Source organism: Trachemys scripta, chromosome 14 (assembly GCF_013100865.1).
Source record: "Trachemys scripta elegans isolate TJP31775 chromosome 14, CAS_Tse_1.0, whole genome shotgun sequence".
NCBI classification, from domain to species: Eukaryota; Metazoa; Chordata; order Testudines; family Emydidae; genus Trachemys; species Trachemys scripta.
The window spans coordinates 21297124-21367935 of NC_048311.1; the positions used below are offsets into that span (position 1 = coordinate 21297124).

Below are 70812 nucleotides of genomic sequence, written 5' to 3' on the forward strand. Positions count from 1 at the left end.
TTGCTTTAACGGGCTCCTAGAAGAGGGGAGGACTTCTTTCCAGCCCTATAGTGTCAGGAAAAGGGCTGCTGCTTTCCCCTCCCAGGGATGGAAACCATCCACAGGGGAGAACCCCACAAAGGGCAGAGGGGAAAACAATGTTGAGAAGTGGAAGAGGATGCCCAAAATGGGGCAATGGTGTAGGGAAAATTCACCATAGGAAAGGAGGTGATTGGCTGTGGGGGATGCATAGAGGGGTGTGATGTGGGGGAAAGGGAGGCGTCTCAAATGCATTTATTTGGTAATGACTAGAGCTGGCCAAGAAACTGTTCCCCTGCCCTTTGAGAATTTGAGATTTTTTTTTTTTTTAAATTGTATCCTGAATCTGGAGGAAAAGTCCATCTCCTATTTTTGCCAACTGATCTGATCTGAAATTTTGGGGCGGATTTTCAATCAAAATATTTGGTGTCAATTTTTATTTTTTTAATTTTTTCCTTTTTGCTATAAATTAACTTCAGCTTAAAAATAGTCATTTTGACCCGAAAAACAGAACTTTTGTTTTGAAAATGTCAAAACATTCTATTTCGGCAATTTTGAATTTCAAAATATTTTAGAATATTTTAGAGATTTGTTGAAATGGGCCTTTCCCCATGAACAGTTTTAGTTTTGGTGCATTCACATTTTCTGATGGAAAAAATGTTTGGCTGAAAAATTCCTAACCATCTCTAGTTACTAAGCCCTTAATTGCCTTTAACTATAGGGTTTAACTCTGGTACTCGTGGACAGGGCCGCCGAGAGCGGGTTCGGGCCCCGGTGAAAATTTTTTTTCAGGCTCTCCAGCAAGGGCAGACCGGCTAAGCAGGGACGACGAAGCCGGGCCCCGGGTCCCCTTCCGGACCGCCGGGCCCTGGTAATTTGTACCGGTTTCCTTCCCCCCCTCGTCGGCCCTACTCACGGACACGCACTCTACAGCCAGGCAAGGCTGCACAGTGCCTCTTGTCAGTGAATTCCTTACTTCTACCCCAGGGTCCCTGACTGACACTGGTTAACTTGACCCTCATCTCAGAACTCGCTTGACATCCCTGTGTTGGGGGGAGACTTAGCAAGAGAGATGAGGTGACAATTAGTTTTGTTGCCGCCTTGGTCTCCCTGTCTGTCTGCTAGCTGCCTCACACTGTTCTGTTCTATAGAGGTTCTTCTAGTGTGATCATCAATATAGCATCTGAGTGCCTTCCAGTACTCTGTTAAGCAATGTGATTAACATCTGTGATGTGATTTGTTCTCTCACCCTCTCCCTAGGGGGAATGGGTTGGACAGTGGGCTCGCCTCATAGAGCCAGACTTTGGGCCAAATTGTCTGCTGGTGTAAATTGGTGCCTTTCAATGCCAGTTTGCACTAGCAGAGAATTTGACCCTTTGAGATCACCTGAGCTCTTGTCCATCTTTGGTACAGAGCTGCACTGAATCTGCCCCTATAAAGCATATGCAGTTAAACACACCAATGATATTGCATTAATAGAAAGTACTTGCATTTAATGTGAAGGTTGGGAAACCAACAAAAGACTGGGGTTTCCAAAACTGCCCCTATTAACTCTGCCATGTGGCATCACAAGCAGCATTTTCTGTACCTGTTGTCCTTTTTTTAAATGTAGACAGTATTGTATTGTGTTTGATTGTATATGCCTTGCATTCTCAACCAAGGGGTTGCAAACAGATGTCAAGGGGTCACAAGCACCCCATATTGCTAAATGTGGAGCCTGGCTTTCTGGTACAGAAAAGGGGAATCTGACATGGAAAAGGTAAATATTTGGTATACACTAAGAACATACAGTTCCTAGGATATGCTATTTGGGAAGTTGAAACCCTTGGGACTGACTCCACCATGTGACAATGTCCAGGTTGCCAACACCACGGGGGAGCGCAAATCCAACCAAGAAACAATGTTTTCATTGAAATAAAATAAATCCTGAAACCATTTCATTTGTAAATTTACTTTTGCAAAGATTTTAGGCACCAATGACCCATCACTGACCCCTTTAAGCTTATTCCCTCGTACAAGTAAGAAAGTAAAGAAAGAAGATACGATGCAGTAGCATCAGTTAATCTGGGTGTCTCATGGTTTCAGTTAGAGGAATCCAGGCCCATGCAATAGCCAGTTGTAATGTGCATAACAGGCTTCTATATTCCTTCTAATTGTTAAAATGAAAGACTTTACATTTGTCCTGCTCTATAACTAGGGCTCCTGGGTAGTATGATAACACAAACCATCACTTTTACTTTAATGGGATCACGCCCAGTTAGCCCGAGTGTCAAAGGTATTTAGGCACTCAAAGATGTCTAGTGAGATGTTTTACAACAATACCTGGTCCACCGCTGTGAATTAAGGATGGAGTGAATGCTATTTCTCTCAGTGTTGATGGGTTTAGCTCAGAGCTTTTAATGCCTCAGTAACTGTTTTTAACTTGAGTTGACTGGTGTAAAGTCCTGAAACCATTCAAAGGTTACTGTAGCTAGTCACAGTTCCTCCAGGTGTTACAAGCAGTTTTGTAACAGCAACAATTCCCCAGGAATGGGTCGTTTCCCATTAGAGTGTCAGAGTATAGTTTAGACAGCGAATAGTTAACTAACAGAGTCAGGGTCATTACATAAGCTGCCGTCTCTCTTGAAATGCCAGGTGTCACTTTCAGAACCCAATGATGTTCTCAATAGTCTTCTCTGTGTGTTTTCCTTATCGGTTTTAACCAGAATAGAATCTCATTTTTATGAACTGGTGTGTGACTGAGAAATGTAAGTGAAGCTTGGTTTGTGCACAATACCAGCTGAGATTATGAACCTGATCATATTACATTGTATTTGTACATTTTTATTGTCACAGACTTCACATATATAAGAGTTGGGTGGGTGGATTTTAAAAAACTGAAATAAAGTATATTGGAAATCTTTGTACATCTTTTGAGATATTAAAGTGTTATTTCATGGTTTCAAGGCTTTAACCTTTTGTTTTTAAGCTTTCTCTCTTAGAAAGGCACGAGGGCATTATTGGTAACACCCTCAGGTGAGAATGAGTCCCAATTGTGCTAGGTGCTGTACAAATATATAGTAAGATGTAGTCCCAGCTTTAAATAACTTACAAATCTAAATAGATGAGACAGAGCCAGGATCAGAGAAGGAAGTATTAGCCTCATTTTACAGATGGGGAACTGGGGCCTAGAGAGAGATTAAAGATGACATTTTCAAAAGGGCTCTGCACCTACAAGTGGGGCCAGATTTTCAAAAGAGCTCAGTTCCTACTTAGGCACCAAACTCAATGGCCAGATTTTCAGAAGAGCTCAGCAGCTGTGGTGCATGGTGCATGCTGAGCTCTTTGGAAAAGGTGGCCGTGCATGGTTTGCCCACACGGCCACACAGCAAGCCTCTGGCAGAACCAGCACATGACCCCAGAACTCGTTAGTTCTAGGCCAATACCTCAAGTGAAAAGCTATGATTCCTTTGTAGGCTGAACCCCGGGTGCTCCTAAATTCTATACCCTACTGGGCCAGGGATTCACTGCAATCTGATCCTGAGAGGAGGGGCCCACCCTCTGTTCCTGTTGGCATCAGCTCCACTCAGAGTCAGACTCAGGCCTTCTGGAAATTGGCCACCTAGGGCCAGCGCTGTGAGGTGATGCCACCAACAGGGGTGGCAGGTACTCGCTACCTCTAGCCCACAGCTCTAGGGTGGGGAATAACACTGGGGAGAGAGGTGATGTGAAGGTTGGCAAAGCCCCCTCCCCTTCCTAAAACTGCCCCTTCCCCTCTCTCACACAGAGGAGCAGGGTTTATTTTATAGTCTAGTAAAGCTTTTTTAAACCAGAAAGTTGGGGTGATGCAAACCCTGAACACCAGCGAAGGGATCCCTTAACCTCCCACCCCAGTGGGGTTTTTCCTTCCTTTGCAGGATTTCCCCCCGTGGTTTTTATTATTTATTTATTGGTAAATATTCTCTAAGTTAAGCACTGACCATTAATACTGGGCCCAGGCCACAGCTGGAGGCTGCGGGCTGCCAGAGCTTCACTGCCTGTTACCCCTTCCCAAGCTGCCCCAAGCCTCGCCCACTAGTGCCACCCCCCACCCCGGCCGGGGAATGGGGCTCCCTTAAAGGGCCAGGCTCTTGCCCTGTCGGACTCCACTGAGTTGCTGGCATGGAGTTTGGGCCAAAGTTGGGGGGGGGGGACTGGGAGCAGAGGGAGTGAGACGGGGTAGGGGACAGTAAGTGTAGGTAGGGAGGATGGGGAGGGGGGCAGGGACCATGAAAAGAGGGGGGCAGAGCTGGGGGAACTGGAGCGTGGGAAGGGAGGCAGGAGCGCCCCGAGGGGGGGACCACCCCTCACAGCCCCCCCCCCCCGACTGGGATGCTCCAAGCCCCCCTGACGGCGCCTGCTCCTCCTGCCCCCGATCTCGTGGCTCGCCAGGACGCGTGGGGCGGGGGCTGCCCGGTCACGCGGGGAGTGGGTCCCGCGCGGGCTGGGGCGGGCAGAGTCGCGCGGCAGAGGGCTGGAGGCAGGACATCTGCTCCGTCCGCCCACCCCGGGTGGGGCGGGGACACCTGCTACAAGCCGGGGCGCGCCGCCACCCCCGTCCCCGCCGCCCTGCTCCCGTAACGCGGCCGGAGCCGTGGGGCTCTCCCCCCACCTCCGCCATGAGGAGTCCTCCGGCCCCCCCGTAGGCTGCGCCTGCTGCTCCGCCGGGGGGAGCCGGCAGCCCCAGCGAGCCCTCGCCGCCAGCCCGCTCTGCCTGAGCCCCTGCTGGGGAGGAGGGACGGCGAGCCCGGCACTTGCTCCCAGCCCAGGAGGAGACGAGCCACGGGGACAGAGCCCGGGACCCTGGAGCGCCCAGACCTGCCTTGACGAGCCGGGGCTGCCGCCTGCCCGCAGTTCCCCTCTAGTAAGTAGCCGCGATGCCTTTACACGGGCCCCCGCCGACCCGTTTCTCTTGCCTCGACTCAGGTCGGCAAGCGGGGCTGTAGCTGGGCGAGCGATCCCTCGTCTCGTCGCGGGCAGGGAGGGCTCCAGCCCCGCGAAGGGGACTGACACCTGAGGACGCAACTTTTGTCGGTGGAACTTAGCCTGCAGGGCTGGTGGTCCGTCTCCAGTGATCTCCCTTAACCTTTTCCCTCCAGCCGCCCCCGCCCCGGCACTCTTGCTCAGATCCCCTCTGCCTGGCGCTCCCGAGCACGGGGCTAGCTTCCTGCCTCGGCTGAATCCCTAGCACCATGTTGAATGCGTTGACAAGAAGCGATTAAGTGGACGAAAATGAGGTTTTAATGTGTCCTTTAAAAATGACTCCCGCTGTCGCTATTTACATCCCCATCTAGCACCTTGCGTAACATAGCATGAGGCAGGACACTTTGCATTTATTTTTGGTTAATCCATATTTGACCTTTTTAAGCTGCATATTTCTGTGTGTGTGTCTGAGCCCGAGCCTGGCAAAGGAGGCGCCAAGCCTCGGGGAGAAATATTTCCATGTTGCCTCTGCACTCCTGGCATTTGCCTGGCAATGATTATTGCTCTGTCTTCTAATTGTTATCGAGAGGCTCCCCGACTCCAACTGTTGCTGCAGGAGGAGCTAGGCAAGAAAGGGAAAAAATGTATATCGGATCAAGGTTGAAAGGAGACATAGCTTGTAAGAGGAGTCTATGAATTGCAACTCATTTTCCATCTGGAGTCCCAAGAGAGGGGGGAAAGGAGTGGGGGGGACTGGAAGAAAATGGCAAAGAAAGTAAGGGGGGAAATGATGGGATGGGGGGGCAGGAGGGAAGTTGGAATATCTTCCTTTTGGGAAAACTTACAATCCATTGCAGCTTTTTCCTCTTTTTGTCTCAGTCTAGACTCCCATCATTTTCTCTGCTTGATAGATCCCTCTCATCCATGCAATGACAAACATATAGTAATAGTCTTCCCTTCCTTCTGGCTTTCCCCTTCTCCTCTTCCTCCCCCAGTCATGCTTCCGTTCAGTATTTCTCACCTGAGGGTTGCATTGATTTCATTACTTTAAATATATCAACAACTCTCTATTTTCCCTCTCTCCCCCCAACACTGCACATTTTTCACTTGCATTCTCAGGTTTGGAGGTTTCTCTAATTAAGATTTTTTTTAAGTAGCAGGACCCTTTTTTATTTAATCCCTCAAGTCAAAATGTCTGCAAGAGCTTTTCTCCATGTCAGACTCCAACATTCAGCATTTGGGGGGAACAACAGAGAGGCTTAAAATACAAGTAATGTTCACCCATCACATCAATTAAAATAAACAAACAAACCTGTATGGCTTTAGGATGTGGAAGTATAAGAAAAACTCAAAAGATTGTTGCTTTTAAAATGACATTTTGCAGGCACTTGGTCTATAACTTGCAATGAAGGCATTTTTTTGTTTTGTTTTCTGTTAGTTTAAAAGCAAACACCAAAGCATTAAAATGTTTTGTTTGCTACCCTTCCTCCATTCATCTATTTCCATATATGATGTTGTCAACCACACTGTGTTCTGACAGTATGGTAAATACAAGTTTTCATGGCAGACCCTAAGGAAATAACCATTGCGGACTTTAAGCTCAATAATGTGATCATAAAACAACTGTTTGCATGAGTGGGTTGGAAAAATGTTTGGAGCCATATTGTTTCTTAAGGCAGAGCTGACAAGAGAGAGAATGCGACACTGTTTATTGGATCAACAGATAATGCAGAATACGCTGAACAAGCTTTCGGGTCTCCGAAGGCACCATCAGTACCTTAAGCAGGACCCAGAGCTTGCGTGTTCATGATACTTGGTATTTATATAGTGGTCTTCATCTTCATAGAATCATAGAGTATCAGAGTTGGAAGAGACTTCAGGAGGTCATCTAGTCCAATCCCCTGCTGAAAGCTCAAATCTTCAAAGTGCATTAAGCTCAGGCTTTCTCCCATTGCAATCTGTGGCAAACCTCTTGTTGGCTTCCATGGAAATGGACTCAGGCCTATTCATTCTCTTTCCCCCCGCCCCTTCCCCGGTAGGAGGTAGGCGTTACTACCCCCGTTTTACAGATGTGGACACTTATTCTGTGGTCCCCTAGTCTCTCCTTGTCCACAAATGGGCCACGTGCTTTGACCTGCCACCCATCACACAGCAGCAGCCAGCCTCCCTCAGGCTGCTAATCTGCCTTTTAAATAATTTCCCTAAATAAGTACTTATGTGATGCTTATTTAGAGGCTTTTTAAAATGTGGATTAGAGGGACTACGGGGTGTGTGTGTGAGGGGGGGGCAGGGGGGTTAGTACTAACAGAAAATCCACAGCTTGCACCAAACCAAAAACTAGCCAACTGAGCAAAGATGACCCTTTTCTTTCAAAGATGACTCTCCTCCCAGTGTAAATAACCATACGGATGAGGCACAAACTGACCCAAGATGGGAAACTATCCTTGTATTCACCACTCTGTGCCTGGGGATGCAATCAGATCTATCTGGGATGTAAACACCCGAGCACAGGGACTTGCCAATGCCAAAGAGCGGAGCCTGAACATTAGCTTTTAATTTCCTGGGCTTTTCTTAGCTTTGCTGCAGCCCTAGATGTTGCTTTGATGCAGTTTTTTCGTAGTTCAGTTTTGTTTTGCCTGATTTCCCCCCCCCCCCTTTCTACCATCAGTCTTTCTATTGTGTGCCATTCCTGATATCTTTTATTAATTCATTCTCTCCCTCCAACAATGTTTCCCCCCACCACATCCTCTCATGCTGGGGTACATACCACTAAAACTAAACCAAATGAGGTGGGTCTGACTCCTTTCCTGTTTAAAATAAACATAATTAGCATTTATTTCACTCCTTATATGGAGAATCTCAGAGCACTTTACGATCAGTAAGTCTTGCAACATCCCTGTAAAATAGGTAGGTACAAGCTGGTATTGATGGGATAAAGAGATCTAGCTCTTCAGAACAGGGACTGTCACATATGTGGTGTGTGGATAGTGCCTTGCACCAAGTAGCCCTAATTCCTGATAGGGGACTGTAGATAATAGTGAATAATAATAGATCAAAGTATTCCTATATACATTTTACAGATCAGGAATCTGAGACAGAGGCCAAGATCACATAGCGAGTCAGTGACGGAACCAGGCATAGAGTTTGAGTCCTGATTCCTTCCCTTCATGCCCACCGAGATCATCCAGCGATTTCAGTGATTGATCTAATTTACTCCTTTTGCTTAAAAAGCATCTTTCCTGGGATACAGTGATGGCATCTGCTAAGTTTACCCAAAGTTGGCTTTGGAGGGGGGCAGGTGGGCAGGAGATGCTTTTGCCTTAAAAAAAAAACAAAAACAAAAAACAAAAAACGAGTACATGTGTCACCTCTACTGGCCCTGGGAGGGGCAGGTTATGGAAGTGCAAATTCAGACTAGGGGTGTTTGGTGCCCTGGTCAGAAACTTAAGTATCTCCTGCTCCACAACTCTCCCCCTGCAAGGCCCTGCTGTGCCCACCCTGTTGGCTGCTGGCCCCTTACACTCAATCCAGCCACAGAAGTCAATGTAGTTTATCAGTGCAGCTACTTTATCACCCAGAGGAGTGGCTGTTGAGCAACACCAGCCAGTCCCCTGGCCCACTTTCCCCCCATCCTCCCCACTGAATTTGCACCTCCATAACCTGCCCCTCCCAGGGCCAGTGGAGGTGACACATGCTTTTTCTTTTTTTTAAACGAATACATTTTCGGGTGAGATTTGAACTAAGTGAGATTAATTTTGCTGGCAATGCCTGTAAAATCGGCAAGAAGAGGCTCCCCAATGAGATAGGCTTCGCTCAGTGGCTCTCATTGGTTTGGCTGGAGGGAAAGCTCCCTTTTGGCTTACTTGGGAGAGCTGCTGCTTCAGGGCCTAGGGTCTCGGCTGCAGTCCTGTGCAGGTTGCATGGCCAGTGAAACCTCTGGATGGGGGAATGCATTCATTCGGTTAGCCCCCTTCCACTTGGCAGGCACAGCCAGCAGCATGTAACCAGCCTTGTAACTGGACGCTTCTCCAAAATAGCAGTATGGCTGTTCCCTTCCTTTGAAAACGTATATGTGATCACCAGAGAATGACAGGAGCCAATGGCTGAGAAACTGCACCATAAGCTAAAGAAGCTCCCAGGATAAAGGGATGTTTAGTTGTTGGTGGAGGAACCTAGAGACTGTTGCTTTCATTACCAGACCCTTGGAAATAGGGTTCTAGGGAGTTCTGGCAAGCTAAGCAGGGTTGGCCCCGGTCATGACTTGGAGGGGAGCCCTCCTTTGGTGATTCACAGGGGGATGCTCCTCTCCCTGATGTGGCTATGCTAGATGGGGCTGATTTTGTGAAATGGCTTGTGCAGTGGCTCACCCACCTGATGGCTTAGTGCATCTGCACAAGGACATTTTCCTGACAGATCCATTTCAGCACCTCCTCCGGGCACCTTATCGCCACGGTTGTCCCAGTGCATTCAGAGACTCCTGAAGCACCAGTCCCGTCATTCTCCGGAACTGTGGTTGGGAAGAAGGGGCTTTGGGGTGACTTCCAAGCATGAGGCACTGTATTCTGAGGGGAGGGGCTAAACCAGGATAGCTGCAAGAGTCGGGGGATGCCGCTCATGCTGTGGAAAAACCAGTGCAGATTGCCCTGGTTCAGCTGGGCCTACAGGAGGAACCTTCTCCTTGGCGTTGAAGACAGATGGTACAGCCAATGGTCCTAAAACGCCAAGGATGGCAGTGACATGGTGTTGCAAACTCCAGGTGTTCCAGCCAGTGGTCAGGAGAGGATGAATTTCCCAGTGTGAGGAGGCATGTACCATTCCCGTGTCAGAACTGAATCCCAGTTTGGGGCTTGAGGTCCCCTCTTCATAGGAGATGTAAGAGGGGAGGGAGGTCCTGCCAATTACTGCAATTAAAGATTCCATAGCACTTGCCTTGTAAGAGTAAGAGTCTGGCCAAGTTCCAGTTGAAATCATTGTATTCTGCTGACCTCAATTTCCCCCTGCAGTCAGAACTGGAGAGGGTATTCTCAGTCAGAGTCTGTCCTTGGCTTTTAAGCAGCTGCTCCGTTCCAGCCTAGCCCTGGATGCATTTCACCAGTGGGTGAGTTAATTCCTGTGTTTGTGTCAATCTACCCACCTTTATCATCTCAGTCAGGGTGCTAGCTGTGGGGTGATGGGAACATTTGCCACTTTAGGGCTCCATCCTGCAAGGTGCTGAGCACTTTGGACCCTATCCAGCAAAGCACTTCAGCGCATTCAGCAGGTGAACAGTCTGTTTAAAGTCGATACTTAACCCACCGGCATAAGTACTTTGCTGGATTGGGATTAGAGTGCTTGGCACGTTCCGGCATTGAGTCTTTAGCTAGTTTGCCAATCAGGATGCTGGCTTTGGGGAGGATGCTGGAGCAACAAGGAGGGGTCTGCTACCAGCTCAGGCAGGGTATCTCCCATGGAGGGAGAGAGAGGACTCCTTCCACTGCAGCCAGCCCACAGGATGGAGGGGACTTCGACCATCTGTGGGGCTGCTAATGGTTGAGCCATGATGAGAAGTTGATTATGTGTTAGTGATGTGTCAGGTGCAAACAAATCTGATCAGCAGCTGTGAGGACAAAGTGCTGCCTAAAGTATATTTAAATGTCCTTGAGGAGAAATTAAACGGGCAAATCACTGTTTTTAAGAAAGGCTTTTTCCTCGGCTCAGGTAGTTGATGCCATATTCCCTATGAATTATTTATTGCAGGACTAAAAATACCTGGAAATTCACAGCAAGAGTGTAAGAGATTCTTCCTCCTCCAGCCCAGGCGGGTGGGTGGGGAGACTGGGTGGGTGGTGTGCTAGGCTGGGGTCAACTATCTGTTTTCCTGTGGCAATGAGTATAATGGTGAACCCTAGAACTGTGGGAGAGTCCTAGGTTTCCATAGCCGGGTATTAAGGCATCACTTTGTTCCTGCCGTTCCCTCCGCCTAACCCTTAAACCTCAGCTGTTACTGAGCCGTGTGGGTTATCTGGAGAGGGTTTGGGGATTCAGTCCAGTCCTGGCCTGAATACAAGCAGATGCTGGAGAGAGTTGAGTGGGTGAGTTGGTTCTCCTGCTGGATTTGACCTAAACTTCTCTTCGAGGACAGAAAGCAGATTTGAGGCAAACTGCTGTTCTCCTGTTCTCCATTGGCTCCCTAGCAAGGAGAAAACTGCAGGGCCTTCCCCCCCTGGTCACTAGATGGGGGTAATCAATGATCCAGCAGTGCTCACATTGTGCCCATCACTCTAGTCTAAGGACAGAATCACTGGCTTCCCTGTCTGGTCTCGCTGCCAGGCTGTGAGATTGGGTCATGCATTAGTGTTGCTTCTTGACACAGGACCTTACGCTTATTGGCAACAGCACACCAGGTTCCCCTGCTAGGTGGGGAGGATGGGGCTGTGACTGTACAGGTTGCTGCAGGGGTCACTGTCCTGCTAATGCTTAAAGCCGACCTGGCTTCTCATTCCCAGAGGAGATCCAGGAGAGTCCAAGGGGGCGAGACCTTTTGCATGTTATTCTGTAAGAGCCGGAGATGAGCCCTGCTCTAGCGTCTGGCGAGAGAACGAAGATGAAATCTCATCACTATAGTATTTGTGTTATTGTAGGGCCTAGGAGCCAGGCATGGCCCAAGACCCTGTTGTACTAGGTGCTGGACAAACACAGAACAAAGACCGTCCTTGCCAGAGCTGACAATCTTGACCAACAGCTGGTGCAGCAGGGGTGCAATTCAATAAGTGCCTCTGTTAAAGATGGCTCCTCCTCTGCTAGAAACCTTCCAGTTGGGCTTTAATTATTATTAATAATATTAGCTATTGCAATTATGTAGAGCTCTTCTACAAACCCAAATCCTCCCAGCCATCCTCTGTAACTTGACTCATCCCCCTTAACTGGAGGGAGAAAGTGCATTTACATAGTCCAGAGGTGGCGCAGAGGTTAAGTGACTTGCCCAAGGCTGCAGAGGGAGCCAGTGTCAGAACTAGGAGTAGAACTTGTGCGGTCCTGTCTTCTAGGCCTGTGCTGCAGGCTCCGCTTCCCACCTTTTTTAACAATGAAACAAAGCAGGGATGGAGTGCGAAAGGAGAGGAGTAAAAGCATAAGGAAAAGGAAAGGCCTGGGATGTGAAACAGTGTGTGCAGCCCAGCAGGCTGCAGGTCCCCTGGTGGGAGGTGCTCCTCCTCGCAAAGATGCGTTGGGAATTACAGCTTTTAATTACAATTGGCATTTCCAAGACTCCTGCTGGCAGCCAACATCTTGCTGCAAAAGTGACACCAGCGTTTGTGTCAGTAGCAGGGTGGGAGGCTGGTGTCAACGTGTAAAGGAGCCTCCCTCTTGCTCCGTTCCTGCTCTTAACATCAGAAGACAGTCAAAGATCTCCTTTCATTACTCAACCATTGACTATCCTCTCTGGATTGGTCAGTCGGCATTGCATGTGGAAGGGAAAGGTTCAGTGGGGCAGCCTTGCACTTAAAGCATAGCGCACAGGGGTTTGGGTTCTGTCCCTGACCTGCTGGGTGACCTGAGGCAAGTCAATCCATTACCAAGTGCCTCAGTTTCCCCTTTGTGCGAGGAGGATGATATTACTGACTGACTTTGCAGTGGAGGGTGAGAGTCTTCACTAAGGTTTGCAAAGCACTTTGACGTCTTCTGATGGAAAGTGCTACAGGAAGGCAAAGACAGACTGGAAGCTCTTTGAGCCAGGAATTGTGTTTTGTTCCGTGTTTGTACAGTGCCTAGCACAGTGGGGTCCTAGGCTCTACCACAATCTAAATAACGCAGTGACATAATTGGATCCAAACACCCCAATGTGTTGGGGGAGGGGAGGACATCTGGCATCTAGATCCAAATGGAAACTTTGCACATGGGCCCAACCATGTGCTAACCTTCCCTGGTTAGCTGAGTCACTAGCTGGCGTCTGTTGTTTCTATCAGGGTGGGACCTGCAGGTCACAGGCCCAGTTGGGATGGGCACAATACGCCCACATATTGCAAAGACAGTGCCTGCCCCAAGAGCTCAGTCCCCCACATGGGGCCACTTCTCAGCAGGATGCACCAGGGAACACCTGTCGGCATGGGAGCAGGAGACTGTTTTGGACAGTGCAGCTAGAGGCCGGATGCCTGCTGTGTTGCCCCATGAGAGGGGGCAGAAAGCTCAGCAAGGATCTCTCCAGCCATCCTGCTGGGGTTGCAGCGTGGGAGTCTCTGCTCCCCGTCCCCACCAGCCCAGGACGAGCTGTGGGGCCAGACCCCAAACCCTGTGGCTCCCCTGGGATCCACATGGGTATGAGGGGTAAAGGGTGGGAAGAGAGGGGTTAATGGAGATGACACTGGAGATCCAGAGCCCCTCAACTGCTCCCCTGCAGTGCAGCTGCATTGGCACCGTGCTGCCTTTGGGACCCCCATTAAGCCGTGATTCCCTGCCACAGAGGGTGTATGTAATGTAGCCTCCAGCCAGGGAATTTCCACTCTGAGCACTATGGGGCTGATGTGGAAAATGATGCACATCCCTCTCCCCACAAAGCCAGCCTTCTCCTCCCCTGGTGCGATTCCTGGACCCCCAGAGTACCTTCCTCAGAGTCTGGTGAAGGGTGGGCTGGTGAGTGGGGAAGTGCTGCTGCAGGTGTGTTTGAAGCTCCTTGCTGTTTGAGAGGTAGATCTAGGCATGGAACCTGGAGGCATAATTGGGGCCTTCAGTGACTTAGGACCCAACCCTGTTTCCATTGCAAACCATGTGGCTTCATTGGGAACAGAACTAGGCCCTTATAAGCTAAGCTGTTGCCTAGAATTATTGTTCTATATCAGATGGAAACCCAAGAGCAGCTCCATACGTTCTGCGTGCACATCTCCTATTAACTTCACCCTGGAACTGCTTGGAGGGGTGGGGGAAGATGCCATCATCCAGAGGTCTCCCCACACTAAGACAGCCAGTTGTAAGAATCTTTGCAGGTTTGGCTGTGTGATTCATGGGTGGAGGGGGAAGGACACTGTGGAGCAAGGGACCAAGGTAAATAGTGCATCAGAATCAGAGAAGACTCTGAACAAAAGCTCCAGAGCTGACGAGCCCCAAGGAGGCAGGTTCAGATTTTGATCTCTTTTGACTCAGCCTTGTTTCTCGTGGAGCCCTGGGAGCTTAATGGATAAGGCACTGGCCTCCTGAGCTGAGGATTGTGGGTTCTAGCCCTATGTAGGGTGGAAGATGCTTCTAATCCCTCTTGTTTCAGTGCATAAAATGACTTTTAAGTGACTGGGGTTAGAAGAAACTTCCCTTCTGGACAGGCTATTTTATAATTCCCCACTTTGGAATTTCTTCCTCAAAAGGATCTGGCTACTGTCAGACAGGGTACTGCACCAGGCTGACCACTGGCCGGATCTGGTGCCAATCAAAACCTATTTGGCAAATAATAATGAAACCAACATACACAGGGCAGGAAGGGAAGAGGCAGTCCCTGCCAGACATCAATGGGCCCTTAGAGCCAAGGGTGACCAGTTTTGGGGGAGGGATACTTAGCTTCCTGTCCTCACCGATAAGTTCCCTAGGTTTTACCTGTGTGTCCAACTTCCAGCTGAGCTGAAGTTCACGGGAATTAGAATCTCCCTGAACTTTGCAGGGCTTTGTCACATGTCATTTTGTGGGATTAGCTGCCTAAACCTCTGCCTTCTCCAAAATACTTACAGCTCATTTTCTTCCCCTCAAATGTTTAAATATTTTATTATTACCCTGGGTACTTAATCTTTGAGTTGATGGAACTGAAGGTGCCTATCAGCCTGTGAAATACATTTCTTTTTTTAAATTTAAAACGGAAGGCAAGCAGTTCTCTGGTAACTGACAGCCCAGGGATGGCGGGAGCTGGGGGTGGGGAGGGAAGGGAATGGGAAAGTGGAGACAATATTGCTGCTCAAGATCATTTAAAATAATATAAAAACGTTCGAGGGCGCCTGGAGCCTGAGTTGCTGAGGAACAAAGGGCACCAGGAGGAAAGGATGGAGACAAGGAGAACTGTGCTTTTATTTAACCCCTTCACCTCTGAATTCTCTAACCACATGCAAAATGCGCCACAGGGGTGTGTGTGTATGTATGTGTGCGTGTCTGTCTGTCGGGGGGCTAATGTAGTCTATTGCCTGACTGAAATATGAAACTCATTCCACCCAGGTGGGCTCTGATGTATTGATATAGCAAGGAAGCAGGGGGGGATCAGATGATTATAAAATCCAGCAAGGAGAGAGAGCTGCAGGAGGATAGAGCACTTAATGGGGAGTCCTTGACTTCCGCCAAGTCCCTTCCCCTCTTTGTGCCTCCGTTTCCCTCTCTACAAGATGGAGATGATGATGGTTCCTGCTCAGCTTTGCAAGGTGCGTTAAGAGCCACCCGTGAACAGCTACAGAAGTGCTAAGTATTCCTGCATACCATCGCTGAGGCTGCAATGCTCTAGACAGGAATAGCATAGAGTAGAAGATCAGAGAGAGCTTTCAGGAGGCCTGTTCCATACAAGGGACATGGGGACTGTAACGAGTGTGACTGCGTGCTGTATATATGGCACCAGTCCAACTACACACCTAGCATTAGGGCTAAAAATTGGGGGGTTGAGCTCCCCAAACTCAGACCTCTGCCATGTCACCTAACAGGGCTGGAGGCTGCAGGCCTGCCTCCCCAGCCCAGCAAGGATTCACACCATGCCCAGAGGCTGTTCAGGCCCTTTTGCCCAACAGTCTTCAGCGAACCCCAGTTCCACGTAAATCCAACAGCTGCTTTTCCCCAGAGCCAGTGGTTTCCCTCCACAGCCTCCCTGCTCCTCCAGGCAACATGCCTGAGAACCGTCCTGCTCCAGGGGCCTGTCACAAGGCAAACCTTCCTTCTCCCTGTATTGCCTGCAGCTCTCTCCCCCAACTGGCCTCCTTGCTGGCTTTTATAATCATCTGATCCCCAGCTGATCAGTTTCAGCTGGGAGGTAGCTGATCCATCACAGGTGAGACTGGGCCCAACTTCCCCTTAAAGGGCCAGCCACCCTGTGACAGGTATCATCGCTTAGCTCAGAGTAATACAGTGCTAGAGTTTTTATACTCTCTGTGGGTGTCACAGTTCAGGGCAACTGCACCTGTATTCCTCCTCCGTGGCCCACTAAGGGCACCCACTGTAGGCTCCTGGCTCCTCAGCCATCACCTCTCTTGGTCGGAGATCCGCATTTCTCTCCCTCCTGACCAGGGGTTTTTCAAGGCTGCACAGTCCCCTGCCTACACTGTGATATTCCCAGCAAGCCAGACTGCCTAAACAGGCCAGCATCTGCACTGTGCTTTCTCTCCAGAGGCTATGCCTAATGTATTGCCTGCAGTTATAAATTACCACACAGCACTTTGTAAGCAAGCACATTTATTCTTAAGGTAAAAGCATTATAGAAAAAACATATTTGAAACAATAGAAGAACTTACACTCATGGTAAAAAGCTTAGCAGAGGTCACCCCAATTCCAACCTAGAGCAGGTGTCAGTCCTTCAACCCCCCCAACTTGGTTTTCCCCATGGAAGTTTATGACTGTCTCAGATTCAGAACCAGGCTGGACAGTTCATCTGTTTCTTCTACAACTCAGGCCTTTGATCTCATCTCCAGGAACAGGTACTCTACAGACAGTGATCCACTCCTCAGGGCATAGCTTTAAAAGACATCACTAGAGATGGGGGAATTTGCAGTAACGTCTCCCTGGGCATTCCCCAAGAAATCCACTTCATGCTTATTAGCCCAAAAGTCCATTCTCGTCTGGCACATTTTCAGTGTAATCTTTTGGACTCCCGGGCCTCATCTCACATCTCCCCCAGAGAGGTCACATGCAGTCCTGGCCCACAATAATACACAAGCTTTGCAATTAATACAATGGACCCCAAAGACAGTTAAGCTTAAATCAATAAGTTTTCCCAAGGATATGCAGGAAATTGCCCTATCTGTCATAGTGGGCTTCTAATCTGATCTTCCACTCAATCTAGTATGGGGAGAGGAAGCCCCAGCACCGTGTGTGGCTAAGGGCACCATTCTCCTGCCAGCAGTGTCAGCAAGTGTGGAACGTGCCGTAGAGACCCGCAGTGCAGATGAAAGAGCTGTTGGATGGATCGGCTGGGAGAATGTTGACTTTAAATCTTTGAAGTGATTGTCAGGTGTACAAAGAGCCAGGCAATGTAGCCTCCAACTCTTTGCATCTTCTGCCTCTTTGTCCACCCCCTCTTCATGTGTGATAAAACAGAGCTATGAAAAACTGGGGAAGTGAAAGGAAATAAAAAAGGAATTTCACAGCAATAGTAGCTTACAGAGCAGCTAGGGAGCCGGCAAACACTAGAGCTATGGGGTGGGGGGTAGGCTGGAGGGAGCAGTGGGGGGGGCACTGGGAGGTTGGACCGGGGGGAGCCGTGGTAAGGTAGGGGCACTGGGATGGGTTGGGGGTTGGGCTAGGAGCAGTGGGAAGGGGGTCATTGAATATCAGGGATCTGATCATCCCATACATTCTGCATGCACCCATCCTATTGACTTCAGCCAGTGTGTGTGGGGGCATTGACACAGGGTTGATGGGAAGGCATCGGTTGTTGGCCTTGAGTGACACCCTTTCCCAACCCCAGGAGCTGGGCTGACAGGCTTTCTCAGGAGCTGCTTCCACCCCCTATGGCTGGATGGTGCCCAAAGAGGGGCATTTGAAGGAGTGCGGTGTGACTGACTTGCTGAGTCTCTGCTTGGCTTTGGCGTGCGGGGTGCAGAGCATGCCAAGCAAGGAGGGGCTGGAAACCTCCCTGCTGAGGATACACTCAGCCCAATGCATGGGGCTTCAGCCTTTCATCTCCTCCGAGCGCTCGTCAGAGCTGCGAGATGGACGCCCCGTGGGTCAGCTCAACAAAAGTGCCCCACAGCCAGGAATGCTTCAAGCCAAGTCCAGGCCCCTGGCTTTGACATTTCTGAACAGAAGAATCCGGAACTTCCTGGGCTTGGAGCTGCCCCTCGAAGGCTGAGCGTGGGGCTGATGTGCGGAGGAGAGCTGGCCTGCAGGAGTGTGGGTAGCTCATGGAGCACAGGATCCCAGGTGCTAGCCGTGTTCCTAGCCCTCTTGCCAGGGCTTCTGCTGGCAGGTCCCTCTCTCCCTGTTACCAGGTTCTAAGCCCCTCTCCTGCTAAGTTCTTGTTCTTTCTCCCTGCTCCCTCTCCGGGCCTCCCACCCCCTCCGCATTCAGGTCTGTCTGTTGCCCATTCCCCCACCCTGGTTTCTGTTTGCTTTGGGTTGCAGGGACTCGGTGGTGGACATGGGCAGAGCTCTGACACACACTCTGGTACTGTCCATGGTGCTGGGCTGTTCAGCTGTCATAATGGATCTCCTGCTGCCAAGCCCTGGGGAGCCAGTGGTAAACGTGGCCGTGGTATTCGGAGGCTCCTCATACCCTCTCCACATCCGCAGCCGTCTGACTCACCAGAGCTTCCTGGACTTGCCTCTGGAGATCCACCCGGTCACGGTGATTGTGAACGACACCAACCCCAGCACCCTCCTGACCCAGATCTGCAACATCCTCGCCAGCACCAAGATCCACGGCATCGTCTTTGAGGACAACATCGGCACAGAGGCTGTGGCACAGATCCTGGACTTCATATCCTCCCAGACCCAAGTCCCCATCATCAGCATCAGCGGGGGCTCTGCCGTGGTCCTGACCCCCAAGGTGAAATCTCTTTGTTGGTTATTTCTGGATACGGTGAGCGGGAGGAGGAGGGGGAATTAGGGAGACTCATGAAATCCTCTAACTATATAGGCCCAAATCCCCAGCTGGTGTAAACAAGCACCACTCCATAGAAGTCAACCAATCTGTGTCAGTTGACATCAGCTGGGGATCTGGCCCTGATGTGCGTATATAAATTTCCAATCATTTTATTTTCAGGAAAGAACAAATCACTACAATGTTGTCTAAAGTGTCTGCAATGCTCAATAGGCAAGGAGCTATCTGGTGATGTGGAACTCTTTGCCAGAGGATGTTGTGAAGGCCAAGACTATAACATACACCTCTACCCCAATATAACGCGACCCGATATAACACAAATTCGGATATAATGCGGTAAAGCAGCGCTTGGGGGTTGAGGGGGGGAGGCTGCGCACTCCAGCGGATCAAAGCAAGTTCGATATAACGCGGTTTCACCTATAACGCAGTAAGATTGTTTGGCTCCCGAGGACAGCGTTCTATCGGGGTAGAGATGTAGTTCAAAAAAGAACTAGATAAGTTCAAGGAGGATAGGGCCACTAAAGGCTATTAGCCAGGATGATAGAGGGACGGTGTCCCTAAATTCTATTTGCCAGAAGCTGGGAATGGGTGACTTGGGATGGATCACTTGATGATTATCTGTTCTGTTCATTCCCTCTGGGGCACCTGGTATTGGACACTGTCAGAAGACAGGATTGTAGGCTAGATGGACCTGTGGTCTGACCCAGTATGGCCGTTGTTATGTATTTTAAGACACAGGAAATGCATACCAGAGTTTGAATGCATGGGGAAGCAGGAGAGTGTCATGGTGATTGTAAGAGAAGATCTATTATTATTATCCGTTTCTGGTAGTGCCCTCTATGAGCAAGGTGCTCTTCAAACATTCAGAAAGAATGGTCCTGGCTCCAATTAGCTCACAATCTAGGGCAGCCTTTGGTACGCGGCCTGTCAGGGAAATCCGCTGGCGAGCCAGGATGGTTTGTTTACCTGCAGCATCCGCAGGTTTGGCCGATCGCAGCTCCCACTGGCTGCGGTTCGCTATTCCAGGCCAATGGGGGCTGCGGGAAGCGGCATGGGCCGAGGGATGTGCTGGACACCACCGCAACAGAGACTGTGAGGACATTGGAGGGGTTTGTTAAACACGGTTCTGAGAACTCCTTCAGTGGCTGTGTATGTGGCGGCCTCTCGGAATGTAACTCACGCAGTGCAGACAAAGTAGGCCCAGCAAGGCAAGCTTGGAGCCTGGCGATAGTAGCAGATGAAACTCCTCTCACTCAAAGTGGGGAAGTCGGGGCCAACCCTGCCCACACTGAGTGAGGGGGCTCCACTGAACTAGTGCAGCTTTCCTTTAGGACACTGGTGCTGAGAAATGGTCACTGAGCCCCACGGAAGTGTCTCAGGATCAGGCCCTACAGTCCCTTTTTTCGGGTTTTGTATAAGTAATGACACCCCCTTGGCCTGCCATGGGTGTCAACAGGGTTTAAATCTGGGAACTTCAGCACTAAAACATGAATCTCCCTCACCTGAACTAAAGGAGGAACTCAATTAGCTGGCAGCAGTAGTAGGCTGGTATCCTCTTTGGGTGTGTCTTATCGTCTATGGGTACATCTACACTGCAGCTGGGAGATGTAACTCCTTGCTCAGGTAGAGGTCTATGTGCTATTTCTGATCGAGCTGCCTGAGCACAGTCCTGAGACCCTAGGCATGTCTCCAGGTGACGAGTCCGAGCCACCACCTGTGCAGGTGTGGCCATGCCGCTACTTTTGGCTAGCTTGATCAGAGCTTGTGTGTGTATGTCCACACGACTGGGCGCTATGGCTCCAGCAGCAGTGTAGACATAGGCTATGTGGAGAGGGCCCAAGAGGGATACACATCGTGTGTTATGTGTGGTTAGGGGAGTGTGCTGAGAAGGCAGAGTTCATTGGAGGTGTAAGGAGAAGAGCTGGGGAGAGGGAACCGAGGTTCTGAGTGACACACAAGCTGGTAGGAGATGTGAAATGGAAGGTGCTGGGTGGAGCTGAGTGAAAACACAGCCATCCCTTGACCCTGCTGGTGTATCTCTGCGTCCTGGGGAGCCAGGGGAGCGCAGGACAGTCCCAGGGACTGGTCCCTGAAGCTCTCCTGCCAAGATCCTGGTCCTGCAAGTGCTGAGCGCACACTGCTAACTCCAGTGGGAGTTAAAGGTGCCCAGCACCTCGCAGGATGTGGTCCTAAGTCACCACAGTCCACACAAAGGCTCCCAAGACAGATGGTGTCCCCGCCAGGCCCATTGGGATTCAGCTCAGGCTGGTGAGGATGGAATCCAGCCCCATGTTTCATGCCAGCAGCGGTTGTGTCTTAAATCACCAGCCCAAGCTGGCTGAACATGCATTGCCTAGGCTGCTGCAGGGCGCTGCGATTTCTTACAGGTGGACTGCATGCTGGGTAATTATTTTTAGCTTGTTTGCCCATCGCTGGGTGTCAGACGCTGTTACTGTCATCTGCTTGCAGGGAAATGTGTAAAGATTTCCCTGAGCCTGGTTCACTGCAAATGCGATCATGTTTGTTTGTGGAAGTTTGATGCCAGGTTCTCACGGGCAGTTTATGTAATCAGCAAATCTTTAAGAGCCAATAAAAACATACATCGTCGTCCCATCGAAGAGTTGAGGGAGGAGGAAGAGCTTGAGAAGAGACTGTGCCCAAGTGCTTCTTTATGGGAAACACTGTACATTACGGGTCCTAGCCTGGCCTGCCCAGAAGCAATGCCTAAAATCCAGATCTTGAGCCCCTTCACCAGCCACAGTGAGCTTGAAGTTTGGTATTAACATGCCCAGCTCCATCTGGGAGAGACCTACAAGTTAACTCAGGAGAGGCAGCAAAGAGCGGCCAGGACCCCTGACTGGAGGAAGTGGCACTATGATGCAGGGCCTTAGAGGCGGGGAATAGGTTTGGGGGTGGGGGGAGGTTAGGGCACATAGGAAGAATGCCCCCCAGGCTGTTTTTAGTGTGGGAGATCACGACGATATAGCTGTGTTTTTATTTGGGACAAAAGACAACCCAGTCCAGTTCTCAGCACTGGTTCTGTTACTCATGCAGCCAGGACATGGGGTGTTGCAGAAGGAGGGGCTCAGCTCTTCGGACAGGGATGTGTAGGTCCCCTAACGCTGACATTTGGTTTTAAGGAGCTGTACTGACAGCGTATGAATGGAGTCCCATCTAATCCTCTTCGTCATGGACCCAATTTCCAAACCTTCCATGGCCCTGCTCCAAACAGTCTCCTGTACCTTATCTCTATCTCCTAGGGTGACCAGATAGTAAGTGTGAAAAATCGGGATAGGGTAGGGGGTAATTGGCACCTATATAAGAAAAAGCCCCAAATATCAGGACTGTCCCTATAAAATCGGGACATCTGTTCACCCTACTATCACCTCTCTTCCCTCCACTCTTCATAGCACCAGCCTCTCTGCTCCACTGCATGCAATCTGGCCGCTCTTGGTGCAATAGTCTCCTTCAAGGGTCCTTCCATGTCAAACAGCCTCCTTGCATCTCTCTGCCTCGTCTGATCTTCAACTGATTTCACAACTCCCCGGTGAAACCCCTTTCTCTGCCGGCTGCACCTCTGAGCTCCCCTCTGCTCATGTTTATCATACCCATGTAAGTCTGGAAGGCGTGTTGGGATGCAGTTTGTGTGAACGTCATCTCTGTGCAAAAGCAGGCCTTGATCCTGCTAGCCCTCTGCGAGTGGACTTCTCTTTGACTTCAGTTAGAGTTCTGTGCATGGATTGTTTACAGGATTTTCCCCCTAGAAATGCATTGTACTAAGTGGGAAACATATAACCCTAGGGCTGGTCTTGATCTATTCTAACCCTTCACATGTATTTTTTTTTAGCAGTTTGGAATCTCTTTTTGGGCCTGATGTTCAAAAGGGCCTTAGCCTGTTTTCCATTTCTGTGGGTGCAGATTTGTGCCTGCAGATCATACTGCCTGAAATTTTGTACCAGGACCAAATGGCCCTGTTTGCATGTGTAGCTACCTGACTTATGGGTGCCATCAGAAAGCTTTGTGTGTGTAACTTGCACCTGCAGTACATTGTGGTGCAAATTTATGCCCACAAAATCATTAACCATTGAGTTTGATAGGACTGCTAGAGTGTAAGATACTACTCATGATTAAGGGTATCAGAATCAAACTCCAAATGATTACAAATGGGCCTTGAACTTGCTGTGCTCTGGACCCGGAGGGCTGCAGCACTTTCTCTGCTTCCTCCCATCTCCTTCTAGTGGATTCTCTTTATATATTTTACAGAGGGTTTAATTCCTGCAGCAGTGCTAGGGTTCTCATTCATTTGCAGGGATGTCCTCCGTTTCCTCCTTGGAGCTGTATGTCTCTTGGTTGCAAACTCCTCTACAACAGGCTTCTCAAATCCAGGGTAGTCTCCCCCAAGACAAAGTATCTACCTGACAACTCTGAGTTTACCTGGGAATTCATCTCCAGGGGGACTGACCAACGTTTCCCTGGAAAAACAATTCAAGGTGGCAGTTTGCACCAAAAAATCCCACTGCCTTCTCTGTGACCTTCTGCAAATTCCATTTTATAAACCATTTAAGATGGAATCAGATCAATTAAGATTTGCTAATGAGGGGGACAGATGGTTGGGGTGGTGTGGGAGAGAGGGAGCCAGCCAGTGGGATTCTTGAAAAGGTAATGTGGGTATTGGACAGGTGTAAATGAAGTTTAATGGCATTAATTCACCAGGCAGATTTTTTTTACTCCAAATGTTTCATTTTTTCATAATTGTAAAGCAAAATGTTGGTCTCTTCTGAAGTTGCAGAAAAATTAAATTGAGGATGAATTTTGGTCAAAGGAAGAGTTAGTCATAGAAATTAAGAATAAAAAAGGCCTTTTCTGTCATCTAGCCCATCCCTCTCAGACAGGATAAAGCATCAGTGACTATATTATAGGGGGAAATCCTAAACTGGCTAATTTTATATATCCCAAGCAATGGGGTTTCCACCACCTCCTGGCACTGCTGAGAATATCTCTTCATACTGACAAACTTTAAGGCCTATGGGATCATAAATAAAATGTAGGTTTTTGGAATGGGCAGTCTGGGAGATACAGGGCTGAAAATGGAAGGGCTCAGAATGTACAAAACGAGGCATGAAATATAATTGAGAATTGGAATGATGAAAGTTGGAGATCCCGGATCCTGTTGGATTGGGAAGCAGATATTCAATATCCAGAATCAGGAGAGGAGATGAGTGATAAACCATGGAAGATATGATCCCAGGGAAAGGTATATAAAGACGGGGCTGAGCAGATATGGGATAAGACTCAAACTATCATTTGTAGGCCACCAGTGGTCTGTGGGGTCCTCCCTTGCTCGGCAGAGTGAAGCAATTTGAAGAACCACAGGAATAAGAAATGGGGGCAGGGAAGGGAGGGTTGGGAATGGAAAATACTTGACTTGGAATAGCAGATAAGTGTTTGATGCCGGACTCCAAATAGCAGCAATAATAATCCTCGGCATTTCGATAGCACTTTTACAAACATTAATTAATTCATCCTCTTACCAGCCCTGGAAGTTACGTAGCTGGTTTTTATCCTCATTTTACAGTGTGGGGGTGGGGAAGAATTGAGACACAGCAGGATGAAGTAATTTATCTGAGGTCACCCAATAAGCTAATGACAGAGGTGGGGACAGACCCGGTTTCCTGACTCTTAGCCCTGAACTGTGAGCACAAGACTGGGCAGTCTGTCTATGCCAGTCATAGGGCTGGGAGCTGGGATGCTGGATTGGTGGTGACCTCTTCAGCCTGTGACGGTTTCTAAGAGAGGAAAGGTGAGAAGACTGGCACCCTGGGGCTCTTTGCACTTAACCAGTTGCTAATCCATTTTCTCTATGGCGGGTGGCTTTCTCTTCCAGGAGCCCGGCTCTGCCTTCCTGCAGCTGGGAGTCTCCATTGAGCAGCAGATCCAGGTGATCTTCAAAGTCCTGGAGGAATATGACTGGGGCTCCTTTGCGGTCATCACCAGCCTGTATCCAGGGCACAACATCTTTGTGGACGTTATCCGTTCCTTCACAGATGCCAGCTACTTTGGTTGGGAACTCCAGGACGTCCTGACCTTTGAGATGACCCAGGATGGGAGCAACTCCAAAACCCAGCGGCTGCTACGGCAGGTCGATGCCCAGGTGATGATTGTGTACTGCTCGCGGGAGGAGGCTGTGTACCTCTTCCAGGTGGCGGAGCAGGCGGGCTTGGTCGGGCCCGGCTACATCTGGATTGTGCCCAGCCTGACGGTGGGGAACATGGAGATCCCGCCTGTCTCTTTCCCCGTCGGCCTCATCAGTGTGGTGACCGAGAGCTGGAAGATGAGCCTGAGGCAGAAGGTTCGGGACGGCGTGGCCATCATAGCCACGGGGGCTGAGAGCTACTTCAGGACCCACGGGTACCTCCCAGATGTGGGCAAGGACTGTAAGACGCCACCTACCACCACCGCTAACAGCACTTTCTACAGGTCAGCCTGGGAAAGCTGCTCCTGGGTAACCACCAGCAGTGCTGGGACTTAGCGATTTGCATAGTGGGGATCAGGAAAGAAGAGGCTAAAGCTCTCAGAGAGGCCTGGAGGTACCCTCCCTTGGGCAGGGGTAGGTTGGCAGTATCCACTCAGAGATACTGAACTCTACCAGTTGGGGAAATCCCCCCCGGACCTCCTGAAAGTGTGTGTGTGTGGGGGGAATCACCATCAGAGAGCATGAGGGCCCAGTAAATTGATCAGCTTAACGATGCTGAGCTCCACCTCCTGGCTGATAGAGGGGTGCTTCCTGTTCAGCTCTGAGCTGCCAGGACCGCCCTTTCCTGGGGGTGAGAGAACTCAGCCTCCTTCACTTTTCCCCATACTCCTCAAAGACCTACAGCAGGGAATGTTACCTTGCCCAGGGTCACCGACAAGGTCAGAGCCAGGAAGAGAACCCAGGTGTCCAGACTCCAGGGCCAGTGACTTGCCCATCGCGCCCCACTGCCAGATAGACCCTAGAGAGATGGGTCTAGAGGGAAAACTCTCTCTCTTCCTCCAAGTGCTCGCTCAGGGCGAAAGCAGCAGTGTGGTCACCGCCAACATGGAGTGTGGAGCAAAGGAGGAGGACGATAGAGGGAAAGTGCAGGAGGCAGCGGGCACAAAGGGCAAGAGGAGGAGTGGGAGGGCCAGGCTACAAAGCCTGAAGGACCTGTCTGAGCGCAACATTTTTTAATTAACTCTCCTGGAGTGTGACCCTTGGCTAATTGAGCAAGGGGCTTTGGCTCTGGGTTTGGAAAATCCTGTGCTGCTTGGGTGATATAGTCCCACAGAGTCACTGACTCACCGAGCGGCAGGGGAGGGAGGGAGGGAGGGAGCTAGGTAAAGGGAGGAAGGAGACCGAGGGGCAGAGAGTGTGCGATGAGAGGGAAGGGCGCCTGTCTGAAGGAATGACACCGAGGGTGAGTGATACCAGTCACCAGGCTGCTCTTGTGCGCTACAGCTGAATATGCCAGCACCCGGCTCGCACACGCAGGCATGGTGCCAATCCAGTGACCTTGCTGCCGTTGCGTGCCCAATGCTCCCCTCCCCCACGCGCCTTGTTAACTGATTTGGAATGTTCTGTCCGTTTAGCTCGTTAGCCTGTTGGCAGACCGCACTCTCAGGGAAAATAAAGGGGGGGTTTAAGATCCTGGGATGTCAGCTATGTTTTGTGTGTCTCTAAATCACTGGAGCGCTGTCTGGCTTTGCCTCTGTGCCTCCCTCTGGTTCCTGGACTGTGAGGGAGTGGGGTGTAAGCTCTGGGGGGGCCTAACTTGTCGATCAGTCACGTAATGTACTGCCAGTATCTTGGGACTGTGGTGATAGGCTCGGTGTAAAAGTGTAAGTCAGGTGGAGCTCTCCCTCGTCTCCCGCCATCCCAATCCATGCAGACTCCTTGCCTTCGTTTCCCTTCAGGTTGCTTTTGTCTGGGAAGCCTTGTTGCACCCTAGCCCTGGGACTTATAACTGTGGCCCACACTGAGGAAAGGCACTATGCCACTTGTATAGTGCTTTCCGGCCCTACATCTCAGAGCATGCTGCCAAGAAAGGGGATCATTATCCCTCTTTGACAGGTCGGGAAACAGATGCAGGCAGCGGTGAAGTGACTCTCCCAAGGTGACTCAGCTAGTCAGTGGCAGAGTCGGGCATAGAACCCAGATTTCCTCAGTTTAGGGCCTTGTCTGCTAGACCGGGCTGCCAGATGGTCCTAGAGGCAGTGATGGGAAGAGAGGCCAGGCTGGAATCTGGGCTCTCTGAGTTAGCCCATGCTGGTGATGACATCTGTGGGAGGGAGAGAGGTTGCTAGCCTTGTTTGGGAAGCTCCCACCTTCCCGGGCTACAGTGCTTCTCGTTTCCACCCACAGGCACCTGCTGAACGTGACGTGGGAGCACAGGGACTTCTCCTTCAATGAAGGTGGCTACTTGGTGAGGCCCACCATGGTGGTGATCTCACTGAACCGGCATCGGCTCTGGGAGATGGTAAGGGCTGCTTTTCCCTCCAGCACTCACGGTTGTCACCCTCCCTTTTAAGACATGGCCACTCAGGAACACCTCCGCCTGCAAAGCACAGCATTCCCTGGGTGCTATAGGTTAAAACCAACACAGGAAGGGGTGGGGGAGAGAAGAGGCTGCTGTACAGAGATAACATCCTACTAAGGAGTTACGTAGGAACCGTACCACACTTTGCTGCTCCGTCTGTTCCAGACTCTTTACGACTTCTGAGCCCTCCTCATGTCATGTCTTAAGACAGGGTTCCTCTGCCTCCCTGGACACCTTTGAGGAGCAGTGGGCGCTGTCCAGGGTTCTCTGCTCCATGTCTCCCTTTGGATCCATGATTTTATCCCTGTGACCTTCACTCCCATCCCTGTTTTTCATTAATCCTGTGGATGTAGTTCATGCCTGGGTCCTGTGGCAGCTCCTCCCCTTACTGTGGGGGGCTTTAGCAATGGGCAGTCTCACACCCACCCATCCCCAGTGCCTCAGTATCTCCAGACTCTCTACCCGATGGCTTCTCCCCCTCCAGGTTCCAGATCCCCTAAGACCTGTGACAAGCTCTTTTATACTCCTCTCCCATTGGCAACCAATCCAAACATCTTCTTTAGGCACCCATAGTGCCCTTAACACCCCCATCCCCAGGAACACCTATATGCACTTCTTAGGATCCCTCCACCATGTGCTCTGGAGACTGCCACAAACTAGCCGCCAAGCCCCCTAGCTCCTTTAGAGGTCCCATGTTCTCCTGCTCCTCTGCTTGGAGGCTTCCATGTGCTTTTACTTCTCCCACAGACTCTTGGTTGGCTCCTACGCCACCTTGACCACCCCTTTGGAGACTCCCCATACTCCCGTTAGATAACCCCTTCTATTCTCTCCGTTGAGCCCCCTGGTGTTGCTCCTTACACAGACTCCATCACACTCTCTATAACTACTCCCAGTTATGCTTCTGCAGTCTGAGATCCCCATTCTCTGGTTGCTCCCATTAAATACCACTGACAACTCCCCCTGTAGGCCTCCCAGACCCACCCCGAGTCCTGCTGCTGCTATTTGAAGTTTTATTTCCCACCAGCTGGGATACTGGGGGATTCTCGCTCTGAACTGCAGTGTTTAAAATCAGGCTAGCATTTGATGTGATTAGTATTGAGAGTTCTGTTCCCAGCATTCAGGGGTTGGAAGCACAGGAGTGTGTTTGCACCTGGGTCTGATATTCTTTTAGACAGGCTGCTTTCTTCTGAGAGGGTGAAAAGCACCAAGGTAGGAAGCAGCCTTCAGGCAAACCCGACGACAGCCCAGCCCAAGGTGGCGTGGTGAGCTCTCAGGGAATGATCAGGGTCAGAGCTGGAAATGGAGCAACTTAAGAAAACCGAGAGGCTGCAGTAAGTGGCTTTAGTGATTTAGGAGGGATGCTCTTCCCTCTAAGCCACTGCCCCAGCATGGTTTTGGACAGGGAACATGCTGTCTTTGGCATGAGCTGTATAACAAAGAACCACTAGAGATCACTAAAGATCCCACAGATTTTTTTGCAAGAGCCGGGGAATTAACTTTGAGATGCTGACCGAATGTAGCTAATTACATTCAGCCTTCCTAAAGTAAAGCTGCAGGATAATTGGACGTGGTGTTGCTGCGTGCTGCATCCCGCCCCAAAGGTGGTGAGCGAAGCAACTGACTGGTTTGTAATAGCGGATCGATCCAAGGGGGTCTGGATCTGTTCACAGGCAGAGGGAGAGGCAAAATGGGTCATCTGTTATGTGCTGTTTGCCTATCGGAGCTCTACTGTCCATTCAGGGCTAGGCTGCCCCGATATCCAGACCCACCTGTAACTTCCCCGACGTGCTATCTCTTCCTCTAGTTGAACAGCAGTGCTGCGAAGGTGGTGATTGTGGGAAGCCAAGGGCCTGCATTGACCCTCCTCCCCAGGAATAACCTCATGTTCACCATTGCCAGGCAGCCGCGGGCATTTCCCCTGTTGCGTGGACAGTAACGCTGTTCTCCGATCTTGGGCAGGTGGGGAAATGGGAGAAGGGGATCATCCACATGAAGTACCCAGTGTGGCCCCGCTATGGCTCCTTCCTGCAGCCCGTGTCGGACAATCGCCACCTCACCGTGGCCACCCTCGAAGAGAGGCCCTTTGTGATCGTGGAGAACACGGACCCGGCCTCTGGCGTCTGTGTGCGCAACACCGTCCCCTGCCGGAAGCAAACCAACTACACCGACAGGTAAGCAGGCAGGCAGATGGGCTGCTGGAGGTGCTGTGCCGTGCTGCAGCTCTCATCTTCAGCTGCCCCAGGTGTGCTGGATCAGGGTTAGACATGCCCGTGCTCTGCTTCTCACAAGGCTGGTAGAAGGGAACGTCAGGTGTTCCAAGCCCTGCCAAGAAAGGAGCAACCTCACTATAACATAGTGCTTTCTGCTCGGGTAGTGCTTTCTGAGTGTTTGCAAACAGGAATGTGGCTGGTGTGGGTTTAATGTGGTGCCAGGATTCGGTACAGGAATTTTAGGCAGGATTTCTTATGCTGGCTGTAATAGCTCTGACTTCAGGCCTGATGCTCACAGCTGGGAGATGCTGCATAGAACTGGGCTGCAGTCCAGTCCCGATTGTCAGAGCTGGGAGCCTCTGGCTCACGCTAGACTTTAGTTCCGACACAGCGAGAAGTCCCTGGAGCAGACTGTGAGGCATCAGTTCAGTGTCTATAAATGCTGTGTTTTCCCACCAGACTGGCTGCTGCCCTGGCCCATCAATTACAGTTTCAGGGCTGTGTGTGTGGAGAGCCAGCCTGTATATCCAGAGCTACGGCCCAGACTCCCCCGAGACAGCCTTCTGAAAAGGTGGCCAAGGAGATTGGCCTGGAAAGTGCCCCCGGAGGGACATAGCCAGGCAGGCCTGTGCACGCTCATTAATCACTTGCCTATGGCTGACCTCTGCAACTCTCTGATCAAGTTTGTGTCAGACAGCCTGTTGGAGCGTCTCTCTCACTTCCCGGCTGGAGCAGCCCCCCCTGTTGCCCTGCCATTTCCACAGTCCCCTCTCTCCCTCCCTCCTTCCTTCCTTCCTCAAGTGGAAGGATACACCTTCCTCCCATTGGGAATCGGGAGGTGGGAGGGGCTATTCTGCAGCTAGGTTTCCCCACACAAGGGATCACAGATGTTACTCAGAAGCTTCCCTTACCCCCATGTGGAGAGACATGTGCTCCTTTCCCAGGGGAGCAACAGGTATTCTGCAGCTACCCTCTTAGCCCCCTGGGAAGTTATTCTTCCAGCTGACTGGCAAGGCCACCTCTTTCCTTGTAATTTGGACTTGGTTTGTGGTCCTGATTCTTCACTGCCTAACCGTACATTGGGTCTAATTCCCCACCACCCTGCCCCTTGTGCAGTCATGTACACCAATTCAAAGTTGAGTCTAGAGTGGGTGTAAAATGCTACCAAGTCAGATCAGACCAGTAGCATATCGCACTTACTTTGCATCAATTTTAACCTCTACATGAGGGGCAGGGCAGCAGAGAATCAAGCTGCTTATATTGAGATTTTGCTCTTGTGAAAAGTGCATTTGAAACATCATGGCTGGTGGCATGTGAGGGGAGAATTCTGGCATGGTAGCATTTTACACTCGCTTTGCATGGACGTTGGGATAACCCAACATGCAGGGCTGTGAGAATCAGGCTCAACAACCCTACTGCTGCTTCCTGAGCACTCTGTGGACTAGTCAGGCCCTGCATTTGCCTACAGTGCTGCATGAGGTGGCATAGGTGGTGGAATGACCTTGGCATTTCCATGGAGATCCTCTGAAGGAAGTGACCGATGTCTGTGTTGGTTTTTATTTTTAATGTCCTGGTTCCAGTGGGGATGGACCTGTGGACCCCTACACCAAACTCTGCTGCAAGGGCTTCTGCATTGATATCCTGAAGAAGCTGGCCAAGGCCGTGAAGTTCTCCTACGACCTCTACCTGGTAACCAATGGAAAACATGGGAAGATAGTGCGTGGCATCTGGAATGGCATGATTGGCGAGGTAGGGGGACAGGTGTGACCCATTCCCACAATGCACCTTTCCTCAAGCAGGGCCATGCCTGCAATCAGTTTACCAAAATGCTTGCAGGAATGATCTGAACTAGGAGTCTCCCATTTGAGTTGGGTCAGAATTTCAGTGTTTGGAGGCAGTTTCTGTCCTTGGCCATGCTTGGGAAGGGCACAATATGACCTGCATGATGCTGGGGCTGTAATTGTTGGCAAAGCTGGGAGTACTGCCTAACATTTTGCATTATGATTGTTTTCAGTTGTTTATAACTTTTCCAAACTTTAACTGTGTGGGCTGAAATTTGGGTGTCTGCCTTATGCTGAATGTTTTTGGGGAAATTTTAGCTAAAATGGTTGAGATGTTTGAGATTAGGGAAAAGTACATTGTTTTGTCCAAGTTTAAAAAATTCATACTATCATTGAAGCGCTAGTGCCTGCGTGCTTTGGAGCAAGACATTTACCTTACCATCAGTGATATGCCTTGTGCTGTTCCCATAACCTGGACCAATTTGGGTACATTTTTATTAGCCTCAAAAAAAAATCTCAGTTAGCACATGCTCACGAGAGACCTGTTCGTTTGGCAGCTAAATTCTCCAAAGATTCCATCTGTACTGAGCATGTTCCAACCTGGGGCTCCATTTCCTGCAATTGCTCCTCCCATCTGCCAGAGGCCACTGTGGTGCCAAGCACCGGAAGTGAGAGTAAGGAGACTCTCTGCATGTGCTTTCAGTGCTCCCCTGGTAGTTCCCAGGCAGTGTGGGGGAGGATGCACCTGAAGGGAATGCAGAGGGGTGGGGGGGACAATGGAGGAGCAGGATCAGAGGAGGGGTAGGAGCCAGGGTGATATGGGGTGGGGGGCAGGAGTCAATGTAGGGGAATGCATAGCAGCATGGGATGGGGGCAGGCAATGTGGGGGTGCAGGAGGTTGGATAGGAGAAGAGTGGGAGGGAAAAAGGAGGCAGGCTATGTAGTGAATGAGGCTGTTGTTGGTAGATCCTCTGCTGTGTTTGTTGCAAACCTTGGAAGGTGTGTAGTGAATGAAGCAGGGAACTGAAGGAAGAGAAAGGCTGGTCTCATGGTTAAAGCTGAATACTGGCTGGAGAACTGGATTTTGTCCCTGCCTCTCTGATGCTGGGCAAACCACTGAAACCAAAATGTTCCTAGTTGGTCATTGTATGTTCATGATTTTCTGGGTGCCCGGCAGGCCACCTGGAATCAGCTTTGCAGAAGTGCTGAGCAATCACAGCTGCAGCTGAAGTAGATTGAAGCTGTGCTGTGAATATACAAATTGCTATAAAAACGCTGAGCACTCTGAAAAACCAGGCCCTAGATGGCTCAACGTGGCCACCCAAAATTAGCGGGCACTGTTGACAATTTTGGCCTTAATGTCTTTGTGCCTCCATTTCCCAGTTGTAAAATGGGGACACCACCAACACCTAATTTCCTGGGTGTGGTGAAGATACATTTATTAATGTTTGTGAAGCACTCGGGTACTATGGTGAGAACATCATAGTCCTGCCCAGGAGGACATTTTGTATTCAGTATGGAGTTTGGATGGTGTGCCTGGGGCCACACGTTGAATGAGGGTAAAAAGACATATTGAATGACTATCTTTTCACTGACTGAGGCAGGAGTTTTGTGGGAAAATAGGATATGCTCACATAATCAAGCACAGTATCATAATGCATATGCACAAGGGGGCGAAATTAAGGTTGCACGGGTATCCTTAACTCTGGCATTTCCTAACTTTTAAGTGCTTGATTTTGCAACCTTAACTTTCTTTAACCTAGTATGTGTGTGTACTATTTACATTTATTGGGCCCGATTCCCTGGTATGCTCAAGCTGTTTTGCATTGATCAGCAAGGCCAAGTAGTTGTAAACCTGGCTAAAATAGATTTAAGCTGATACGTTTCACTGAAGCAGCACCAAGCAGCCAGAGCGTGCTGATGCATATGGTCTATCTTTTTTCTGGTGCAGTGAGAAAGCAGGAGGAGCTCAGAGGTGGTGGTCAGTCTATTGAGGCTGCCTAATTGTATAGCTTTGCAGCCTTGAGTCATTGATGTTGTGTTCTTATTAATTTCCAGAGCAGTGTTATTTTCATGTATTTTTTGTTTATTTTATTGGATACTTTTGCATTAGCAGGAAATAAGCTCCCTTTCTCCCAGACAGGTGTTATCTGAAAAAGCTGTTTGGGAAATTTTTTGTCTAAATAGTTTTGTTGGAAAATGCTGTTTTCACAAAATGGAAATTTTTTGCAAAATCACATCAACTTCCATGAATTTTGTTTAGGAAAAATTTCTAAATGTTATGTCAAAGCTAAAATTGCATTTCAAAATGTATTTTGTTTGCTTGTTTTTCCATTTCTTTTATTATTTTGACAAGATGTCGGGACATGTCAGGCATAGTAGTGCATAATATGACATGTCCCGACATAAGGTCAAAATTATAAAAGTAATGGAAAAGCACAAACAAAATAAATGTTGAAAATGTAATACAAAATGATGGGGTCTAAATTAAGTGTTGCCACTCAGAGAGCTTAAGTCATTGTGGATTGTTCTGTGAAAACATCTGCTCAATGTGTAACAGCAGACAAAAAAGCTAACAATGTTAGGAACTATTAAGGGACAGAAATATCATAATGCCACTATATAAATCCAGGGTACACCCACACCTTGAATACCGTGTGCAGTTCTGGTTGCACCATCTCAGAAAGATATATTAGAATTGGAACATGATTAAGGGTCTGGAACAGCTTCCATCTGGGGAGAGATTAAAAAGACTGGGACTGCTCATCTTAGAAAAGAGACAACCAAGGGGGGATATGATAGAGGGCTATAAAATCAGGACTGGTGTGGAGAAAGTGAATAAGAAAGTGTTATTGACTCCTTCACATAACACAAGAACCAGGGGTCACTCAATTAAATTAATAGTCAGTAGGTTTAAAATAAACATAAGGAAGTACTTCTTCACACAACACCCAGTCAATCTGTGGAACTCATTGCCAGGGGATATTGTGAAGGGTTAAAAAAAAGAATTAGATAAATTCATGGAGGATAGGTCCATCAATGGCTATTAGACCAGATGATCAGGGATGCAATCCCATATTCTGGGTGTCCCTAGACTTCTGACTCCCAAAAGCTGGGACTGGACAACTGGGGATGGATCACTTGATAATTGCCATGTTCTGTTCATTCCCTCTGAAGCATCTGGCACCAGCCACGGTTGGAAGACAGGATACAGGGTTAGATGGACTATTGGTCTGACCCAGTATGGCCATTCTTATATTCTTAATTTTAAAGCAAAACTTCAAAATTTCTGCTTCATGGGACGTTTCAAAAATATTTAGTCACTCTGATTTGGAACAAATTAATTTTTTTTAAATGTTTGAGATTTCCTGCAAAACAGAAATTCCGGTTTTTGACCAGCTCTAGTTATTTATCTGGGGTTCGAGGGCCCTATGTACATTCAGTCCAGACTTTCACTGACTGCAGTGGACCAGGGCTCGGCCCAGTGTGTCGCAAGGCAGGAATCCAGTGAGTGGGAAGGAAGGAAGGAGGTAGCTGGGGAGTGTGAGTCTGACCTAGAGGCCAAGGACCTGAGTCTGTTGCTCCATTCCTGTGCTAAGGGCTAGGGAGGGGCAAAGGTAGCTTGTGCAGGGGCCTTGCTGCCCTGTGGTACCATTGGCTGCTCTAACTCATATGCTGTGCATCCCCTTGGGACTCCCGGCAGCAGAGGAGAGCTGTTGTGCAGTGCGCTATGACCATGCCCCCAATCTGCCCCCTACGTCTGGGAATGGTAGCAAGGCTGGCCTAGGGCCTTTATCCCAGTTCTGCAACAGGCAGGGTGGTCCTGTGGGGGCCGTATCCACCTTCTTTGTGTTGCCAGAATGGAGTCAAAGGGATGTGGGGTCACTGAGCATCAGGCCCTGAGCTTCTTAGGGGAGAACCAATCGGGAAGGGAGGCATCTTTCCTGTGCAGCCAGTCTCTGAAGCTGGGATGGGGAAAGGGGGAGTGGGTCACCTTGGGGCCAGTCTCTCTGCCACTCAGCTAGCAAAGGGAGGTGGGATTAGACTGATGGTTAGCCATGCTGGAGCTGGGTCCCCTGTGAATTGCTGGCGTGCAGTTTCACTCGCGTAGCTCCAGACTCACCTGGCTGCTTCCTTTGTCATCCTCCAGGTGTACTACCAGCGAGCGGACATGGCCATAGGGTCCCTCACCATCAACGAGGAGCGGTCTGAGATTGTGGACTTCTCTGTGCCCTTTGTGGAGACAGGCATTAGTGTCATGGTGGCTAGAAGCAATGGGACAGTCTCGCCTTCTGCCTTCCTAGGTGAGCAGAGCCAACCTGGTGCCAGGGTGGATGCTTGTTCTATGCGTGGAGCTGCGGGTGAGCACGGTGTGTTCGAGGAGGGGAAAAGCATAGAGTAAAAATGGAGGGTTAAGGCAGGCCCAGCTCTGGAGTCTCGGGTGAATCTCAGTGGGTCTGGGCTTGGTGAGGCCATGGGGAGCCTAGACTACGCTCTGTGTAAATGTGGTGGCTGTGGGCCATTTTGGTACCAAGGAATGTGCCTGTCATGTGGATTCAGATGGTGAGGAGTACCCAGAAGCAAGGCTGAGCCAGAGAGGTGCTTGATTTCTCTGGGACGAGACTTACTGCTGATGCCATCAAAGGGCTGATATTCCTGTCTGGGCTCAACTCCCCTCCCCGTCATGTCGGGGTACTTCCATTCTAACCAGTCTCTTGCTAGGTAGGGGGATTGGGGGCATTCTGGACTTGTGGATTCTATTCCTGGCTATGCCACAGACTTGCTGTGTGATCTTGGGCAAGTTACTCAATCTCTCTGCCTCAGTTTCCCCATTTTGTAAAATGACTATAATGGCACCCACCCCACAGGGGCGTGGGAAGGCTGGACTAATTGTCTGATGGGGCACTTGGCGTTCTTCTGATGAAAGGTGCTATGAAAGTGCAAAGAACTGTCATTACTACCCATGCATAGGAATAGCTCTCCAAACTTTTTTTGGTGGCTGAGCTCCTTGACAGCTGCCAGATGAACTTATCATCCCGTGATTTTGATAGGACATTGGCTGTGCTGCATTTTCTGTGTAGGATCAGCAATGGAAGAGTTAACTTATGAGATGCAATTCATTTTATCTTGGCAAAGCCAAGAGTGTCCTCTGCATACAAAGTCGCTACTTGGCCATGCATTGATTGAGAGCATCACTTTCAGTCAGTGTCAAAATGGAAGCTTAGATTCCACTTCTCCAGATTCTGATGGGTTGTGCTCATTTCTTGTATCCCATGGGCCTTCTTCTGTGTCCCTCTAGGCTCCCCCTGGAACCTAGGGGAGACTGTCTGGAGATTAATATTGGTGTTATGTTTGATGCCTGTGTTATAGGGGCTTGTAGATGGGACACTGATCGCAAGACCAGGAAACTTTGAAGTCCAATGAACCAGTGATTAAAATGGAGCAGGGTAGTTTAAGGGCTAAACTGCTATAGAGACTTTTACCACTGGTTTGACTATGAGCCAGATCAGTGGAAGTCAAAGCCCATCACTGCTGGTGGTTTTTCACTGGCCTTTGTGAAATGAATTGGTGAGTCTCAGACAAGGTCCCAGGGTATAAGGGTCCATGTCACAAAAGTCACCTCCACAAATTGGCACTGATCAGTCTCCTTGCTGGTGATGTTATTACAGGCCAAGGTCTGGGCAGGCCCCAAGACTGAATTCCTTTCTTGCTCTAAGCAAGTGGCTGAGGTTGTATGCAATAGTTATTTTATTAAACTGAATCAGGGACTTGTTAGGTGGAGGCCAAGCTGAGTATGTTCTTGGGGGGGTTCGTTCCACAAATCCAGTTCTTGCCTCTTCTGCACTTGAATTTTGTAATTACGGTTAAAAAAAAAAACCGAAGATGATTGATTTTGAAGTGCTTTCCAGAAAAATAACCTGTAAGTTTAAATAAGACAAAAGTTTGTGTGTGGATGGATGTTTAATGCTGTATGTGAGTGTGTGTGAATTTGATTAGCAGTGAATGTTGCATGTTTGTGTTTACGTGAGGATGAGTGTGTTTGCAGTTCATGTTGTGTGAGTCTGTCCCTGTATGTGCACACGTGTTTCACATGTGAATAACTGGCTAGCCAGCAGTATTGTAGAAAGGGATCTAAGGGTTATAGTAGATCACAAATGGAATGAGAATCAACAGTGTGATGCAGCTGGAAAAAGGCAAATGTCATTCTGGGGTGTATTACTGGGAATGTTGTACGAGAGACATGGGAGGTAATAGTTCTGTTATACTCGGCACTAGTGAGGCCTCAGCTGGAGTACTGGGTCCAGTCTTGGGCACCACACTTTAAGAAAGATGCAAACAAATTGGATTCCAGAGAAGAGCAACAAGAATGATAAAGTTGTAGGAAACATGACATATTAGGAAAGGTTGAAAACATGCCCAATTCTTAGTCTTGAGAAGAGAAGGTGGAGGGGGGACCTGATGATAGTCTTCAAATATGTTAAGGAATGTTATAAAGAGGACAGTGATCAATTTTTTCTCCAAGTCCTCGGAGGGCAGGTCAAGAAGTAATCGGCTTAGTTTGCAGCAAGGGAGATTTAAGTTGGATATTAGTAAAATCTTTCTAACTATAAAGATAGTTAAATACTGGAACAGGTTACCTAGGGACGTTGTGGAATCCCTGTCATTGGAGGTTTTTAAGAACAGGTTAGACAAACACCTGTCAACGATGGTCTAGGTTTACTTAATCCTGCCTCAGCACAGGTGGTTTGCATAGATGACCTCTGGAGGCCCCTTCCAGCCCTACATTTCTATGAGTCTACATCTGTGTTTGTGTTCAGTACGTGTATGTGATATGCAGGAGTGTGTGTTGCATGCATGTGCCAGTTTCGCTCTGTGTGTGTGTAAAAGTGTGAATAAGTGTGTGTAACTATATGTTGCTACGCGTATGGGTACGTCTGTGGTGATGTATTTGAGTGTGCGTGACAAAGAATTCATGTCTTCATGTTGCGGAGGGTATATTTGCTTTGTGTGTGTGTGTACATATGCACCTTTTGTATGTGAGTACCTGCTGTTAGGAAAGTGTGCGTGTGTGAACATGTGGATTGTTGGCTGCATGTGTGAACTGTTCCATATAAGTGTACATGTATGTCTGTGTGTATGTACAAGCTTGCATGTCAGTGTGTGTATGCAGAATGTCTACGAAAGGGCATGTGTAGCACAATGTGTCCGGGTATGCCTGCTTATGTTTGTGCATATGTCTGAGCTTGTCCTTGTTCTGTATGTTTGCACACATGTTGGCATAAGCCTGTATATGCTTTGAAGGCCTCTTTAAACTGTGCGCTGTCAAGTCAAAGCCGTTCTGCTGCCAGAGGCTACGAGTGTCTCCTCCTCCCCAGAGCTTCCTGTCTCCTGTGCTGTGGGATTGCAGGAGAAATGTACAGGCTCCCCGGCACTTCATAGTAGAGTGTATCTGCTCCAGAGGGAGCCAATGTCACCACCTTCACTGGAGGACAGATAAACTCAGTGCCAGGACACTGGAGTGAGCTTATGGAGACAGAGGGGCAGCAAGCCCCCCTGGCTCCGCCCCCCCCTCCAGAAAAGTGTTGCTGTCCCCTAACTCCAGCCGAGTCACCCTCTCTGATTTCAGTTACTTGAAGAATCAGGCCCCTGGACTTTAATTCTCTGCAGTCTTCAGATCTGGGCCTTCTCTTCCTACTGCACAGTCATCTCACCAGCAAACGTGTGTAGGAAAGCTAAGCCCAGGGGGAAGCCAGGGTCAAAGGTTCCTTCTCTCTTCCCCCGCATCCTTCCCCCCCCCCCCCCCGCTCGCCCAGCTCCCTCCACATGCTAATGAAATGCATCTGATGCCATCAGATAAAGTTTTTCTCCTCCCTGACAGGGAAGGACATGCTGACAAATGGGCCTCTGCTGCTGTATTTTGAGGGCCTGAATTAATCCCATCCTTCAGCCTGCCCTTTAACGACAGAGCTCTATCACTCTGGGTGTCTGCTGCTGTCACCCAGCAACTGCCACTGTCTCTTCCGCTTGGTCTCTCTCTGCCTTGAGTGCCTCTTTCTGTTCACACCTCTTCCTGCCTTCTTGATGTCTCTGTCCCTCTCTTAGCGTCTCCTCTTCTTTTGTGTTTGCCTTGTTCTTTCTCCACATCCCATTCTCTCCCTCTCTCTATATATCTCTGCCCTGGCTCAGTAAATTTAATAACGTATCTGATGTATTTTGTCCTTTTTTTCTGTTGGTGAATGTTTCAGCCATGAGATTGATTATTTGCAGAAATTATTCAGGAAAGAATTCTAGACAATGAGTAAATTCCAGAAAAATCAGCGTTCTCAATCTGCAGCTGGTGTGAGAGCAATTCCTCCCACGTATTGGCTTCCTGAGCTGTTTTGACTGGACATGTAGGTTACATGGCATGTTTCTGTTCCCTGACTAAAGTAACTCTTAGGATCAGGTTTTTGAAGTGAATACTCGTGATTACAACTTAAAAATCCACTTTTCACTAATGTTCTGCAATATCCACTTAAAATGTTTTGTTTCCACAAATGTTCTTGCCTGGAAGCTCATTCACTGATGAGAAAATGAACACACACAGGATGTGAACACTGTCTCTTCAATAAATGATGCATTCAAACAAATATTCATGGACAGATGTTTGCAGTGTTCACTCAGTTCTAAACTCAGCCTTGCAAGATTCTATTCCACTCAGATTAATTTTAGATTGTGAACTCCTTTTGTTCTGTCTTTGTACAGCACCTAGCACAATGGGACCCTGGTCCTTGAGTAGGGCTCCTACGTCCTATAGTAATACAAATAATAAACAATACTTAAGGCCCTACTTGAATCACAGGATGATTGTCCAAAAATTGCAGCTCAGTTGGGAGAAGCCATGGAAAATCACGGAAAAGTAATAATGGACCTTATTACCCCAAATACGTTTCCACGATTTTCTGCCCTGGGCTCTCACTGTCAAATTGCAGCGGAAGCCTAATATTGCGGGATCCACAATATCACAAATGAAGTAGGGCTTTAACAATACTACTACTAATAAACATACACCTGTTCACCCATGCTACTTGAAAACTTTCTGACAGGTGAGTAATGTCTCATTAGTTTTTCCTGTGTCACTATGTTACGATCAGGGCAGGTGAGTAGATTTTATGCCTGGGCTGGTAAATTTTCATGACGGTTTTACACGGCTGGTTTCTCTCTCTTCCAGCTGCCCTTGGCTAATTTCTCAACCTGCTTACATCAGGTCTGAATTTAGCTCTTTTTGTGAGTGAGACTCTCCCTTTTACTTCCCTCTTTCTCCCACTCTGAGTTACTTAATAAATAGCAAGACAGGAGTATTTAGCATGTGCTCAGTCTGTAGATGAGGACACCCAGGAGCTATCGGTCATCTTTCAGTGTAATCCTGATGCCCTTTAGATCCAAGGACACTAATAGGATCACCACAAATGTATTGTGCTGGGAAGGGTATATCTGTCTCTATAGGGTCACATGATCCTGTGTGAAGCTTGAGGGGGATTTTCCCTGAGCCTCTAGGTTTGGGTCCTGCTGTATTACTCGTTGGAAGGGTCCAGTCGCCTATAGTGACACACACATGTGACCCAGATGCAGCATAACTGGAGTTGACTGCCTCCCTCTTGCCTTGCAGAGCCCTACAGCCCGGCGGTGTGGGTGATGATGTTCGTGATGTGTCTCACTGTGGTCGCCATCACCGTCTTCATGTTCGAATATTTCAGCCCCGTCGGCTACAACCAGAATCTAACCAGTGGCAAAAGTAAGTTGCTTAAAGGAACCACGAGCAAATGTTGCGCAATGGGACGGTGCCCTTTGTCACAAGCACCCTGCCCCTCCCCACCCCCCACACACTTAATGCAGGCAGCTGCAGTCTGTGAGCTCTGCTTTATGAGGGGGAAGGCACCATAATAATTCCATGGGTTCTTACAGCCCCTCACGTCCTGGGGAAGCATTGGCTCATCCCAGGGTCATGTTTCCAGCCACATCCGTGGGTTACAGTGCGGGGGGGGGACACACTGATTCCCAGCCTCTTTCAGCAGAGCTTCAGCCTTTGCAAAGCAGACCCCAGCCTCCGTCAGCTGGGCCTCATCCACTCCCCAGCCTCTGTTATTGGGGAAGGGAGTCTTCCTTTCCTCAGCAGGGCCTCTGAGAGTCTCTTTGCCTAGCACCAGGTACCAAAACGGTACCTCCAGTGTCTTCCACTTCAACATCAACATGGGAAACTGAAAAGCCATAAAATACCCCTTTCCCTAACTGTGCACACGCTTCTGTCTTTTCCCCCATTGCTCTGCAATACAGGATGCCAGCCGGAGATTCCTCGGGCCACTTCAAGTTGACGTGGGATTTTTGCCAATGCCCATTGTGGAGATAGATTCATAAATTCCAAGGCCAGAAGGGTCCATGGTGACCATCTAGTGAATCCAATTCCTTCCAGACCTGTTGTCTGTGGCTGTCACCAGCAGGACCAATCAGCCTATTACTTTGCTGTCTGCTCTAGCTAAGAGCTCCCACATCCGAGCTAGCTGGGGAGATTTTTCTCGCATTTGTTTTGAGGAGCTGTCAGCCCCAGGCCAGGGTGCCATCTTTGCCCTTGATGAATGTTCATTAAAGCACATCCATCCTGACGGGCGCATAATGAAAATGCTTCTTGAAGCAGCATCAATGACTCCCCTGTGCACCAACACTCCAGGACCAAACCTCTCCCTGCTCTAGTTTCAGAGATCCCGGACAGTTTCTCAGCGTCAACCTTGGAGAGTTTGCCGTTCAGTCAGGGATTAGACACTGGGAGGAAAGGAGAGTGTCAGAAGGAAGCTGGTATCTACCAGGAGGGAATAGCCTAGAGCCCACAGTAAAAATACACAATCTATTTTTAGCTTTCATCTTCCAAATGAAAAAAGGCTCCAGCAGAACTCGGCCAGCCGGAACCCCGCTGCTCCATTCCTCTCACCAGAGAGCGCTGGCTTGTTCTCGAGTCTCGTGCCTCATTTCTCATTTTGTCTCCTTCTTTCCCCCTAGTTTTAATTTTTTGGTACGTTGTTTGGAGGTGGCGGGGCAGCAAAATGCATTTCCATTTCACTCTCTCCTGCAGAGAGAGGCAACCATCCAGCTATTTCCGGAGGTGAAGTCAGAAAAGCTGCTACGTAGTAGGTCTCTGTCTCTGTGCTGAAGTCCAGTCTTGGATCCTCACCAGAAATGGGTCTGGCAGATTTCCTTCACAGCCCAGCCAGAACCTGCCTAGGCCACATACTCTGTCCTGGCAAGATTCCTCTCTTGCGCTTTCTCACCAGGACTTTGGAACAAAACAAGCACCAAAGAATCTCTACCAGGTTTTCTATAAGACTCATTGCCTGGATGCTGCAAGGACTAGCGCTATAGCAATATCTACAACAGATCAGATGTTGGGACAGGCTCGTGCTGAGATGCTCAGTGTATGTCGGGAGAAGCTCAGTGTTCAGACTGACTCCTGTTGAGACAGAACCGGCGCTTGTTGGGACATGGCCCCGAGATATTTTAGTTTTAGGTGAACAGCCAGCTTTTAATTGGCTCCACTCAACAAAGCAGGTAGATCTTTACATTAATAGGGAATCTCTGACAGTCATTTGAAGGTCCCTGAAACACAGCCAGACTTACCTGCTCCATGTTAGGGGTAGGATGTGGGCCCAGAAAGGATTACCCTGTTTGTGGTGTCTGGGCTTCAGGCAATACTTCCTCTCTCCATATACCGAACCCACCAGTGAATGCAGGAATTAAGGAAGAAAAAAAAAAAAAAAACTTTCCCCAAAAGCAAACCTGGGCCCACGTTGTTTGGTGGTGAATTACACGTATAAAAAGGCAGTAGCATAACTGGAAATCTCATTTATCTACAGCTCAAGGCTAAAAGCCAGGAGGAATCGTCCCTAGTTGTTTTCCAGGAAACATAAGTTGGGGCAGCAGCATGCCTGAGGTTGGAGAGCCGTGTTGTGTTTATCAAAAGGCCCAGGTTCATTCTGAGCTACCCAAAGCCTCTCTCCTTTTCTCCTCCCAGAGTCCGGCGGGCCCTCCTTCACCATTGGCAAATCTATCTGGCTGCTGTGGGCCCTGGTCTTTAATAACTCGGTGCCCATTGAGAATCCAAAAGGCACCACAAGTAAGATCATGGTGCTGATCTGGGCCTTCTTCGCAGTGATCTTCCTGGCCAGTTACACAGCTAACCTGGCAGCCTTTATGATCCAGGAGCAATATATTGACACCGTCTCTGGGCTGAGTGACAAGAAGGTGAGGCGGACTCACAGAAAATAACCACAGTTTGGGAGGGGAAGCATGGGGGCATAACCATGGCTGGGTATGGAACACACAGAATGAGTAGGATAGGTATATTAGGTTAATCAAGTAAGGACTGAAGAGAGCTGACCTGCTTTGCCTTCTGAACAAGTCAGGCTTCCATAGCGTGGACTGCTGGTGGATACCAGCAATAGGAGCATTGTGTAGAATCCATTAAGCGTGGTTACTGCTTACTCTGAATGTGTGTACCTCAGTCTGACAGTCGTGACACCCCTCCGGGGCAGAGCGGGACTAGGAGTCCACGCTGTACATCCTGAACAGGAAGAATATGGTGGGATAAGTGTGCGTTGAGAGGGCGAGGCGAATGGATGGGGTTAGGGCACTATTCCAATGGTGGTTGGGTTGAAGATGAGGAGTTTAATAGAATCACAATCTTGAGGGAGCAAGAACTCCTTTTGCCTAAGGTTGAACAGATTTGAAGGCTGAATGGTCGGAGTGTGGGGTGGAGGGGGAAGGAACAAAAAAGAGGCTGAGAGAAGTAACCTGGGAGAAACCAAGATGGAGAGCTAGCAGAGTGACCAGCAGAGAGAGACTAAAACCAAAGAGAAGAGCAGAGAGAGGAGAGCAATGTTCTAATGCAGAACCTGACTTGTGGGCCCTCTTCTCCCACCACAGCATACAAGTATTGCCCACAGAGGTCAATAGGAGATTCTCGTGTTCTATGATAGAAGTGGACCCAGTAGCTTTCCTGTGTGTCCCTTTTTCCTCCCCACTAAGCCAGGCTCTTGCTAACAGAGCACAGGCAGGTCTCCAGCTAGGAACACCTATTAATAAATCTAATGCCTTTGGGGGGCAAGTGCCAGGAAATAGGGTTCCTGCACTCAATGGCTAGGGTTTGTGGGACTAAGGGTCACGAGGCCTGGGTTTGATTCCCAGCTCTCCCATGGACTTGTTCCACCTTGGCCAAATCGAACCAATTTTGACAAAGTGGGAAACTTTTTGTGGCAGCATCATCCCACTTTTCAGCCAGTGCTGGTGCTGATACAGGTTGACGGTGACAAGGTGGGAATAGATAGAAGGGGTAGAAATGGGGTGGAAGCTGGGCTCAAGGTGAGGGTGAAAACAGAGCCTGGGTCTATCACTGGGCTAAGGAGAAAATCCAGGAGGAGGCCTGGAGTGCAGTGCTGGGCCTGTTTGTTGGACCAGGCAATTGATTGTTGTTCGTGGTGATTGCTGTTCTAGTTCCAACGGCCCCAGGAGCAGTATCCCCCATTCCGCTTCGGCACCGTTCCCAACGGCAGCACGGAGAGGAACATTCGGAGCAACTATCCAGATATGCACACGCACATGGTGAAATACAACCAGCGCTCGGTGGAAGATGCCCTGACCAGCCTCAAAATGGGGTATGTCTCCCTTTAAGAGCAACTTTTCTGAAACAGGAGTGTGCCTCCATAGCTGGAGCGTGCGTAGGCTTCTACCCCCAAAATGCCTGGGGTGGGGCAGGAAGGGGCCATCATCCCGTATTTACGTTATCAGAAACGTGGGGGGATGGAGATGAAGTCAGATCAACATGCCTGACTTTAGGAGACTACTCCAGGTAAGAGCTCCCACCACCTAACAAGCATACAGGGCCAGGTCCTCCACTGCTGTGAGGGGGGTGTAGCACCATAGAAGTAAAGAAGGAGCTGTCCCAAGATCTCCGTCTGGCACCTGGTGTGTGTGCGTTTTCAATAGTGAATCAAGTAATTTAAGAATGCCTCATCCTCTTGCACAATAGCCTTTAGCTTTCAAAGGGGATGAGTGGGTAGGAACTAGGGAGTGAGAGAGAGACACACAGATTGTCCCTGCAGAGAGCATCAGGTAAGAAATCCACCCTCTCTTTGGGTATCTCCTGAGTACATATTCCCTCCTGGCACTACCGTCTTCCAGATGAGAGGGCAGACTGAGGTCCTGACCGCTTGTGGTCCTTACTGAGCCTATGGCACTTCTCATGAGCACAGGCGTGTTAACAACTGTATCCTGCTGCTGCCAAATTTTAGCTCAGGCTTGTCTACACAGCGGCACAGCTGCACCACTTTAGTGCTTCAGTGCAGACACCACCTATGCCAAGATGCGGGGTTCTCCCATCAGTGTAGGTGATCCACTTCCCCAAGAGGCAATAGCTAGGTCAAGAGAAGTCGTCTTCCATTGACCTAGCGCTGTCTACACAGGGACTTTGGTCAGATGAATTATGCTGCTCAGGGATGTGGTTTTTTTACACCCCTGACCAACCTAGTTAAACTGACCTAATTTTCTAGTGTAGACCAGGCCTTTGCTGATTACAGGCTGTTGACCTGAGGATATGCCTACATGTAGACACACCCAAGGTAACTTCGATCTATCTCCCTTGAAGAACAATAGCAGTGAAGCCATGGCAGAATGGACTGTACAAGCCTGCCTAGACCCTGGGTATGTAACTCTCGCAGGTAGCCCATGCTGTCGCTCTTACTCCCACAGCTTCATTATGATTGTTCTTCAAACTAGCCAGATCAAAGCTAGCGGGGGTATGTCTACACAGACTGCCGTCGTATCTCTGATTGCAGTGTAGACATCCCCTAGATCACCTCTTCAATTTCAATGGAGGACAGGGTTTTTTCCCTTCATTTTGTGTCCTTAATTGTTATGAGTGTTGCTATGTGATGTTAAACAGCTGCCACCTTTTACCTCAGAGGTGGCTGCCTTTCAGTGGTGTGCAAAGTGATCTTTATAGATATGTCACTGCCTTTAAAATGATATTGGCCTGAGGAAAGCATTTTGTTGAGAGTAGCCTTCTCCCATTTGGAGCCAAAACTCTAGTTGAATCTGGGCTTGTTGACCATTTAGCTGCTGAGCCTCAATACCATTAGCTGCTCCTCCTTGTTTAGAAAGGGAAGCGTCCAAGTTTCCTCCCCGGCTATCTGACATGAGATGCTGAATCCAAAGCCCCTGTGGATACTCTGTTTCCTCCCTTCCCGGTATCTCCTCACCCTTTCCCTTCCCCAGCCACTCCTTTCCCATCTCCTCTGTTGCTGTCCTTGCCCTGAACTCTCTGTTTGGTTCCAGGAAGCTGGACGCCTTTATCTACGATGCTGCTGTGCTGAATTACATGGCCGGCAAGGACGAGGGCTGCAAGCTGGTGACCATTGGCAGCGGAAAGGTCTTTGCTACCACCGGCTATGGCATTGCTCTGCAGAAGGATTCCAAGTGGAAGAGGCCAATTGACTTGGCCCTTCTGCAGTTCCTGGGAGATGGTGGGTATTTCTTTCCCCGCTCAGCACCGGGGAGCGGTGTCACTCCTCTGACTGGGTGACAGTGTTAGCCTAGCCCTTCCCTTCTTGCATTTCTTTCCTTGCAAAGCTGGGGAAACAGCGTTACCCAAGAATCAGACACGCACAAAGGTGGCTCTCCTATCTCTCACCTTCCCTTACTTGCTTGCTCTTCCCTTTTCCTCTCCTTTCTCTCTCTGGCACAAACATGCTGCTGTTTTATTTAAAAATGTATTTATCCATTAAAACTGGAAGAGGATCAGACAGTCCATCAAAACCAGCACTTACGTTGCGAATTAACCCAGACATCTAGGGCTCCATCCCTGTAATCTAGGGGCCAGATCTTCAGCTGGTGTAAAAGTATACCAGCTGGGAATCCTGGCCCTAGCTTTCTCCTCCACCTGCCACATGGAAGTCATCTATGGCACGCAGCTTTGAATCTCTTGGTCTCCTGGTACCTTAGGGAGCCCCGGCTGGACTCTGTGTAGTCAAGCAGTCAGTCTGTGGTCTGAGCTGTGCATTAGGGGAAGCATCAAGAAGTATTCAGAGAGCTGTTCTTCTCTGTCAGGTTATTTGTGGTTAACATTCAATTGGGCCCAGCCTCTCCTGGACGTTATTCTCTCTGCAATCTCTCTCTTCCCGCTAATAGGCAATAAAACTCTCCTGGCAGCTTTGAGACCTTAAGTGATCTGTGTGCAAAGTATAAAGGCATGCGGGGGAGAGGAACGGGACGTTCAGGAGTAAAACCTAACAGAGCTAAGGGGGGAAGAGAGGGGGAAAGAGGCAGATCAGGACAGAGGAAGAGAATTATGGGGAGAAAAGAGATGCGTGTGGAGGGGAAGAAATCAAGGAGTCAGAAAAAGGCTATCACACGTTCAAATCTAGGAGAGTTCGGTGAAGGCACAAACCGGGGAGAAATCCTAAAGGCTGACTAGAAGAGAATTCTATTAATAACTTCTGGGACGCAGTGGATTTCTTTTCTGCTCCTAAAACAATGTAGACATTAGACTGTGAAGTGAGGGGGTCGGTGCCGCATGCTGCAGGGGCACAGGATGCACCTGGCTAGAATCTCAATCTGTCCCTGTGTGTGTAATTGTTTCCCAGGGGAAACCCAGAAACTGGAGACCGTCTGGCTGTCGGGGATCTGCCAGAATGAGAAGAATGAGGTGATGAGCAGCAAGCTAGACATTGACAACATGGCCGGGGTCTTCTACATGCTGTTGGTGGCCATGGGGTTGAGCCTGCTGGTCTTTGCCTGGGAGCACCTGGTGTACTGGAAACTGCGCCACTCTGTCCCCAAGTCGCACAAACTTGACTTCCTTCTGGCCATAAGCAGGGTAAGTGCCTTCCCCACACGTTTCCACTACGTGGCCATGTTCCCCCCAAGTTGCTCTTTATTGAGCTTATTTATTCAGGAGGGGCTAGTTTGTCACCAGGAGCAAGGGCTGAGTGGGTGTGTCTGGTAATGGGATGCTGAGTATTTTGCCTCCAGGCTACTGATCAGAATATGATCCTGATGAGTAACCAAAAGCTGCCAACGTCTACTGGCTCTTTGGTGGCTGCGTGAGCGGGATATGTGGGCTCGGTTCTGCTCCTTGGGGATAACACTCTGAATCAAAGATCCACTTTCACAACTGGCCCAAGGACTGACTGGGCCTGGCCTCTCCCCCTTAGAGATGTCCTTCCAGATCAAGTCAGAGGCACATTGCTGGGGCAGGAGGGAGGAAGCTTGTGCTTCCCACAGTGTCTGTGTTCTGTGGATAAAAACAAGCCTCTTGTCTGAATGGCTGCAGGGTTCTCTGGTGGGAGCCTTTTCCCAGCCCTAAATTCACATGAAACAATCGAGCACCAATTAAAAGCGCACCAAGGAAATGAATAATGAATGGATGCGCCAGTCCCTGGCCTTGTCACTTTCACATTCCTAAGCCAAGATAGCTTATCGCATGTGAAATGCCTTGAGTTTAGTATATGGCTCGTGCTCCAACAAGCCCTCACCTCATCTGGTGTGAAACCAAAGTTAATGGGGATGCTGTTCAAAGCGAGGCTGGTGAGTGAGTGAGAGAACTGAGGGAAAGACTAAGGTCTGGGTTTCTCTAGGCAGGAGGAAGACATCGTGGAGACATGCTTGTTGGCTAGGCCTGGGGATGGATGGTGTTCTGCCCTCAAGTTCCACTGCTGATCAAAGTGCTTGTTCTGGGGATGAGTCCATTGGGTCACTAGTGGGAGGAAACTATTCTAAAAAGGGAAGATGTTTGGAATCAGGGTATTTGGAAGTAATACAGAGATCTTTGCACAGTAGACAATACTCCTGGGCCACAGCAATGTGACCTCAGGCCAGTCCTGGGCTGCTCTCCATCTCAACTATGGGTGTTTATCATTGTTCTGTAATTTATCCACTTTATCCTGCATGAACATGGAGCTTGTACATGAGGGATTGCCCTGGGTCATCCATTCCAAGGACCCAAGATGCACTGATTTATCATTCTTCACCTCCCTCCCTGTGCCCCCTGCACTCAGGGTTGCTCTGCCCACTTTCTCTCTCTCTCTCTCTCTCTCTCTCTCTCTCTCTCTCTGCTTTTCAGGGCATTTATAGCTGTTTCAATGGAGTCCAGAATCTGGAGAGCCCTGTTCGTGTTCGCACTCCCGATGTCACCGCTAACTCTGCCCAAGTCAACGTGCTGAAGATGCTGCAGGCTGCCAAGGACATGGTGTCAACAGCCACTGTTGGGAGCTCCCTTGAGAATGCCACGCGCACCATCGAGAACTGGACGAACCGGAGCGAAAACCTCCAGACCACGTTCTCCCTTAGAACTCCTCAGCTTGTTGTCCAGAACACCAGTGTGTCCAACAGGCCACCCTACTCCTCCAATATGGCCACAACAGAGAAGCTTGGGCGGGACTGTGCCCAGAGGGCTGTTCCACCACCCATCTCTGCTCCCCAACAGCCCTTTGTGGACTCTAGGCTGCCAGCTAATGAAAACTGGAGGGCGGTAAATGAGCAACCTCCAATACTTCACCCCTTAAAGTTTAGAGGAAGCTATTCTGGGGATAAAGTTCTTCCAGGTTCCACCATGGGTGGCTTTCCGCACCTCCTGGTGAGAACCATGCCTCCATCCCATTTCGGGAGCCACGTGCCCCTGGGAAACCATCTTAGCACTCCCCTCTCACCACTGAAAACTCAAAGGGAGCTTCCCCTCCCAGACATCTACAAAGAGCACAAGCGCCCTGTTTCCAGGGGAGAGGAAAAGGAGAAGCTCCCACCAAATGTTCACCTGGTATATGGGGAAGGAGGACACGGGGGCCCAGCCCAGCTGGCAAAGCTGTTCTCCACTTCTGAGAAGAGCCCTTTCTTGCCTCCCGACTGCATGCACAGCTCCTTCTCAAAAGCCGACAGGCCTTGCAGACCTTTAGTTACTGTGTTCAAGGAACCGGAACCAGTGGAGCTACCTCTTCTGGGCAAGGAGAAGCCGAACAGGAGAGCCAGCCTGCTGAGGTCTGCCTGGGAGCAGAATGAGAAACACCATTCCCTAGGCATCCGGAGATACGACGGCAAGTCTTCCGCCCGAGGAGATGTGCCAGATCTCTTCCCCAAAGCCGGTGTGGCGCTGAGGCAGACACCAATGTACTATCCCACTGAAGCCCTCAGGCCCAGTGCTATGTGCAACAGAAAACGCGTGGAGGCAAACTCCAGGCTCCCTTGGAAAGGACAGCGGCTCCTGCACTCTCAGGCGGCGAGGCTGCCCTCTTACGGGGAGGCATGCCTGCAGAATGCCACCGGCGTGCACCGGGCCTCCTCCACTGTGGTGCACAAACAGTACGCCTACATGAACTCCTATACGAACCTGCCCATGTACTTGGGGCGGCTTTACCAGGGGCCTCCCCCGCTCTGCGAACACTCCAGGACCAGCCAGCGCTGTGTCAGTCGGGCTCCCTGGGCACCCAGGAGCAGGGACTACTTGGTCCAAGAGGACAGCCGGAGGACCATGTACTTTGACAGCATGTACAGAGACTATACAGAGCGAAGCAGAGCAGAGCCGTCCTTCCTCCAGATGGTCAATACGGAGAGGAGGGACCTCCTGGCAGCCCAGAGAATGAACAGTCCTTACGCTGCCCGGTCCTGGAGACGAATCTCTAGCCTAGAGTCCGAGGTGTGAGGGTACAGAGGGGGGCAGGGTTAGGGCTATCGTTACTTGGCCTATATCCATGTTACTGCTGTCACACACCATCTGGAGATAACCACTTCAGGTGGAACTCTTGGGGATTGATCCCATAAGGGAGACTCTAAAATCTCAGTCCATGAGTTTCCCCTGCTCTTTGGCACCAGCCAGAAGATCTTTTCCCATTTCCTCAGCTACTGACGGACCAAAAAAAATAATAAAGCAGCAGCTATTTGATACGGGGCACAAATCTAACTGTAGAAAGCACTTTAATGTGTGAATTCTGAAGTCTTCCATTGCTGGGCACTGGGACTTAACATGGGCAGTGCGATGCTCTTGGTTGTGTCTTGTCCAATTGAAATGCTCAGTCATATGTGGCTATAGCTATAAAGTATCCAGTACAATGTCCATCCATTTATTTTTGGTTCCAGTTAACTGGGGGCGCATGCCCACAGCTCTGCTCTCTGTGGAAAAAATGGGGACATCTTCCAGCCCTGCTCTCCACCCCCCAACTGTGACGGTCACAGCTTGAAATGGTCTGCTAATGAATGGGGACCACACCAGGGCCAGGAACACCCCCATTTCTTAGGATAGTTTCAATAGTTTTCTTCACATTTTGGTTTCTTAAAGCGAGAACTCACAAGGCCATGCCCAGGTCATTAAAGAGATGTTTTAAATCTTATTTCTCTAATTCTGCCATCATTCTGAACCAAACTCAGGGTCATTTTTGCCAAGGTTTCTACTGCTATCTAACAGGCAGAGAGCCGCCTTGTCATCCGGGAGGCCTGCAACTAGTTAAGTAAATGAGTCAGATTCTCAGCTTGTGCAAATCAGCTGAGCTCTGGTGAAATTGGTGGATTTACACTGATTTACTCATGCACACAAGCTGAGGCTTCAACTAGAACCTGCACTTGAGTCTCTCCAGCCCGGCCCTGGGGCCTGCACCTACCTCCACTGACTTCAGGAGCAGGGACCAAGTCTCTGGTTTCCTGGGGGAGGGTGTGTGTGAAATGGTAACTGGGATACAAGGTGGTAGCCGTCCAACAGGAAGCTGTGCCAGAGGTGCTGTCTTTGAGTTGTCAGGGGGAGCTCAACCCCCGCTCCACTCCAGGTCCCACCCCCACTCCACCCTACCTCTTCCTGTCCCTGCGCTGCCCCCCTCCCCTCCCTGGCTCCTCTCCTGCACTCCACAGAACAGCTGATCACCGGTGGCCAGGAGGTGCTGGGGGAGGAGCTAATGCGGGGGTGGCTGCTGGGCTGTGTGTGTGCTCCACCCTCGTAGCACCCATGGAATCAGCACCTATGGTGTGCAATCGTGTTGCTGGGTGCTACTTGCCAGATCTGGGCTCACTTGGTAAATATGCAATGAGGGGAACTCCTCTGGAGATGCTACACTCCCTGATGGGTTTTTAACTCGGTGTAAATCCTCACAGGTACAGTCTATTTGCCCATGTTTGGTTAACACGATAATTCAATCCAGCCACTGCCTGGCCTTTTTTCACACCCAAAGCTTGATGCGAGGAGAGTGGAGCTGTTGAATAGAAATCAGGAGAAGTGTATTTAATGTAACTCCAGAGTGTTTAGAAAAAGCCCTTTGCTATTCTGTATCTTATTTCTATTAACTCCCTTGTGTTCAGTCACTTGGTCTCATTATAGTCACAGCAGGATCAAAGGCCTCCGGAGGAGACATCACCTACCTGCTAATTTTTCATTTACTGTCACAAGATAGCCAGGGGTTGGCGTGACTAATGTGTTTCCTCATTTGCCTTCTCTCGCTGAGCTGCCACCTCTCCCGGCTCTGGCAAAAGAACAGTGAGGTGTTTTGTGCAGAGAGAGATCACAGCTGCTGCCCTGCCCAGGGGCTGCTGCGGGAGTGAAGATGCTTCAGGCCTAGTCTCATCCCTGCCTCTGGATGGCTCATGTACTAACCTCAAATGTTGTATCTACAGCGCCTAGCAGGCAGGGTTCCTAGCACAGCAACTGCACAAGGAGCCCAACTCATCTTTCTGCACATAATAAATGCAGTTACTACTTAACCCTCTTCAGCACTAGATCTTGGTGCCTTTTCCTGGACAGAGCGGTGAGGTGTCATAACAAGTCACTGGCAGAGGTGGGAATAGAACCCCGGCGTCCTAGTTCCCACCCCTCTACTAGAGTGCAGCTGCTTTCAAAAACTTGGGGAACATTCAGAATCACACCAATTTATTTTTCTCTTGCTGATCTGTCTGTCAGGTAAAGGGAACGGTACGGAATCTTTCCCCTAAAGGGGTGTGGCTTGATGTCTGCATGGGCGGAGGTGGGCTTTTTTTTATGCCATGCATCAGTGTGGGCATGTGCCGTCTCAGCAAGGGCTTTACAGAGCCCCAGTCAGGAAAGCAAGCCTACCCCCCTTTCTCCAGTAAACAAGTGTGTCAAAATGCCTGGGTAGCAACTGAGAGCATGTGGGCCCTGCACTTGTTCTCCTACCTGAGGCTACGGCCAGTTAAATACAACAAAATGAAATCCCAGGGAACTAATGTGCAAACAAATAAAATGCTGTGAAGGAAAAGTACAGGATTAATATGAGCCTCTGGGACTTATGGGACATGAAATTAAATCATCATCACTGAAAATTTAACTTTGGCTGGGGCAGGAGGGCAGAGGGCATGAGCTCTGCCTGTTCTAGCCTACGTTCTTTTCTCCAGGCCATGCTGCACTGCCTGTGCTCCCTCCCCTACGACCTGAAACAGGAGCAACTAGCACTTAATTATCTGCCCTTGGGAACAGCTACTGAGCCATAAGAAGGTAAACACACACTAAAGCCAAGAGGAGATGTTCTGGTTGGTATTGTTTGATAGGTTCCCAAGCAGAGCTGTTGTCTCCCTGCCAGATCACCCCACCGTCCTCCCAGAAGCAGGCGCTGGAGTCTTCTGACCTGAAACTGCCGACGTTTCATTTCTTCCGTTAAAAATCAATTGCGCTGGGGGTTGCAGCCAGCTGAAGTGGTTATTTGTACTGGCCACTCAAGGTTCTTTTCCTGGGCAAGGGCACAAGTGTGCAGAGCTGCTTGGGCAAGGTGGAGGGGAAAAGGGTAGGAGCACCTGGGTGAACCTCTGCCCCTACTGAAGTGACTGACCAAACCCCGCTAGTGGTGGGATTCGCTCTGGCTTCCGATTTTTTTGAAAGTGCATGTGGTGCTGGAGAGAAGTTAGAGCCCTGCTGTCTGTGGGCTGATCCTTACCTATGCTATTGCCCTGGGACCATAGAAAAGGTGTCATTGACCCCTTGAGAATACTCTTGGGCCAGAAGGCTCTGCCAGGAGGGGGCAGAGCAGGAGCATGACAGGAATATGCTGTGCTGTTGCTATTATCTCCTGCCCGGGGCCCTGGGAAGCAGAGTAAGCAAGAGCAGCCGTGAGGGCCTGGTCACAGGATCGAGGGACCACCAAGGTCTCTTAAAGATGCTTTTCTCCTGTTCCTGGGTGAGAGAGGAGAGCAGAATAACCGTGAATCACTCCCTGCAGTTCTGTTGCCCCTTAGAACAAGTTGACCATAAGCACCCTCTACTCTGCTGATGGGCCATTGTCCTGCCCTGAAGGGACATCCACCAAGCTATGCTCCTTCATGCCTTGGCCTCTGGTGAAACCACCCACCAGAGCCATGGCAGGGTCTGGCCCTGGGAGCTGTGGACACATGGGAATGGGAGTGACAGCACTTTGTTTCTGTACGTGGTACAAAGGAGAACCTGTGGTAGGTGCTGCGCTATGAAAGGTGATCAACCAGGCAGCAGCTGGTAATCAGTCACAGGTATAGAATGTAAGACCAGAATGGACCATCAGCTCATCTAGTCTGACCGCCTGGTCAGACACTAAACAGGCCACTAAACCTCACCTAGCATCTGCACACTAAACCCAACAACCAAACCTAGACCACAGCAGACTAGCCTATTCAGTGCCATAGGGCGAGAGCAGGCTGGAGTAAGGTACATCAGTGGGTGAGGCCCCTGCCTAGGAAGGGAAATGGTTAGGTGAACTATATCCAGACATGTCTGCAAATGACCCACATGCTGCAGAGGAAGGTAAAAAGCCCCCTAATTCATCCCAAGTATGTGAACAAGAACCAGCCAGTCAAGCACCTGAGAGAGACACTGCTTGGTGCCATCTTGGAGCAATGGTCTGCATTGTCCAATGTCTCATATCCAGCCGGGGCCACCCCGATGCTTCAGAAGGAGACAAAAAAGAAAACAAAAAACACAGAGTCCATGAGGAGGGCACCCTTCTGACCACTGCGGGTGGCCAGCTGAAGCCATGAGCTTCTGGGAATGTCAGCCATAAGGCTAGGGCTGCCTGACAGAGAGGAGAAAAAGGGAAAGAGGGAACTGGATACTCAAAAGGGGCCAGGGAAGGGCACAATACCAAAGCCCCCACAACACCACCACTCACACCTTTGAGAAGGCAACTTTAAGAGCGTCAGAGAATGAGAGGAACAGAACTGGAGCTCACGCTATAGGGCCAGTTACACCCTAAGGAGCGAGTGGTTTATCTTGTTTAGGACACACCACTGCAATCCCTAAAAAGCAGGTGCTGTTGCAGCACCTCTCCCCACCTGGATGAGGCTCGAGACTGTCTCTAAAAACCCCAGCTCCCCAACCCGGCACACCTTAGTCACCCTGACCCACTAGCGGCAGCCAGCCTGAAGAAGAAGAAGACCGGCCAGGAGAGAACAGGACTGCAGCACTAGCCAGCACATTGCTGCTGCTGGTAAGCGCGAGGCGCTGCTGGACGCCCGGCTGAGAGGGAATTATGATAAGCAAATCTTGTGGGCACAAGGGCAAGGGTTGTCGTGGCAGTGTCGTCATCCGATAAGTAAGATGCCAGTCTGAACAGCTTACAATCAACTCTGTGTGTCAGGCTGACGCATGGCGGCTTTACAGGCACTGTTAAGGGGTCTATTGCTAGCCGGCTTGCGTGAGCCGGCCTTACCAAAATGAGTCATGCTACTGAAGGCACTGGCCTACTCACATGAGTAAAGGTAGCAGGCCCACTTCCTGCGCGTGCGTCCTGTCAGCGAGCAGGGCTCTGAGGAAAGCACGTGCAGCTTCAGAACAGTGAGCTGTACACAATAACAGGCGCGTGTTTGCATCCAGCTGGCACTATTGGTCACTCAGTCCTCCAGGGCCCACAGGGCAGGAGCTCGCCAGTATGCGGGGGCTAGTTCAATCACTGTCGGCGACCATCGCTGAGGACTGTTCTATGTGAGTGCCCTTGACCCACTGCTGGGCAGACCAAGACACACCAGCAATACAGTTGTTTACATCACAGCCCACAGTCGGCTGCATCCAAAGCTGTAGCGCAGCCCAGCAGTACGAAGGATATGGCTACAGTGCCATTAGACCCCTGCCGCTGGCCCGTGCAGGTTTTGGAGACCTGGTGACAGGGGTGACAGTTCTGCCACGAGGCCCCACCCCTGCCCATCCTCTTCCCCCCGAGACCCCCGACCAAGCTGGAAGCTGGAGCCGGGCCGCGGAGCCCGGGCTCCTCCATCTGCCCCAGGTGAGGTGAGGGGGGGGGGCTGAGAGCACCCCCCCAACCCCCTCCCCGGGCTCTCCTCCCAGGGCAGATAGATGGTCCGTGGCGCCCCACAGCTGCCTGCATGGCTCTTACCCCCACCCCAGCTTCAGCTTCCGGTGTGGCCTGGCCTGCCCTGGAGGGAGTGGGTCGGGGGCGGGGCGGTTTCAGGGGCTGAAGAGCCACAGCCGGGCCATGGGTAAGAGCCGCCAGGAGAGCTGGGGGGAGCTGTGGACCCTCCATCTCCCATGGGCAGAGGACCCAGGGGATGGGGACATGGTCCAGGAGCTGCTCTTGGGCCCCACCCTGAGGGCAGATGGTGGGGCCATGGCTCCCCACAGCTGCCTGGGTCACTCTTACCAAGGCCAGACTCCAGCTTCGGGCCTGGTGTGGGGCAGCACCCCGGGGCAGAGGGGGCTGGGCCCATGGTGAAAAGTGGACAGGACAGCCCTTCCATGGTCAAAATGGGAGCCATGGCCTCATGGCGCTCCACCCACCCCTGTTCCAGCACCCCTGCCTGGAGAAGGCCTATGACCGTGTTCCCTGAGATGTCATGTGGGAAGTACTGCAGAACTGTGTGGTGCCACTTTTGCGTGCTAACTGGTTCCTCTAGTCCTGGAAGGAGAGGTGTGTTTGTATTCATGACACTGTCGAGTTCATTCAAGGTGGGGGTTGGGCTCCACCAAGGGTGTGTCTTGTCCCCACTCCTGTTCATGATTTTCATGGCCAGGCTAGCAAGGCACAACCGAGCTGGGGCGTGCAGCCAGTACAGGGACGCAGCTCTGCTGGTTGTAGCTGATGTTGTCCTTCTTGCTTCTTCAGACTGTGAGCTCCGATGCCCAGTCAAATGTTCTGCTGCCAAGTGTGAAGTGGCTGGGATCAGAATCAGCACCTCCAACTCAGAGGTCATGGGCCTCTCCCGGCAGAAATGGACTATTCGCTCCAGGTGATGGGTGGGGAGCAGCTGCCCTTAGGGGAAGAGTTCAAGTATCTAGGGGGCTCTCGTTCACGCTTGATGGTAAGCGGGCATGTGAGATTGCCTGGCAGATTAGTGCAGCAACAGCAGTGATGTGGGCGCTGTATTGAGCCATGGTGGTGAAGCAGGAGTTGAGTTTGCACATGAAACTCTTCGCTTACGGGGCGATCTATGTCCCGATTCTCATCTATGGTCATGAACTTTGGGGACTGATGAGATCATGGGTACAAGCAGTGGAAATGAGGTTTCTCCGCAGGATGGCTGGGCTTACTCTCCGAGATAGGGTGAGGGGCTCGGCTAGTCAGGAGACCCTCAGCGTAGCGCTGCTACTCCTCCAGATCGAGAGAAGCCAGCTGAGGTGGTTCGGGCACCTGAGAAGGAGGCCCCCCTGGGAGGTTTCCTTTGGAACTCTACCGGCACGGCCTACTGGAAGAGGCCCCAAGGCCGACCCTGGACACGCTGGCGGGATTATACCTCCCGGCTGGCCTGGGGATGCTGGGGAATCCCCCAGGAGTAGCTGGCACCTGTCGCGGAGGAATGGGCAGTCTGGGCCTCTCTACTCTCCGTGCTGCCACCGCGACCTTCACCAGGAACAATGGCATAAGGAAGAAGAAGCTGGCCCGTGCTAGCTGATTTGGACTCATGGGCTTGGGCTAAGGGGTTGTTTAGTTGGGCTGTAGCCTGAGCTCTGGGGCCCTCCCACATTGCAGGGTCCTAGAACCTGGGCTGTAGTCCAAGCCTGAATGTCTACACCACAATTAAACAACCACGTAACCCGAGCCCCACAAGCCCGAGTCAGGTGGCATGTGCCAACCACGGGTTTATAATTGCAGGGTAGACAAAGCCAGACGGGCCAGTTGCCCACTAGCTAAAGCAGATGTTCCAGCAAGCTCCCCCAAGCGGGCAGTCAAAACGCTCGCCCGTATACTGGAATTCTCCCCAGCTGGCACTAGAGTGCACAGCAGCCCACACTTCAGCCACTGCTTTTGCCACCGTCTTCCCCTAGACGAGGCGGTTAGAAGCTGGGTGGTAACTGGGAAGCATTTCACCACGTCAATGGGGTTGGGGCAAACCCTTTGCATGGCTGAGGCTGGTCAGTGCCAGCCCCTGGCTAAGCAAGGTGAGGATAACGCCTGCCAGTAATGGCCCCCACAGACACAGTAATGGCTTTACACACCTTGCATGGAGAAATGATGGTGCCATACATTGGGGTGGGGGGGGGAGTCTCAGAGAACCCAGGAATTCAAGGACATTTGCCACAGACATCAAGGCAACCCCTGACTGGAGTACAGAGGCCATCAGCTCCATACAGGCTGTGGGGGGAAGGAAGTGCCCAAGGAAAAGCATGTACAAAGAGACTAGTGCACACAGACACAAACTCTACCATACATGGGTGGCGGGTATCTTAGGCCAGGGGAGGCTAAGCCGCCCGTAACCCAGGCCGTGGCCCCACCCACACTCCCCCCGCGCCCTCTCCAGGCCTTGCTCTCGCTTCTCCTCTCCCCTGAAGCTGGTGAGGGCTCAGCTCCAGCCGGCGGCCTGGGGGGTCAGGCCTGTGTTCAGGCGGGCTGGGAGTCTGGGACACCTGGGGGTCGGGCCAGCAGCCTGGGGATCGGGCTGGCTGGGGTGGGTGGGCCAGGGCCCCCCCCGGCTGTGGTGGTTGGAGCTCAGGGCTCCAGGGGTGGGGTGGGGGGGCTTGGGACTCTGGGGGCGGGGCTCAGGTGGAAGGAGTGGAGTTGTGGGGGAGGTTAGCCTCCCCAAAGGGAGCGTTCATGTGCTGCTCATGCTAACAGTGTTAATTTTCTTCTAAGTGCTAAGGCCCAGAGCCTCAGAGGTATTTAAAGACTCTCCCCCCCCCCCCACACCGTCCTCCATTGAGTTCAAATACCTTGGGGAGGTGATAATGCTCTGAGGCTTATTGATAATTCATATTATTCTTATCCTGACCCACGGGTCCTATTTCTGCCTGGCTCACAGCTCGCAGCGCTGGAAAATACGCCGTGTCGGTGCTAGGCTATTAGAGAGACAATGTGGCTGAGGTATCAGCTTTCACTGGTCCGGCTGTCAGTGACAGAGCCAAGCTTTCAGGTGCACACAGAGCGCTGCCTCACGCCTGGGAAAGTGCTGGACCAGGTGCCCTGAGGGAGCTAGTTCTCCTCCCCTTTCTGCCGCCCCCCCTCCCCCCCAAGAGCCACACTCAGCCCATGGGCTTTGCACCTCAACCACCCCTTGGCCGGCAATGGGGTTTGGCATCCACATCCCACTGCTGCCATGGGCCCGGGGGGGTTTAATGTAGTCGCTCCTTGGGTAGCGTGCGGGCCCTCCCTTGCCCCAGTATAGTCCATTATTCCAGTTCCCAGCCCTGTTGGGCCCAGGGGCTGGTTTAAATTGCTTTTTGTTAACGGTCAGGGCTGTTACGCCTTGTTCTCATGGGCGGGAGGTGAAGTTTCCCATTGGGGAGGCGAGCCCTGGTGCCCCATCTCTTCCAGCCAAGGCCCCGCCTCTTCTGGCTGAGGCCACACCCCTCACTGCTCTCAACCCCCCCCCCCCCCCCCCGGGGGGGGGCCCAGGGCGCGGGGCCCCCCCCCCCCCCCCCCCCAACCCCCCCCCCCCCCATAGGGGTGAGGAGCTGAGTGCTTGGGCCCTTCCCCCCCCCCCCTTCCATGGCCCTGGATGGGGGTTAGTGGAGGTGGTGCTGAGAGCTCAGCCACAGCTGGGGTCGAACTATCAGCCTCAGCCAGGACTGCAGCGGAGCCACCAGCCCTGGCTGGAGCCCCTCTTCCCACTGCCTCACCTCTGTGCCGCCTATGGCCTCGCCCCATTCCACCCCCTCCCACCTGTCCCCCCCAAGGCCCTGCCCCCTGTTCACTCCTTACTCTGCTCCCTCAACCCCCCCCCTGCAGCCCCCATGACCCGAAAAGCTCTGTGCCCCCGAGGTGGCCCTGGGGCTGTGGTGGGGAGTGACAGCTCCTCCAGCCCTGAGGCCATGGCGGGGGGAGATTTTTCCAGGGGCTCCAAATCCACCACTGCCCGCTCTCCCGGCAGCACAAGGTCGGGGGGGGGCTTATCCTCCTCTACGCACTGCCTATGCTGGGTCTAGAATTGCCTTCCCCACCTGGATTTATTCCCACCTCTTCACACTACAGGGTGCTCTCGCACCCCCCCCCCCCACTTCTGTGCTTGTGTCATCTAGACCTACAGCTTACACCCCCTTGCCTGCCCCGGTGCATGGACCATAGGTTCCATCAGAGCTCACAGCCATGGAGCAGTGTCATAAAGACCGTGAAGCAGAAGGATCCAACCGTCCAGGGCTCGTTGGCTGCTACATCAGGGATGATATACTGGGTTATTCTTCTCTTAATGGGCACATATAACATTGTCCTTCTCCGCTGACATGAGTAGCCTGTTCCCTCGGTTAGGAGATGAAAGAGACTCACTGAATTGATAGTGCTAGGCAAGCAAAGGGGACTCTATGACCTGGGAGTAAAAGGAAGGGGCCGATGGATTCACACGTTGCCAGGGAACAGCAGGAGCGCACAATAGTTTTGTCAAGGATCAGGTGTATTTATCGAGGCCAGTGGGTGTCCTTGTAGCTGCTTCCCCATTGAGAATTCCTGCCTTTCAACAGCTAGCCACGCTTCTCCCAAGGGCATTGGCCCTGCAGGTATGCCAGGAGGTAGCGTCCAAGCCCTGAGTCCTTTTCAAACACGGTTCAACAGCATCTGCTTAGCTAAATGGGCATTCCCAGTGGGTATCCCAGGCCATGTTGTCTATTTAAGACTAGCCCTCAGGCTAGTTGGAGGCATCCTATAGCAATCCCAGCCCTGGAATGGAAAGCTGCTGCCAGCTTGCTCTCACACCCAGGGACAGTGCTGTCACCTGTGTGGTGGGGTGAACGCCAGAGAGCGACCAGCCCTTGCCAGAGAGACTGGAGAAGATGGACTCTGGAGGAGTGCGAGGCTCCTGGGCTACTCTACACAGGTTCTTGTACTGTACTCATCCCTTCCAGGAGTGCATTACACACCATGGCCAACGGCTGTCCGGTGTTTGTTCTCCCAGCCTTTCCTTAGAGAGGCAGCAGGCGCAGTGGTTGTAGAGGTGTTTTGGTTTTTAAATCTACAGGTGGCTAGGTTAGAGGCGGTGAGGCTCAAAGAGCCACGCCCTGCCTGCGGCTGGGAAGGGTTGAGGTTTGTGATAGTGCTGCATTCTTGGCGGGGGGGCATTCCTGAGGCAGTGCTGCTTTCCGCACGGACAAGCTTTGCCCTTAGCGTCGCTACCTCCTGGGCTGTAGCAGGGAGTGCTGAGCCCACCCCTGCAGCTGTGTAAAAGAGTTTTTACACCCGGCTGGGCTGATTGTACAGTCAGTTTGCTGTCAGAGGACTGACCTGTGTGTGGGTGGACCCCTCAGCAGCCATGGATAAGGGCAATACATTTTCTGTCTGTAATTAGAGTATGAGAACGGTCATACTGGGTCAGACCAAAGGTCCATCCACCATACTGGATCAGACCAAAGGTCCATCCAGCCCAGTATCCTGTCTACCGACAGTGGCCAATACCAGGTGCTCCCGAGGGAGTGAACCTAACAGGTAATGATCAAGTGATCTCTCTCCTGCCATCCATCTCCACCCTCTGACAAACAGAGGCTAGGGCCACCATTCCTTACCCATCCTGGCTAATAGCCATTAATGGACTTAACCTCCATGAATTTATCTAGTTCTCTTTTAAACCCTGTTATAGTCCTAGCCTTCACAACCTCCTCAGGCAAGGCGTTCCACAGGCTGACTGTGCGCTGTGTGAAGAACTTCCGTTTATTTGTTTTAAACCTGTTGCCCATTAATTTCATTTGGTGGCCCCTAGGTCTTATATTATGGGAACAAGTAAATAACTTTTCCTTATTCACTTTCTTCACATCACTCATATTTTATATATCTCTATCATATCCCCCCCTTAGTCGCCTCTTTTCCAAACTGAAAAGTCCTAGCCCCTAATCTCTCCTCATATGAGACCCGTTCCAAACCCCTAATCATTTTAGTTGCCCTTTTCTGAACTCTGAATTACGCTGCAATATGATCCTGGTAGTGAGGGCCACAAAAGCGACAGCGGAGCTGTAAAGGCACGTGGGAGGGCCAAGGGGAACGCTATGAACCGTACCCTGAGTTCCAAGCACCCTAGCCCCTGCCTGAGCTTTAAATAGAGTTTTAGAGGCAGCAAGAGGTCAGGGGAGACTATAGCTTGGGAAAGTGCAGCCTTCACTTCCAACTGCTGATAAACATTCAGCCCCAGCCGACACGCTGAGCTGTAGATCAAACAGCGTAAGTTTCTTCTCACTGGAAGTGAGCTGGCTCCCATGTGGTATCAGAAACCATAAACTGAGAAGAGGAATGAAGCAGCAGCAGCCCTGGGGGAAATGAAGGGGCAGATTACCTGCGGGAGCTGGGGGCGCATTGCTGATCTCTCGGAAGGGGAGGGGAGGCTTTCTGACGGTCGTTCTCTGATGGAGTCGGTGGTTTCCACTTTATGCTTGTGACGAGACACGGCTGGGGCTGTGCAAGCCAAACCGCTCTCAACTCTTTTAAAGACTGATTCCTGGGAAGTACAACTTGGTACTGGTCTTCCATGTCTAGCCTGAGAAGGAGCAACACACCCAAACCACCACTGAAACAGTGCCCTGGGCCCTGTTAGGACAGGAAGTGACAAATACTGCATCCAGCTGAAAACTACAGGGAGCATAGATGAAGGCAGAATGGAATTCAGCCAGGTCAGCAGAGTTGACACTCCTACTCCTATAAACTGCCATAGGTTCTTCAGTGACCACATATGGTCGGGACCTCCAGCCTAAGGCTCGTCTTCTCTCCTCCAGCAGGAGACTAGACCTAGTCTGGGCACTTGGTTCATTGTGGACTCAGGGAGAAGGCGGCTGGGTAGTGAATCATCAGCACCATTGTCTCTAGCAGCTGGATGTTCCTGACAGGGTTTCCCTGCAAGTACTAACCTAGCTCAATGCTTGTGTGGGATCATAGCATAAGATGGCATGTTCACCTTGAGCATGTGTGAGACCCAACTTCCTTAGTAATTCACTCAACAGAGCCGATGCGGCTGGTTTCTCCCAAGAAAATACCTTTTCACTCTCAGTCCTCCAAGGAAACCCCCAGCAAACAGGGAAGCTATTTCTAAGCGCTAAAACACATAAAGAAAGTTAGTTTTCGGTTCTTCTTTATTCAACTCTATTTATCGCCCTTCCCCCCACGTCACTTTTTACCGTGATCTAAACTGACGCTATTGAGTAAGATGTGCCTCAAGGCTGGGAACGAAATCAAGCTGGTGGGAAGAGGCGTCGGGATGCTAAATAGTGACTATGTTTTTCATTTGTTACAATCCATCATTCTGCCTCAGAGAACTTCATAACAAAACACCAGGCATCTTTTTCCGTGGCACTCACCACAGATGTGTCCCCTCCCCTGCGGCTTGGTACGAAGGGTTAACTCATCCTGCAAATGCCTGGGGCCCAGCAGAGCCCACTGATGCCTGGATGGCTGCAGAAAGGCACAAGGGGCGTGCTCAGCAGGACAGCTCAAAGTGTGTGAGGGAAGAGGCACACATGCCTACTGGCAGCCTGGCTGATGCTGCTGGGAAGCAATCCAAAGACGGGCAGACGTCACCGCAAACGAAGCGGGAAATAATTGAGCTTCCTTTGCCAAATGGGAACGGACCACAGTGGTGGGAGAAGAGCCAACAGGTTAATGCCAATGACCGAGTGCTAACAACTAGAGATGGGCCCACATCCCGGTCTTTGGATGTAGATCCAAGCGTTCCCCAAATGTATAGGGGGCAGGGACTCGGTATTTTGGGTTGGCCCATGTCAGAGAAGGGTCTGAGTATCAAATTCAAGGTTTACAGCCCTGGGTGGAAACGGGTTTGCAGCAAGGCCTCAGGTCTAAAACCAAGTAACTCCCACCCTTTCCATCTCCCTGGACTCCTGAATGGCCACCTACTAGGCCATTGCCCATCAGCACCCGCTGGTTAATTCATATTACTTATCTACTGCTGCAGTTCTCTTAACGGTTTCCATGTCACCACCCCAAACATCTCAGTGAGGGGGAGGGGAGAGCATGCTACAGCCAGGAAGGGAATACAGAAAAATCAGCATGATTGTTTTAAAACAGAGGGGCACATGGGTTGCTGGGTGGGGTCAGGCCATTGGCCCAGTCAGCTCTTGTGGCGAGAAGCATGTCTAGCATCAGCTAAATACCGAAGGCATCTATTCAGCCAAGCACTTGAGCACCTGCTTAACTGGACGCGGGAGACTAATCCCCTCTTCAAGGCTTGCTTATATCCCTGCAGAACTACGCACGTGCTTAAAGACGCGCTCAATGTTTTGTGCCTTGCTGAGCCACAGTCTAATACATCTTCTCCAAGGGGAGTCCAGCGGGTCCTGGCAGGGGGATGGACTCAAGGAGCTTATAAGTAGATTTTCCCCATCACTCAGCTCTATGGTCCTCCTAGCTGGAGCCAGAATCTGATATGTCAGTGGATGGGGCTCTCCCTTCCAGGTGGACTTTGATTGTGATCTAAACTGACCACAGAAGTCAGACAGGGCCCTAGACTGTGGTTTAGTACCAGAGCTGAAGTGGAAGGTTCCTCCCAGACACTCCCATCCCCATCTTCAAAGTAGCTGCCGAAAACCTTTAATTAATTCATTGCACTTTTCTTACAACTCACACCCAAGCCTAATGGATTTGCATTGTATTTTATTCATCAGGCTTTGCTTTGGGGCTCAGCCTGAGACTGCCGCAGACCAAACCCTGCCTGCCATTACACCGGAGTGAATCCAGAGTCGAGCTGCGGAGCTCAGTCGGACGATGCTGGGTTGGTCCGGAGAGGATTTTTCTTTCCATAGCGCTAAACACCTTGGAGATCAGAAAAAGGTAGCGCTGCCCCCAAGCCACAGCATCCAGACTGAGAGCTCCACCCACCGTGGCCATGGCCCTCACCCCAACTGGCTTCCAGCAGGGCCGACTTGGCTACAGCTCCCCCTTCCCCAGGCGGCCGGCTTGTTGTGGTGGTGACAGAGTGGTAACGAAAGGCTGGGGCTAGAGCAACGCTGGAGTCATTTGCATATCTTATTTATATGCTAATTGGGCAGCTTGTTTCCAGGTCCTCCCGTCCTTGTGCATGCGTGATAATTAGATTCATCTGCGTGAGGACTGGTGTGGATGAGAGAGCAGCTCCGGTTCCTGCAGGCCCGCTTGCTTCCTGGGAGATCAGTGACGGGCAATTTTCTTGAAGCCCCATGTCCCTTACTGTGTTTTATTTCAACTTAATGACTCACCAGGCTACCAAGAAGCCCCTGTGAGCGCTGGACGAGGAGACAGCTGCCCACGGTGCCCACTACACATGTGAATTCACTGGTTAGCAGGGCAGGAAATCCCTTCCTCATTAATTCACAGCGAAGGCAGCTGGCCTTATGGGTAAGGCACTGGACTGGGACTTCCGAGACCTGAGGTCAGGTCCCTTCTCCGCTACAGTCTCCCTGTGTGACCCTGAGCAAGTCACTTCAGCTGCCTGACCTCAGTTCCCCATCTTCGAAGCAGGGATGGTGAGACACCGTCTCAGCCACGCTGTGTGTGGGTCTCGTCTATTTCAATTGCAAGCCCGTCAGGACAGGGGCTGGAGTACGGCCCAGAGGCTCCAGCAGTCACAGAAGGAGATGAGGCTCTCAGCTCCCATGCAATAGTAAGGTTCCACCCATCTGGGTGGGAAAGAAAAGCTTGAAAATGTTGACCTGACGCAGTGAGCTTGAGACAACAGCTCGGAGAGGCACAAACTACCCCCTTCATGTCAACAGCGGTGGGGAAAAACCCACAAGACCCACTGCTCTGGGGAGTCCCTACCCCAGCAGGGGACTCTGAGGTATGTCCATACTACACCCTAAAAGCCCAGGCTCCAACTCAGGGTTTTGCTGCTCGGGGCGGGAGGGGAGAGGGGGAGATGTGGGTGTGTGATGTGGACCAGACCCTCCCCTCTCCCCCCATCACTGCTGCTGACATCTGCCTCGCCAGGTGAAGATGGGGACATGGCGCAGGGATGGGCCATGTCTTAGGGCCCTGGACTGCATTAACCTAGCCCTGCCCTGGCTCTTTGCAAACACAACAGGGACCTGAGCCCACAGGCACTACTGTAATACTAAGAGTCATCGCACGCTCGGCTTTCTAGGGGCTTAGGAACCTGTTGGGTGCGAGGGGCCCATAGGACAAAATCTCGGGCCGGGCTGGTTTTCCAGCACTACCACAGGTGAGCCTCTCCTCCCCATCTGCAAACAGGGGCTTAGGATACCAGTCAAGTGATTTCCATGACTGCCGGTTTGCAGCACCCATGGCAGGGACAATGCAGCCACCCAGGAGAATATAGCCTCTTTTGCGGTGGCTCCTGCACCCAAGCAATTCTTTCAAGTAGCCACAGTGGCACTGTCGCCCTTGTGCAAAGTGCTTTGAGATCCTTGGCTAGAGTATAACTATCCTAGTGATCTGGGCCCTAGCTCCACTCCGCCAAACCAAAGCCACCCCTTCCCCACAGCAGAGATGAAGGATGAGGAGATTGTCTGAGTCACCAGCAGGCACTGACAGCAAGCACCTGGGGAGACATCAGGGCCATATCATGCCTTGGATGTGCCAAGAGAACTCCCCAGTCATAGCAGAGCATTCCTGTTAAACAGCTCTATTAGGTACTGGCTTTTGAGGGTGGCATGGGGCTGAAGGTTTGAAACGTCCCCTCTGCACCTGGGCTTGCTCTTCTGCATACAGGGCCCCTACCTCTCCCCCTCTGTAGGGCTGGCTTGTTTCACTCACATCCTGAACCAGCTCTGCAGCATCTCCCCCCACCAGCAGCCCCCAAACTCTTTCGGCTCACCTCCCGCCCTCTTAAAACATTGATGTTGGAATACAACATCCTGGTGTGCACATTTCTTTTAGGCCTTAAGAGGCTTGATTTAAGTATTTATGTGCTCACAGTGAGATAGGTGTTGAAGCTGGCTCCCTGGAGGAAATCAGGAGAGAAGGGAGCCTGGCTGGGGAAGTCCGGTGGAAGTGGTAGAGGACATGAGGTTAGGAACGGGTCAGGAATTTTTCAAGAAAACAGGAGTTGTAGAAACCAAAACGTTTTGCAGGAATGTTCCTGTTTCAAGGAAGCTTTCACTGGGAGAGATGGCTGAGGTCCAGCCTGGGAGCTCTGGCCAAACCCAGAGACCCACGCAGAACAGGCTGGTGGTCAGGGGATGCACCTGAGATGAGGGAGACCCAGGTTCAATGATACTAAAGGACCATCGGTGCTGTGCAGTGCAGTGCCCAGAGGGAAACGAATACAGAAGAGAGCCAGCCCCTTTCCACTGGACAAATGTTGGGCTGGCAGGGACCTTGAGAAGTCCTCCTGTCCAGCCCCCACCCTGAGGCAGGACCAAGAAAACCTAGAGCATTCCTGATAGGTGTTTGTCCAACCTAGGGGCAGTGGGGGCTCTGTGGTGAGTGATAGGAGACAGCCCCCGTGCATTGGGGGGATGGAGGGACAGTGGAAGGATTATTGCAGCAGGCATGGACTCTCACCAGACAGGGGCTTGGGGGTTAGGTTGGCCAATTGCTGGTGGGTAATGTTCATGGCCATCCAGGCACATGGGGTTAGCTGATCCCCTGCCTGGGCAGAAATCACAGTATGGGGGCAGGTGGCATAAGTAGGTGGCAGGAGAGCACAGGGCAGCATCCTCGGGGCCAGGCTGGTGCCTTGCGGCCTGAAATTTTGCTGCTCAGAGCCGCTCCCCTTGCTTGAACACAAACGCTGCCATTCAGAGAGTTAAACCCGGACCTCTTTGGCAGCAGGTACGTGGCTGGTTTCAGCGTCGCACTCCTGTCAGTGGATGGTGATGAATGCCTCTGCCTCCGTTTCATTTGTCAAATATTCTTTTCCCCCTTCTCTGTGACAGGCCAGTTTATAACAATGGCTGTTCTGAGACGTTCTTACGGCACAGACAGATCCAGCGCCAAGGAAACTATTTGCTTCTCCCTCTTTCCGCTTCAAAACTGCTATATTTCTTTCACTAGTACAATGAGTTACCGCCCGGATTGACATGCTGCCTGCGTTTCCCCCTTGGGTTTAATGGAAAATCGCGGCGACGCCTGGTGCTTCTACGGCCAGAAACGCCAAAATGACAGAGCTGGACACGAGCTCGGTGCTGTCAATACAGGAACGTAGGTGACGACATGGGCTAATGTTCTGATCCGCTACAGCAAACGCCTGTGCCCACTGGACCAGACCAGACCCTTATGAACAAGGACAGCCAACAAACAGTTGAATAACCCCCCTAGCAATCTGTTAAAGTCAGTGACTGAAAGCCCTCACTCAACACCTCCAGCCTCCTTGGCACTCCCTAGGGGAGTGAGGAGAGTCCGACTACTGGGGTAAGCAGAGCAAGATCGTGGGCCATACGCTTTCCCTGCCTCTTTGGTGCTGTTGTGCCCTCTGTGAGGCGAGCCAGCAAGGCTGCTCCTGGCTCACTCAGAAGGGGCTAATATAGAAACTAGGTGAACTGCCCTCATTCCTCAGATCAGTCACAGCCCAATGGACCTGTTCAGGTGGGTCCCCGCTGGCCACCCAACCAGCTGCTTGACCAGATGAGATCAGAACAATGGGACTCAGCCCCCTTCCCCCACTCCCGTTGGGGCCAGTGGGCTCCCAGGGCTTAAAAGCCCATGGCCAGGGCAGCACAGCAGTGGGAGTCATGCGGCTAGAGGCAGGAGTGAGAAAGGGGAGACAGGTCACTAAATGAGCTGCGACAGTTCACTGACACAGGGAGACACTCCCAGGATAGGGAAGGGCACGCTTTCCCCACGGGGGAATTCCTTGACAAACAGCAATAGCAGCCAAGCGCAGGCCCCTTCCCCTGCAGATAGTCCGTGAGCTTTTTCTTTCTTCCTTAGCCAACGAGTTAAACAAAAAATCGCTGCCTCCTTCTGGACGATACGGTCACCCAGCCCCACCCAGCCGTGGGAGGGGCTGGGGCAAACGGCGACTCTCGGAGTGATGCAGTGGGAGATTAAGGCCAGAGGTGCAGGTTGGCTGGTCACAGGCCTTGCTGTTGTGTGCGCATGCTAATGCAGAATGGAACGATGCCACACCTGGGCCAAGCGAGGCAGCGGCAGGCCGGTGTGTGTTTGCGAGGGAGAGGCGGCTGTCTCCATCACTGCCTCAGTATGCTGAACGCGGACGGATCAGCCTACGTTGCGGCCGAGGGCTTTTTGAAGTTAAATTGGCTGCGGGTGCCCTCTGACTCCTGAGAAGATCAGTCACAGGGGAGAAGAACATTGCTCCACCTCCATCATCACTTATCCTCATTATTCAAATCCCAGTTTAACCCCTTCATGCCCGGTGGTAGTGACTGGTGGCGTAAGGTGTATTAGTCAGACAAGGAGGTCCAGGCCCGCAGAGCATCACGGGGTAAGAGGAATTACACACAGCCCAGGAGTGGCTTGGTTAGGACTCCATGAAGCCTGTTTACATTCAGCCTTTTGTCCTTTCTGCTCCAGTGAAATGGTTGCTAAGCACGGTGATGCTTCCTCAAGTGGACACAGGTTCTTATGTTGGTTCGTGCCCAAGTGATGACTGTGATCATGCAGGGCTCTACGTTCAGTCATCTACATCAGTGTCTCTCAACGAGCGGCCCGTGGACGGGTGCCGGTCCCTGAGCTCTCCCTGACACAGCTTAGGAAGGCAGCAAGCCAGTCCCTGGTATCAAAAAGGTTGCGGAATACTGGTCCGTTAATACAGGCCCACTGCTACCAGGAGCGGAGGGAGCTTGGCATCCAGCAAAGGGTGTTGAGTACTTTGCAAGACTGATTCCCATCTCAAGACAGAACTCCTGCCAAGCCTCAAGATCGGGGAGGCTTGGTGTCTGCGGTGAGTCAGGGCAAGGCAGCACCGCAGCCCACAGCTGATTTGATCGGTGGAGGCAGGCAACTTGTTGAGCGTGACCTGCATTACTTCACTTGGGTGGAAGATGAAGGATTTGGGCTGGAAGACATAAGAACGTCAGGCAGGCCTAGGGGGGAAAAGCATGGCTGCACGAGGCTGGAGTGGGAGGAAGATGATGTCTAAGGAATCCCCTGGGATCCATTTAGCCTCATGCTCCCTTAATTCCTTTACCATTAACTGCAGAAGCAGCTCAAACCTCCGCTACACCATCCCATGCACCACTTGGTGTAAAAGCATCACTCAGGTCCAGATCCTTAAAGGTATTTAGATGTCTGGCTCCCACTGAAATCAACAGGAACTGGTCACCTAAATACC

The 70812-nt window shown here is 50.9% G+C and overlaps 1 protein-coding gene across 1 annotated transcript; it reads left to right on the plus strand.

The window, feature by feature from the left end:
- The first annotated feature begins 18237 nt into the window (after window positions 1-18237).
- GRIN2C (glutamate ionotropic receptor NMDA type subunit 2C) lies at window positions 18238-51619 on the plus strand. Its single transcript, XM_034790432.1, has 12 exons — window positions 18238-18645; window positions 24584-25176; window positions 27080-27194; window positions 29214-29425; window positions 31045-31213; window positions 35396-35549; window positions 40895-41020; window positions 43286-43515; window positions 44764-44924; window positions 46603-46790; window positions 47910-48142; window positions 49388-51619. Exons 1-12 carry the CDS (start codon window positions 18238-18240, stop codon window positions 50957-50959), a joined length of 4161 nt encoding a protein of 1386 aa, XP_034646323.1. The 3' UTR covers window positions 50960-51619.
- Window positions 51620-70812: the final 19193 nt, after the last annotated feature.

Excerpts from the sequence above, each read along its gene's own strand:
- GRIN2C (XM_034790432.1), top strand. The coding sequence starts at position 18,238 with ATGGGCAGAGCTCTGACACACACTCTGGTACTGTCCATGGTGCTGGGC. Across the intron at positions 27,195-29,213 it reads GGCATCGGCTCTGGGAGATG|GTGGGGAAATGGGAGAAGGG; the intron begins GTAAGGGCTGCT and ends GATCTTGGGCAG. Across the intron at positions 41,021-43,285 it reads GAATCTAACCAGTGGCAAAA|AGTCCGGCGGGCCCTCCTTC; the intron begins GTAAGTTGCTTA and ends TTCTCCTCCCAG.